Source organism: Triticum aestivum, chromosome 7A (genome assembly GCF_018294505.1).
Source record: "Triticum aestivum cultivar Chinese Spring chromosome 7A, IWGSC CS RefSeq v2.1, whole genome shotgun sequence".
Classification (NCBI taxonomy): domain Eukaryota; kingdom Viridiplantae; phylum Streptophyta; class Magnoliopsida; order Poales; family Poaceae; genus Triticum; species Triticum aestivum.
In genome coordinates this window covers 298,631,078-298,703,166 of record NC_057812.1, presented here as the reverse complement: position 1 = coordinate 298,703,166, position 72,089 = coordinate 298,631,078, and positions in this window count along the sequence as shown.

The window sequence follows — 72,089 nt, the reverse complement described above, 5'->3', positions numbered from 1 at the left end:
TCACTATGTTGATCATATCTACTATATGATTCACGCTCGACCTTTCGGTCTCCGTGTTCCGAGGCCATATCTGTATATGCTTGGCTCGTCAAGTATAACCTGAGTATTCCGCGTGTGCAACTGTTTTGCACCCGCTGTATTTGAACGTAGAGCCTATCACACCCGATCATCACGTGGTGTCTCAGCACGAAGAACTTTCGCAACGGTGCATACTCAGGGAGAACACTTCTTGATAATTTAGTGAGAGATCATCTTATAATGCTACCGTCAATCAAAGCAAGATAAGATGCATAAAAGATAAACATCACATGCAATCAATATAAGTGATATGATATGGCCATCATCATCTTGTGCCTGTGATCTCCATCTCCGAAGCACCGTCATTATTACCATCGTCACCGGCGCGACACCTTGATCTCCATTGTAGCATCGTTGTCGTCTCGCCAATCTTATGCTTCCACGACTATCGCTACCGCTTAGTGATAAAGTAAAGCATTACAGCGCGATTGCATTGCATACAATAAAGCGACAACCATATGGCTCCCTACCAGTTGCCGATAACTCGGTTACAAAACATGATCATCTCATACAATAAAATTTAGCATCATGCCTTGACCATATCACATCACAACATGCCCTACAAAAACAAGTTAGACGTCCTCTACTTTGTTGTTGCAAGTTTTACGTGGCTGCTACGGGCTTAAGTAAGAACCAATCTCACCTACGCATCAAAACCACAACGATAGTTTGTCAATTTGACTCCATTTTAACCTTCGCAAGGACCGGGCGTAGCCACACTCGGTTCAACTAAAGTTGGAGAGACTGTCGCCCGCAAGCCACCTATGTGCAAAGCACGTCGGGAGAACCGGTCTCGCGTAAGCGTACGCGTAATGTTGGTCCGGGTCATCTCGTCCAACAATACCGCCGAACCAAAGTATGACATGCTGGTAGGCAGTATGACTTATATCGCCCACAACTCACTTGTGTTCTACTCGTGCATATAACATCAAACCATAAAAACTAGGCTCGGATGCCACTGTTGGGGAACGCAGTAATTTCAAAAAAATTCCTACGCACATGCAAGATCATGGTGATGCATAGCAACGAGAGGGGAGAGTATGATCTATGTACCCTTGTAGATCGCAACGGAAGCGTTGGCACAACATAGAGGAAGTAGTCGTACGTCTTCTTCCCGATCTGACCGATCCAAGCACCGTTACTCCGGCACCTCCGAGTTCTTGGCACACGTTCAGCTCGATGACGATCCCCGGGCTCCGATCTAGCAAAGCGTCGGGGAGGAGTTCCGTCAGCATGACGGTGTGGTGATGATGATGATGTTCTACCGACGCAGGGCTTCGCCTAAGCACTACAACGATATGACCGAGGTGGAATATGGTGGCAGGGGGCACCACACACGGCTAAGGAACGATCACGAGGATCAACTTGTGTGTCCTAGGGTGCCTCCCTGCCTCCGTATATAAAGGATCCAAGGGGGGTGGTGCGCCGGCCTAGAGGAGGGCGCAGGAGGAGTCCTACTCCTACCGGGAGTAGGACTCCCCTCCCCGTTCCTTGTCCAACTAGGAGAGGTGGAGGGAGAATAGGAAAGGGGGGGGCGCCGCCCCTCCCTCCTTGTCCAATTCGGACTAGGGGGAGAGGGGGCATGCGGCTTGCCCTGGCAGCCCCTTCCTCTTCTCCACATTAGACCCATAAGGCCCATTAACCCCCCGGGGGGTTCCGGTAACCCCCCGGTGCTCCGGTTTTATCCGAAACTTCCCCGGAACCCTTCCGGTGTCCGAATATAGTCGTCCAATATATCAATCTTTATGTCTCGACCATTTCGAGACTCCTCGTCATGTCCATGAGCACATCCGGGACTCTGAACTAACTTTGGTACATCAAAATGCATAAACTCATAATAACTGTCATCGTAACGTTAAGCGTGCGGACCCTACGGTTCGAGAACAATGTAGACATGACTGAGACAAATCTCTGGTCAATAACCAATAGCGGGACCTGGATGCCCATATTGGCTCCTACATATTCTACGAAGATCTTTATCGGTCGGACCGCATAACAACATACGTTGTTCCCTTTATCATCGGTATGTTACTTGCCCGAGATTCGATCGTCGGTATCCAATACCTAGTTCAATCTCGTTACCGGCAAGTCTCTTTACTCGTTCCGTAATACATCATCTCACAACTAACATATTAGTTGTAATGCTTGCAAGGCTTATGTGATGTGCATTACCGAGAGGGCCTAGAGATACCTCTCCGACAATCGGAGTGACAAATCCTAATCTCGAAATACGCCAACCCAACATCTACCTTTGGAGACACCTGTAGAGCTCCTTTATAATCACCCAGTTACGTTCTGACGTTTGGTAGCACCCAAAGTGTTCCTCCGGCAAACGGGAGTTGCATAATCTCATAGTCATAGGAACATGTATAAGTCATGAAGAAAGCAATAGCAACATACTAAACGATCGGGTGCTAAGCTAATGGAATGGGTCATGTCAATCACATCATTCTCCTAGTGATGTGATCCCGTTTAATCAAATAACAACTCTTTTGTTTATGGTTAGGAAACATAACCATCTTCGATTAACGAGCTAGTCAAGTAGAGGCATACTAGTGACACTTTGTTTGTCTATGTATTCACACAAGTATTATGTTTCCGGTTAATACAATTCTAGCATGAATAATAAACATTTATCATGATATAAGGAAATAAATAATAACTTTATTATTGCCTCTAGGGCATATTTCCTTCAGTCTCCCACTTGCACTAGAGTCAATAATCTAGTTCACATCGCCATGTGATTTAACAGCAATAGTTCACACCACCCTATGATTAACACCCATAGTTCACATCGATATGTGATCAACACCCAAAGGGTTTACTAGAGTCCATAATCTAGTTCACATCTCTATGTGATTAACACCCAAAGAGTACTAAGGTGTGATCATGTTTTGCTTGTGAGATAATTTTAGTCAACGGGTCTGTCACATTCAGATCCGTAAGTATTTTGCGAATTTCTATGTCAACAATGCTCTGCACGGAGCTACTCTAGCTTATTGCTCCCACTTTCAATATGTATCTAGATCGAGACTTAGAGTCATCCAGATCTGTGTCAAAACTTGCATCGACGTAACTTTTTACGACGAACCTTTTTGTCACCTCCATAATTGAGAAATATTTCCTTATTCCACTAAGGATAATTTTGACCGCTGTCCAGTGATCTACTCTTAGATCACTATTGTACTCCCTTGCTTAACACAGTGTAGGGTATACAATAGATCTAGTATGCAGCATGGCATACTTTATAGAACCTATGGCTGAGGCATAGGGAATGACTTTCATTCTATTTCTATCTTCTGCCGTTGTCGGGCTTTGAGTCTTACTCAATTTCGCACCTTGCAACACAGGCAAGAACTCTTTCTTTGACTGTTCCATTTTGAACTACTTCAAAATCTTGTCAAGGTATGTACTCATTGAAAAACTTATCAAGCGTCTTGATCTATCTCTATAGATCTTGATGCTCAATATGTAAGCAGCTTTACCGAGGTCTTTCTTTGAAAAACTCCTTTCAAATATTCCTTTATGATTTCTAGAAAATTATACATTATTTTCGATCAACAATATGTTGTTCACATATACTTATCAGAAATGTTGTAGTGCTCCCACTCACTTTCCTGTAAATATAGGCTTCACCGTAAGTCTGTATAAAACTATATGCTTTGATCAACTTATCAAAGCGTATATTCCAACTCCGAGATGCTTGCACCAGTCCATATATGGATCGTTGGAGCTTGCATATTTTGTTAACACCTTTAGGATTGACAAAACCTTCTGGATGCATCATATACAACTCTTCTTTAAGAAATCCATTAAGGAATGCAGTTTTGTTTATCCATTTACCAGATTTCATAAAATGCAGCAATTGCTAACATGATTTGGACAGACTTAAGCATATATACGAGTGAGAAAATCTCATCGTAGTCAACACCTTGAACTTGTCAAAAACCTTTTGCGACAATTCTAGCTTGTAGATAGTAACACTACTATCAGCGTCCGTCTTCCTCTTGAAGATACATTTATTTTCTATGGCTTGCCGATCATCGGGCAATCCATCAAAGTCCATACTTTGTTCTCATACATGGATCATATCTCAGATTTTATGGCCTCAAACCATTTCGCGGAATCTGGGCTCATCATCGCTTCCTCATAGTTCGCAAGTTCGTCATGGTCTAGTAACATGACTTCCAGAACATCATTACTGTACCACTCTGGTGCGGATCTCACTCTAGTTTACCTACGAGATTCGGTAGTAACTTGATCTGAAGTTACACGATCATCATCATTAGCTTCCTCACTAATTGGTGTAGTAGTCACAGGAACAGATTTCTGTGATGAACTACTTTCCAATAAGGGAGCAGGTACAGTTACCTCATCAAGTTCTACTTTCCTCCCACTCACTTCTTTCGAGAGAAACTCCTTCTCTAGAAAAACTCCGAATTTAGCAACAAAAGTCTTGCCTTCGAATTTGTGATAGAAGGTGTACCCAATAGTCTCCTTTGGGTATCCTATGAAGACATATTTCTCCAATTTGGGTTTGAGCTTATCAGGATGAAACTTTTTCATATAAGCATCACAATCCCAAACTTTAAGAAACGACAACTTTGGTTTCTTGCCAAACCACAGTTCAGATTGTGTCGTCTCAACGGACTTAGATGGTGCCCTTTTAAACGTGAATGCAGCTGTCTTTAATGCATAACCCCAAAACGATAGTGGTAGATCAAAAAGAGACATCATAGATCGCACCATATCTAATAAAGTACGGTTATAATGTTCAGACACACCATTATGCTGTGGTGTTCCAGGTGGCGTGAGTAGTAAAACTATTTCACATTGTTTTAACTGAAGGCCAAACTCGTAACTCAAATATTTTACCTCTGCGATCATATCGTAGAAACTTTTATTTTCTTGTTATGATGATTCTCCACTTCACTCTGAAATTCTTTGAACTTTTCAAATATTTCAGACTTGTGTTTCATTAAGTAGATATACCCATATCTGCTCAAATCATCTGTGAAGGTCAGAAAATAATGATACCCGCCGCGAGCCTTAACACTCATCGGATCTCATACATCAGTATGCATTATTTCCAATAAGTCAGTTGCTCGCTCCATAGTTCCGGAGAACGGCGTTTTAGTCATCTTGCCCATGAGGCATGGTTCGTAAGCATCAAGTGATTCATAATCAAGTTATTCCAAAATCCCATCAGCATGGAGTTTCTTCATGCGCTTTACACCAATATGACCTAAACGGCAGTGCTACAAATAAGTTGCACTATCATTATTAACTTTGCATCTTTTGGTTTCAATGTTATGATTATGTGTATCACTATGATCGAGATCCAACGAACTATTTTCATTGGGTGTGTAACCATATAAGGTTTTATTCATGTAAACAGAATAACAATTTATTCTCTTACTTAAATGAATAACCGTATTACAATAAACATGATCAAATCATATTCATGCTCAACGTAAACACCAAATAACACTTATTTAGGTTCAACACTAATCCCGAATTTATAGGGATTGTGCGATGATGATCATATCAATCTTGGAACTACTTCCAACACACATCGTCACTTCACCCTTAACTAGTCTCTGTTTATTCTGCAACTCCCGTTTCGAGTTACTAATGTTAGCAACTGAACTAGTATCAAATACTAAGGGGTTGCTATAAACACTAGTAAAGTACACATCAATAACATGTATATCAAATATACTTATGTTCACTTTGCCATCCTTCTTATCTGCTAATCACTTGGGGTAGTTCCGCTTCCAATGACCAGTCCTTTTGCAGTAGAAGCACTTAGTCTCAGGCTTAGGACCAGACTTGGGCTTCTTCACTTGAGCAGCAACTTGCTTGCTGTTCTTCTTGAAGTTCCCCTTCTTCCCTCTGCCCTTTTCTTGAAACTAGTGGTCTTGTCTACCATCAACACTTGATGTTTTTCTCGATTTCTACCTTCGTCAATTTCCGCATTACGAAGAGCTTGGGAATTGTTTCCGTTATCCCTTGCATAGCATAGTTCATCACGAAGTTCTACTAACTTGGTGATGGTGACTAGAGAATTCTGTCAATCCACCCAGATCCCAAGGTATATCAAAGCCAATTTTAATTAACAATGATTCGTGATTTGGTAGTGAGCACAAAGTAACATATATCATGCAACATCGAAGTCTAACTCTCTTCCTATGCATCAGCATATCATAAAAGGATAATTCATGCACACATAGTAAAGGCTGATACATGGAACACTACTGCAGGTTGCTGCTAACGCGACACTACGATCAAAGACCCTTCGACAAAACTATGTGTGATGCAATAATTGCAAATGGTGGTGTAAAAGAACCGTAAAAAAAGGTGCAAAACATTTGCAATGCCGGATGCATCAAACACAGTTCAGATTTTAATTGTGTGTGCGATGCTGGGCATACGGTTTAGTTCAATGAACTGTTTGCGATGAGGCGGAACAAAATAAACGGGCAACGAGATGAAGGCGTGTGCGATATACAACATACGGCTGATACGTCTCCAACATATCTATAATTTTTTATTGTTCCATGCTATTATATTATCTGTTTTGGATGTTTAATGGGCTTTATTATACCTTTTTATATTATTTTTGGGACTAACATATTAACCGAAAGCCCGGTGCAAATTGCTGATTTTTGCCTATTTCAGTGTTTCGTAGAAAAGGAATATCAAACGGAATCCAAACGGAATGAAACCTTTGTGAGGATCGTTTTTGGAACAAACGCAATCCAGGAGACTTGGAGTGGACGTCCAGAAAGCAGTGAGGAAGCCACGAGGCAGGAGGGCGCGCCCAGGGTGGCCAGGCACGCCCCGACCCTCGTGGGCCCCTTGCAGCTCCACCGACCTACTTCTTTCGCCTATATATACTCTTATACCCTGAAACCTTTGGAGAGAGCCACGAAACACCTTTTCCACTGTTGCAACCTTCTGTACCCGTGAAACCCATCTTGGGGCCTTTTCCGGCGATCTGCCAGAGGGGGATCCGATCACGGAGGGCTTCTACATCAACACCATAGCCTCTCTGATAATGTGTGAGTAGTTTACCACAGAACTTCGGGTCCATAGTTATTAGGTAGATGACTTCTTCTCTCTCTTTGGATCTCAATACAAAGTTCTCCTCCATCTTCTTGGAGATCTATTCGATGTAAATCTTTTTGTGGTGTGTTTGCCAAGATTCGATGAATTGTGGGTTTATGAACTTGATTATCTATGAATATTATTTGATTCTTCTCTCAATTCTTATATGCATGATTTGATATCTTTGCAAGACTCTTTGAATTATCAGTTTAGTTTGTCCCACTAGATTGATCTTTCTTGCAATGGGAGAAGTGCTTAACTTTGGGTTCAATCTTGCGGTGCTCGATCCCAGTGACAGAAAGGAAAACGACACGTATAGTATTGTTGCCGTCGAGGATAAAAAGATGGGGTTTATATCATATTGCTTGGGTTTATCCCTCTACATCATGTCATCTTGCCAATGTGTTACTCCGTTCTTATGAACTTAATACTCTAGATGCATGCTAGATAGCGGGCGATGTGTGGAGTAATAGTAGTAGATGCATTATCGTTTCGGTCTACTTGACACGGACGTGATGCCTATATTCATGATCATTGCCTTAGATATCATCATAACTATGCGCTTTTCTATCAATTGCTCGGTAGTAATTTGTTCACCCACCGTAATACATGCTATCTTCAGAGAAGCCACTAGTGAAACCTATGGCCCCCGGGTCTTCTTTACATCATATAAGTTTCCAATCTACAATTATAGTTTACTATCTATTTTGCAATCTTTATTTTCCAATCTATACCACGAAAATACCAAAAATATTTATCTTATTACATCTATTAGATCTCACTTTCATAAGTGACCATGAAGGAATTGACAACCCCTTTATCGCGTTGGTTGCGAGGTTCTTGTTTGTTTGTGCAGGTACTAGGTGACTTGCGTGTAGTCTCCTACTGGATCGATACCTTGGTTCTCAAAAACCGAGGGAAATACTTACGCTACTTTGCTGCATCACCCTTTCCTCTTCAAGAGAAAACCAACACATGCTCAAGAGGTAGCAAGAAGGATTTCTGGCGCCGTTGCCGGGGAGATCTATGCACAAGTCAAGACATACCAAGTAACTCTTATCCCTCGCATTACATTATTTGCCATTCGCCTCTCGTTTTCCTCTCCCCCACTTCACCTTTACCCTTTTATTCGCCATTTTTCCGTTCATATCTTTTCACTTGCCTCTTGTTTGCTTGTGTGTTGGATTGATTGTTTGTCATGATGGCTCAAGATAATACTAAATTGTGTGACTTTTTCAATACCAACAATAATGATTTTATTAGCACTCCGATTGCTCCTCTTACCGATGCTGAATCTTGTGAAATTAATACTGCTTTGCCGAATCTTGTCATGAAAGATCAATTTTCCGGCCTTCCTAGTGAAGATGCCGCTACCCATCTAAACAACTCTGTTGATATATGTGATATGGAAAAGAAGAAAGATGTGGATAATGATATTGTTAAATTGAAGCTATTTCCGTTTTCTCTTAGAGAACATGCTAAAACTTGGTTCTCTTCTTTGCCTAAAAATAGTATTGATTCATGGAATAAGTGCAAAGATGCTTTGATCTCTAAGTATTTTCCTCCTGCTAAGATCATCTCTCTTAGAAACAATATTATGAATTTTAAGCAACTTGATCATGAGCATGTTGCACAAGCTTGGGAGAGGATGAAATTAATGATATGTAATTGCCCTACACATGGTTTGAATTTATGGATGATTATACAATTTTTTTATGCTGGATTGAATTTTGCTTCTAGAAATCTTTTAGATTCGGCCATGGGAGGCACTTTTATGGAAATCACTTTAGGAGAAGCTACTAAACTCCTAGATAATATTATGGTTAATTATTCTCAATGGCACACCGAAAGATCTACTAGTAAAAAGGTTCATGCGATAGAAGAGATTAATGTCTTGAGTGGAAAGATGGATGACCTTATGAAATTGTTTGCTAATAAGAGTGTTTCTTCTGATCCTAATGATATGCTTTTGTCTACTTTGATTGATAATAATAATGAATCTATGGATGTGAAATTTTTTGGTAGGAACAATTTTGGTAACAATGCGTATAGAGGAAACTTTAATTCTAGGCCGTTCCCTAGTAATTCCTCTAATAATTATGGTAATTCCTACAACAACTCTTATGGAAATTTTAATAATATGCCCTCTGATTTTGAGACTAGTGTTAAAGAATTTATGAATTCGCAAAAGAATTTCAATGCTTTGCTTGAAGAAAAAATGGTTAAGATTGATGAGTTGGCTAGGAACGTGGATAGAATTTCTCTTGATGTTGGTTCTTTGAAACTTAGATCTATTCCACCTAAGCATGATATCAATGAGTCTCTCAAAGCCATGAGAATTTCCATTGATGAGTGCAAAGAAAGAACCGCTAGGATGCGTGCTAAGGAAGATTGCTTTGTGAAAGCGTGTTGTTCTAGTTTTCATGATAATAATGATGAAGATATAAAAGTGATTGGTGTGTCTCCTATTAAATCTTTGTTTGCCAATATGAATCTTGATAAATATGGGACTAGAGATGAGTCAACTTCAGTTAGAAGGTGTCCCAATGATTCGGAGTTTTTAGATCTTGATGCAAAAATTAATAAAAGTGGGATTGAAGAGGTCAAAACTTTACATAGCAATTAACCCACTATTCTGGATTTCAAGGAATTTAATTGTGATAATTGCTCTTTGATAGATTGTATTTCCTTGTTGCAATCCGTGCTAAATTCTCCTCATGCTTATGATCAAAACAAAGCTTTCACTAAACACATCGTTGATGCTTTAATGCAATCTTATGAAGAAAAACTTGAATTAGATGTTTCTATCCCTAGAAAACTTTATGATGAGTGGGAACCTACTATTAACATTAAGATTAAAGATCATGAATGCTATGCTTTATGTGATTTAGGTGCTAGTGTTTCCACGATTCCAAAAACTTTGTGTGATGTGCTAGGTTTCCGTGAATTTGATGATTGTTCTTTAAATTTGCATCTTGCGGATTCCACCATTAAGAAACCAATGGGAAGAATTAATGATTTTCTGATTGTTGCAAATAGGAATTATGTGCCCGTAGATTTTATTGTACTTGATATAGATTGCAATCCTACTTGTCCTATTATTCTTGGTAGACCTTCCTTAGAACGATTGGTGCAATTATTGATATGAAAGAAGGAAATATTAGATTCCAATTTCCATTAAGGAAAGGCATGGAACACTTTCCTAGGAAGAAAATTAAATTACCTTATGAATATATTATGATAGCCACTTATGGATTGCATACCAAAGATGACAATACCTAGATCTATTCTTGTTTTTATGCCTAGCTAGGGGCGTTAAACGATAGCGCTTGTTGGGAGGCAACCCAATTTTATTTTTGTTCCTTGCTTTTTGTTCCTTTTTAGTAACAAACAAATCATCTATCCTCTGTTATGAGTGTGTTTTTTATGCTTTAATTAGTGTTTGTGCCAAGTAAAGCCTTTAGGATCTTCTTGGATGATTATTGTTTGATCCCGCTGAAAAAAACAGAAATTATGCGCTCACGAGAATAATTTTCATTTTTACCAGAGAGCAATAAAATACCAATTCCAACTGCAGTAGATAAATATACAAATTATTTAGGTCGGACTAATTTGGTAGAATTGTTGGAGTTACAGAAGTATTCGAAACATACAGATTACTACAGACTGTTATGTTTTTGACAGATTCTTTTTTTCGTGTGTTGTTTGCTTATATTGATGAATCTATGGCTAGTATCGGGGGGTATGAACCATAGAAAAGTTTGAATACAGTAGGTTTAACAACAATATAAATAAATAATGAGTTCATTACAGTACCTTAAGGTGGTGATTTGTTTTCTTATACTAACGGAGCTCATGAGATTTTCTGTTGAGTTTTGTGTTGTGAAGTTTTCAAGGTTTTTGGGTAAAGATTTGATGGATTTTGGAACAAGGAGTGCCAAGAGCCTAATATTGGGTATGCCCAAGTCACCCCAAGGTAAAATGCAAGGACAACCAAAAGCCTAAGCTTGGGGATGCCCCGAAAGGCATCCTCTCTTTCGTCTTCGTCTATCGGTAACTTTACTTGAGGCTATATTTTTATTTACCACATGATATGTGTTTTGCTTGGAGCGTCTTGTATGATTTGAGTCTTTCTTTTTATTTACCACAATCATCCTTGCTGTACACACCTTTTGGGAGAGACACACATGAATCGGAATTTATTAGAATACTCTATGTGCTTCACTTATATCTTTTGAGCTAGATAATTTTGCTCTAGTGCTTCACTTATATTTTTTAGAGCACGGTGGTGGTTTTATTTTGTAGAAATTATTGATCTCTCATGCTTCACTTACATTATTTTGAGAGTCTTTTTGAACAGCATGGTAATTTGCTTTGGCTATAAAACTGTCCTAATTTGATAGGCATTCAAGATGGGTATGATAAAAACTTTCATATAGAGTGCATCGAATACTATGATTCTTGATAGATGTTTTGAGATATAAAGGTGGTAATGTTAGAGTCATGCTAGTTGGGAAATTGTGAAATTGAGAAATACTTGTGTTAAAGTTGGCAAGTCCCATAGCATGCACGTATGGTAAATGTTGTGCGACAAATTTGAAGCATGGGGTGTTCTTTGAGTGCTTTCCTTATGAGTGGCGGTCGGGGACGACCAATGGTCTTTTCCTACCAATCTATCCCTCTAGGGGCATGCGTAGTAGTACTTTGCTTCGAGGGCTAATAAACTTTTGCAATAAGTATATGAGTTCTTTATGACTAATGTGAGTCCATGGATCATACGCACTCTTACCTTTCCGCAATTTGCTAGCCTCTACGGTACCGTGCATTGCCCTTTCTCACCTCGAGAGTTGGTGCAAACTTTGCCTGTGCATCCAAACCCCGTGATACGATACGCTCTATCACACATAAGCCTCCTTATATCTTCCTCAAAACAGCCACCATACCTACCTATTATGGCATTTCCATAGCCATTCCGAGATATATTGCCATGCAACTTTCCACCGTTCCATTTATTATGAAACGCTCCATCATTGTCATATTGCTTTGCATGATCATGTAATTGATATCGTATTTGTGGCAAATCCACTTACATAATTCTTTCATACATGCCGCTCTTGATTCATTGCATATCCCGGTACACGGCCGGAGGCATTCACATAGAGTCATATTTTTGTTCTAGTATCGAGTTGTAACATTGAGTTATGAGTAAATGAAAGTGTGATGATCATCATTACTAGAGCATTGTCCCATGTGAGGAAAGTGAAATAAAAAAAGAGGCCAAAGAAGCCCCCCCCCCAAAAAAAAGAGAGGCCAAAGAAGCCCAAACAAAAAATGAGAGAAAAAGAGAAGGGACAATGTTACTATCCTTTTTTCCACACTTGTGCTTCAAAATAGCAACATGGTCTTCATGATAGAGAGTTTCTTATTTTGTCACTTGCATATACTAGTGGGAATTTTTCATTATAGAACTTGGCTTGTATATTCCAATGATGGGCTTCCTCAAAATGCCCTAGGTTTTCATGAGCAAGCAAGTTGGATGCACACCCACTTAGTTTCTTTTGATGAGCTTTCATACACTTATAGCTCTAGTGCATTCGTTGCATGGCAATCCCTACTCCTTGCATTGACATAAATTGATGGGCATCTCCATAGCCCATTGATTAGCCACGTCAATGTGAGACTTCCTCCTTTTTTGTCTTCTCACATAACCCCCATCATCATATGCTATTCCACCTATAGTGCTATACCCATGGCTTGCGCTCATGTATTGCGTAAGGGTTGAAAAGGCTGAAGCGCGTTAAAAAGTATGAACCAATTGCTCGGCTTGTCATCGGGGTTATGCATGATGGGAGGATTTTGTGTGACGAAAATGAAGCATGGCCAAATATGATTTTGTAGGGATAAGCTTTCTTTGGCTATGTTATTGTGATAAGACATAATTGCTTGGTTAGCATGCTTGAAGTATTACTTTTTATGTCAATATTAAACTTTTATCTTGAATCTTTTGGATCTGAACATTCATGACACAATAAAGAGAATTACATTGAAAATTATGTTAGGGAGCATTCCACATCAAAATTCTGTCTTTATGATTTACCTACTCGAGGACGAGCAGGAATTAAGCTTGGGGATGCTTGATACATCTCCAGCATATAAATAATTTTGATTGTTTCATGCTATTATATTATCTGTTTTGGATGTTTAATGGGCTTTATTATACCTTTTTATATTATTTTTGGGACTAACCTATTAACCGAAAGCCCAGTGCAAATTGCCGTTTTTTGCCTATTTCAGTGTTTTGCAGAAAAGGAATATCAAACAGAATCCAAACAGAATGAAACCTTCACGAGGATCGTTTTTGGAACAAACACATTCCAGGAGACTTGGAGTGGATGTCAAGAAAGCAACGAGGAAGCCACGAGGCAGGAGGGCGCACCCCCACCCTCGTGGGCCCCTCGCAGCTCCACCGACCTACTTCTTTTGCCTATATATACTCTTATACCCTGAAACCTTCGGGGAGAGCCACGAAACACCTTTTCCACCGCCGCAACCTTTTGTACCCGTGAGATCCCATCTTGGGGCCTTTTCCGGCGATCTGCCGGAGGGCTTCTACATCAACACCATAGCCTCTCCGATGATGTGTGAGTAGTTTACCACAGTCCTCCGAGTCCATAGTTATTAGCTAGATGGCTTCTTCTCTCTCTTTGGATCTCAATACAAAGTTATCCTTGATCTTCTTGGAGATCTATTCGATGTAACTCCTTTTGCGGTGTGTTTGCCGAGATCCGATGAATTGTGGGTTTATGAACTTGATTATCTATGAATATTATTCGATTCTTCTATGAATTTTTATATGCATGATTTGATATCTTTGCAAGTCGCTTTGAATTATCGGTTTAGTTTGGCCTACTAGATTGATCTTTCTTGCAATGGGAGAAGTGCTTAGCTTTGGGTTCAATCTTGCGGTGCTCGATCCCAGTGATAGAAAGGGAAACGGTTGTATTGTTGCCATCAAGGATAAAAAGATGGGATTTATATCATATTGCTTGAGTTTATCCCTCTACATCTTGTCATCTTGCCTAATGCGTTACTCCGTTCTTATGAACTTAATACTCTAGATGCATGCTGGATAGCGGTCGATGTGTGGAGTAATAGTAGTACATGCAGAATCGTTTCGGTCTACTTGACACGGACATGATGACTATATTCATGATCATTGCCTTAGATATCATCATAACTATGCGCTTTTCTATCAATTGCTCGACAGTAATTTGTTCACCCACCGCAATACATGCTATCTTGAGAGAAGCTACTAGTGAAACCTATGGCCCCCGGGTCTACTTTACATCATATAAGTTTCCAATCTACAATTCGAGTTTACTATCTATTTCCCAATCTTTATTTTCCAATCTATACCACAAAAATACCAGAAATATTTATCTTATTATCTCTATCAGATCTCACTTTCGTAAGTGACCGCGAAGGGATTTCAACCCCTTTATCGCGTTGGTTGTGAGGTTCTTGTTTGTTTGTGCAGGTACTAGTAACTTGCGTGTAGTCTCATACTGGATTGATACCTTGGTTCTCAAAAACTGAGGGAAATACTTATGCTACTTTGCTGCATCACCCTTTCCTCTTCAAGGGAAAACCAACGCATGCTCAAAAGGTAGCAACGGTTCACTCGGATGAACTTTTTGTGATCAGGAGGAACAATAGAAACGGGTAGCTAGATAAAGGTGTGTGCGATTGAGGGCATACACTTTAGAAGGATTAACTATTTGCGATTAGGTTACAGAACAGAAACGGGTCAGCCAGATCAAAGTGTCTGCGATTGATGGCATACACTTCACACGGATGAACTGTTTGCGATTAGCCACAACAAACAGAAACAGTTAGGTAGATCAACGTGTATGCGCTAGACGGGCACACACATTCTAATTAAAAGAAGCGTGCGTGATGGTAATAATGAGCGCGCACAGTTGTTGGAACAAGACGTGTGCTGACATTGCCTATTGCGGTGCACCCTATGGTACAAATGCCACGTACGCATACGAGAAGGCGTGCCCATGTTACGCCTTTCGGGAATAGTGCCGCACTTATAACTGTCAATAAATTTTGACCCTGCGTCTCGTCACATTCCAAATTACTGCCACGCTATATTTAATTGCAAGCCTTTTCACACCGATCAAAACCTAAACGGTTTCACACTTAGGAGCGTATTAGTACTCGTTTATAAATACTACTACTCCAAGATGACTGCACATTCCTCCTCAACACCTCATCCACAAAAACAAACAAGTCATTCATCGTCATTCCCTTGCGTCTACCATGGCCAGTGTGAGTTCTAGGTTGAGAGATTGCCACCAGGGAGATGCAAGCATGGAAGCGGAAGCACGAGAGATGTCCCGCCTCACCACGAAAGCAGCTGGCATGTCCCGCCATGCGGCCGTAGCAGCACAGAGGTCCCGCCGCACCGCCGAAGCAGCACGGAGGTCCCACCGTGCCATTGATGCAGCAGACTGGTCCGGCCACGCCGCGGAAGCAGAAGAGATGTCTCGCCGCGCTTCGAATCCAGCAGAGATGTCCTCCCGCGCCGCGGCATCCTGGGAAAATGTCTCGCGGGCAGGCAAGGACCCTTACAGGCGCATGCATGCGATCGTCCATAGCTAGATGAATCAGATATCCGCCTGGGCGAGGTTGTAGGACTACATGAAAGCCTCTTTTGAACAGGCTACCGGCGTCATCCGACAACTAAATAAGAGCAATGCGAAGCTCCTGGCCAAGCGCGACTTGCTGAGGGCGAAGATCTTCGGAAGTGCGGAGCAGCAGGAGGAGACCACTGCCTTGTTGAAGAGGACCGACGTCATCCTCGAGAAACTTATGGACAAGAATGCCATGCTGCACATCGAGCGCAGAAGGCTGGTGAAGGAATCCGTGGATGCTCTCAAGCAGCATCTTGAGGACAAGAAAGAGCTCATCGCCGCTCGCCGCAGAGACTAGTTCCCGCGGCCTGCAGCAATGCATCAAGAAAGTAGAGATCAACGAGCCAGATCTTTGTCTTCCTTCTTCTTTTGCCCTTGTGTATTTCGGGCGTTGCCACATATGGTTTTTTAGTTATGTTCCTAAATATGTAAGACAATTATTATCCACTTTCATCATCCTTATATTCATCATGCTTGCTATAAGTCGCAGTCGATACTATATAGGTCAGTTGGATCTTACATCAAGATCCATGCAAAACTTTCTTTTCAGATTTTCATTTCTCTCTCTTAAATCTCAGTCCAGTGAGACATATAGCCACGCCATAGAACAGGGGTCGGGCGCCATTAATGGAGACGTTGGGAGGGAGGTGCGTGGTGGGTAGAGGTCAAAGGGCTCCCCTCCCAATGAGCACGCGCAGGGGTCTGATCGCACGCCTCCCATACTCAAATAGCTACCCCGCATGACACCTAGCCAATAAAAAAGGGGACGCGTGACGGCACATAATTGGTAAGTAGAACACCCACGGTTTCAATAATACTTGTGTTTTTGATTTGCAACGTGACATCACTTGTTCCAAAATGACTTTATTGATTGTTAATGTGTGCACCTTCGCAAATCGGACAGGAAAATTACCACAACATGTTGGTGCCATGTCATGACACCATGCCAAGTTTCATGATTTTCATGCGTGTTTTGTATTTACAGGAATTAAAAAAACCAAGTTTCTCAATCTTTTCGGCTGAGCCACGATGCCCAGATGTTTGAATTTCATTCCCATTTCTTGCATGGGACCTAGAAATTCACCCAAGGACACACATGTGATTTTTCAACCAACTTTGGTGCACTGGAGCATGTGCTTGTAGTTCAAATTTGAATTATGCACATTAAATGCCAAAAAACTCAAATAATGTATAAAAAAGGCCAAACGAATCCGAAATAATTTCAAAATTTAGCACAATACTTCTATTTGGTCTAATCTGCCTATGTAAAAAAATTAAGGCGGGAGAAGGCAGTGTACGTATGTCGTTTCACACACGAAGGTGACACGTTCTCTCTTGGAACCATGAGCCTTCTTGAGGGAAGCTCCAGTTTGCAAGAAGCTTACACCAAAGCTTGTCCCAATTCGGCCAAAAAATTTACTACAGCATGTTGGTGCCATGTCATGACACCATGCCAAGTTTCATGATTTTCGGGCGTGTTTTGGATTTACATGAATTAAAAAACTAAGTTTCTCAATCTTTCCGGCTGAGCCACGACGCTCAGATGTTTGAATTTCATTCCCATTTCTTGCATGGGACCTAGAAATTCACCCAAGGACACACATGCGATTTTTCAACAAACTTTGGCGCACTGGAGCATGTGCTTGTAGTTCAAATTTGAATTATGCACATTAAATGCCCAAAAACTCAATTAATGCATAAAAATGCCAAACGAACCCGAAATAATTCCAAAATTTAGCTCGATACTTTTATTTGGTCTAATCTACCAGTGTAAAAAAATTAAGGCTGGAGAAGGCAGTGTACGTATGTCGTTTCACACACGGATGTGACACGTTCCCTCTTGGAACCACGAGGCTTCTTCAGAGAAGCTCCGGTCTGCAAGAAGCTTACACCAAAGCTTGTCCCAATTCCACTAAAAAAATTACCGCACCATGTTGGTGCCATGTCATGACACCATGCCAAATTTCATGATTTTCAGGCATGTTTTGGATTTGTAGGAATTAAAAAACCAAGTTTCTCAATCTTTTCGTCCGAGCCACGATGCCCAGATGTTTGAATTTCATTCCCATTTCTTGCATGGGACCTAGAAATTCACCCAAGGACACAAATGTGATTTTTCAACCAACTTTGGTGCACTGGAGCATGTGCTTGCAGTTCAAATTTGAATTATGCACATTAAAAGCCCAGAAACTCAATTAATGTGTAAAAAAGGCCAAACGAACCCGGAATAATTTCAAAATTTAGCACGATACCTCTATTTGGTCTAATCTGCTTGTGTAAAAAAATTAAGGCGAGAGAAGGCAGTGTATGTATGTCGTTTCGCACATGGATGTGACACGTTCCCTCTCGGAACCACAAGCCTTCTTGAGAGAAGCTCCGGTTTGCAAGAAGCTTACACCAAAGCTTGTCCCAATTCGGCCAAAAAAATTACCGCAGCATGTTGATGCAATGTCATGACACCATGCCAAGTTTCATGATTTTCGGGCGTGTTTTGGATTTACAGGAATTAAAAAACCAAGTTTCTCAATCTTTCCGGCCGAGCTACGACACCCAGATATTTGAATTTCATTTTCATTTCTTGCATTGGACCTATAAATTAACCCAAGGACACACATGTGATTTTTCAACAAACTTTGGTGCACTGGAGCATGTGCTTGTAGTTCAAATTTGAATTATGCACATTAAATGCACAGAAACTCAATTAATGTATAAAATGGCCAAATGAACCAGGAATAATTCCAAAATTTAGCACGATACTTTATTTTGGTCTAATTTGCCCATGTAAAAAAATTAAGGCGGGAGAAGACAGTGTACGTATGTCGTTTAGCACACGGAGGTGACACGTTCCCTCTCAGAACCACGAGCCTTCTTGAGGGAAGCTCCGGTTTGCAAGAAGTTTATACCAAGGCTTGTCCCAATTTGGCCCAAAAATTTACCGCAGCATGGGTGCCATGTCATGACCCCATGCCAAGTTTCATGATTTTCGGGCGTGTTTTGGATTTACAGGAATTAACAAACCAAGTTTCTCAATCTTTCCGGCCGAGCCACGACGCCCAGATGTTTGAATTTCATTCCCATTTCTTGCATGGGACCTATAAATTCACCCAAAGACACACATGTGATTTTTCAACAAACTTTGGCGCACTGGAGCATGTGCTTGTAGTTCAAATTTGAATTATGCACATTAAATGCCCAAAAACTCAATTAATGCATAAAAATGCCAAACGAACCCGAAATAATTCCAAATTTAAACATGACACTCATGCACTAGTTGCATGTTCACTGTACGTAAATGTTCTAGCAATTCAAACACCATCCATTTCCTCCGCAACACCATTTTGTCTTTCAAAACATAATGAAAAAATCACGTATACCACAAATAGTTTACTAGAAAGAATCATGTGGGATGCGATATAAAATATCTTGGCACACCGTCTTGTCTGGCTTACGCAGGAAGCTTCGTCATCTACAATCCACCGCCCCCGCTCGAACCACACTTGCGCGCCAGTTTCTCGCGGCACCGAGCGAATTTTTTTTGCCACCGCGGAAATATCTATATCCCCGCACCCTCCCTCCCACCAAAAGCCACATTTCCACTATTCCTCCTTGCTTTCCAAGTTCAAAAGCTTCACTGCTGCTTACTGGCAGCTCAGCCTCCTTGCCGGAGACCCTTCTTCTTGCAGCGTCGCCTCCTCGCCGGCTACCCTTCTTCTTGCACCGTCGCCTCCTCGCCGGCGACCCTTCTTCTTGCAGCGCCGCCTCCTCGTCGGCGACCCTTCTTCTTGCTGCGCGGCCTCCTCGCTGCCGACCCTTTTTCTTGCTGTGCGTCCTCGTAGATATGGTCAGGTAATCCACACCCTACCCACACCATCCTCCTCCTTTCCCGTCCCACATGCCCCGACCGACGATGCTACACCTTCCGCCGAAATCACTACCCCCTCCTCCAATTAAGCATCGCCCACAACCATTTTGCATGCAGTATAACATGGAGCTCAGTAGCATGCGGCCGCACGCGTGCACGAGGTCGCTATGGCTGCCATGCGTGCCGACCGCCAGATCTTGGAGGAGCACCTCATCTTCGAGGCCACCGTCGACACCGCCACACTTGTTTACTTTAAAATACAGTTTTTGCTGTTTTCTCGAGGCCACCGCCAGTGCTTTCTAGTGATTTGTCCTCTATAATGTTAGTATGCAATCTGATGTTCAGTTAACAATTTTGTCCTTTGAAATGTAATGTTCAGTTAACACTTGTGTGCAATAATTGCTACATTTTGTAGTACTATTCTCAAGCATTCTTTGTTTTGTTAACTGTCTTATCTTCTAGTACATGTTTCTATTCTGCAATGTCGTGCTCAGTTAACTATTTTGGTTCATTTGGTTTGCTGTCCATTTAACTGTTTGGTTCAGTTCTGCAATTTGATTTTCATTTGCTGTGGGTACAATTTTGTATTGTTATGCATGTGAAATAAATCAAATTTGGCTGTACTCAATCATATTCTACTGATAGTATGGAAACTCTCAGTTAACCTGATCAAGATCTTCCTTATGTGTGTTGCAGGGAAACAATGGGAGACACTGCGGTTTGCCATCGAGGTTTGTTCAAGCATGGTCCTTTGGCTAACAACACATTATTGTGCAGTTGCAGGAATCATTCTAATATTTAGGTTTCTTACAATTTGGTCTTGCACATGTAGGTCTAGCTGTCAGAGGCTTAGACCCACTGCTCGACCCATTTTGCATATGGGGAAATGAGATGTCCATGAATATCAGTCAAGTCAAGAAACTCAGGAAGATGGTTAGGATGAAGAAACTTGCGATGAATAACAACAAGATCTTTGTTTGCACAATGAAGAAGACATCAGTCAACTATAGGATGGTACTAACTCTTTTACCTTGTTTTTACCCCTTGCGCCATTTCAAAATTTATAACAACGATTTATGCATATCTTTGTTTTCAGTACTTTTCAAAGCAGTTCACCGATGATTACCTCTCAAACAACCTGCATGGTCAAGAGGCGAGGAAGGAATTCATTCAACACCCACAGTACAATATTGAAGTCTTGCTGAAGAGGAGGAGGTTGGGTGGGAAATTATCCATAGCCACTGGCCTAAAGTTGCAAGGACATTCAACATCACCGAAGGCTCAATATTTGCCTTCCGCTTCTGCAGTTTCCCAGATGAGATTCATCTGTCTATTTACCATGTATGATGCTACTTTCCAAAGGTTTTTGATGTTGCATGTGAAACTTGGTGCTGTTGTGTAATGGCATAACTGAGTGCCGAAGCCATCTGATGTAATTCGATTATGAAATCATGGTTGATGTTATACGGATATGAAATATCTGGTGTGTTTTATAAGAAATATCAATTTGATTAGTACATGGATTATCAATAATAGGCTAATTACCCTGCTTATTGGGGTTTTCTATCATAGACAGTTACTCGGACAACACCATGGGCGATGAACTCAAACAACCCGCACGGTTTCTATAAAGTAGGCGTGTTCGATCAACTAACAATCACACACGGCTTCCGACAGAGAATTGTTTGCGTTAGGCCAGCTTGCACAAACCTTTCCACACAAAAAACTATGTGTGATATACATACGAACGGAAAATGATTTTCTGGGATTCACCATGTGGGATGTACATACAAACGGAAACAATTGGGTTTCGATGCCCCGCAAGACCGCACACGAGCTCATTTTGCCCCAGCCAGTGAGCCAGGATGGCCTATCCCCGACGGTTTCTGGGTCATGTGGGAAGGACCCCCTATGGCCCACACTCACTTGGTGATGGTTCCAAACGCCGTCGCGGAAAGGGGTTAAAAACCGTTTGTATAGCACGTCATTGTACCAGTGGCATAAACAACTTCTTGCAATTTTATCGTATTGGAAACATAGATAGGCGGAGATGTAGTTCCTCTCTCATAATAATTGCAAGTAGGAGCAGCAAGCACATGCATATTATGTTTATCAAAATCATCATGTGTAACGGTAAAAGGCAACCCATCAATATAATCCTTAATAAGCGCAAACCTCTCCGATATAGTGTAGTTAGGAGAATTCAAAAAGATAATAGGACTATCAGGCGTGGGTGCAATAGCAACAATTTCATTCTTAACATAAGGAACTATAGCAAGTTCATCTCCATAAGCATAATTCATATTGCCAAACATTTTATTGACATCTTCTTCTAACAATTGAGCACAATTTTGTGAACCATCATTTTCAAGAAAGATATTATAAAGATGATCAATAACAAGATGCAACCCCAATTCCATTTTTTGTAGTTTTATTTTTATAAACCAAACTAGTGATAAAACAAGAAACTAAAAGATTCAATTGCAAGATCTAAAGATATACCTTCAAGCACTCACCTCCCCGGCAATGGCGCCAGAAAAGAGCTTGATGTCTACTACGCAACTTCATTCTTGTAGAGACGTGTTGGACCTCCAAGCGCAGAGTTTTGTAGGACAATAGCAATTTTCCCTCAAGTGGATGACCTAAGGTTTATCTATCTGTGAGAGGTATAGGATGAAGATGGTCTCTCTGAAACGACCCTGCAACCAAATACAAGAAATCTCTTGTGTCCCCAACACACCCAATACAATGGCAAATCATATAGGTGCACTAGTTCGATGAAGAGATGGTGATAAAAGTGTAATATGGATGGTAGAAATATATTTTTATAATCTGAATAAATAAAAACAGCAAGGTAGCAAATAGTAAACGGGCACATAAACGGTATTGCAATGCTTAAAAACTAGGCCTAGGGTCCGTACTTTCACTAGTGCAATATCTCAACAGTGCTAACATAGTTGGATCATATGATTATCCCTCAAAGTGCAACAAAGAATCACTCCCGAGTTCCTATTAGCGGAGAAAAAAGATAGAAATTGTTTGTAGGGTACGATACCACCTCAAAGATATTCTTTCTGCTTGATCTATTCAAGAGTTCGTACTAAAATAACACAAAGCTATTTTTTCCGTTCGATCTATCCTAGAGTTCGTACTAGAATAACTCCAAAGCATATTCATATTCATAATACTCAATCCACACAAAGAACTACAAAGAGACCCCGAAGTTTCTATCGGATAAAATATAATAAAAATGTGTATCAACCCCTATGCATAGATTACCCTAATGTCACCGCGGGAATCCGCGAGTTGAATGCCAAAACACATATCAAGTGAATCAATATGATACCCCATTGTCACCTCAAGTATTCATACCGCAATACATACATCATGTGTTCTCATATATGAATCTTCAATCTGACAAGACAAAACTACAAACGATAAAGATTCAATTCATCACAACAAGGGTATAGAGGGGAGAAACATCATATGATTCGACTATATTAACAAATCCCATGATATAGATCTCGAGAGAAAGAGAGATGAAACACATAGCTACTCATACAAACCCTCAGCCCCGAGGGTGGATATAACACCCTCGATGCGACTATAGCTCCCATGTGTCGAGGCACTACTTAGAGACATAATCGCATTGAAGGCATATGTCGCAAGTTAGGCAATCTTCACAACATCCCATGTAATATAAATAATAAAGGGGAGATAACATAGTTGGCTTACACTCGCCACGTCAATCAAGTACATAAATAACATTACATCATCCAAACACTCATGGCCCGACTACGGCGCCAAAATAAAAGAGAACCCACATGCGACACGGTCCCAATCACCCCCAACTGGGCACCACTACTGTTCATCGGGAAAGGAAACATAGTAACATTGAGAGTGTTCGTCGAACTCCCACTTGAGCTCATACACGTCTCCTGGAGTGGAATCATCAGGCCCTGCATCTGGTGTAATAGTAATCTGTGAGCCACAGGGACTCAGCAATCTCGCACCCTCGCGATCAAGACTATTTAAGCTTATAGGTAAGGCAAGGTAAATATATGAGTGGAGCTGCAGCAAGCGACTAGCAAGTATGGTGGCTAACTTATTCGCAAAAGAGAGCGAGAAGAGGAGGCAAAGCACGAGCGAGAAACTAGAGAGCAACTTGCGCAAACATTACTCCAACACCGTGTCCACTTCCCGGACTCCGCCGAGAAGAGGCCATCACGGTAACACACTCAGTTGATTCATTTTAATTAATTAAGGTTCAAGTTATCTACAACCGGACATTAAAAAATTCCCATCTGCCCATAACCGCGAGCACGACTTTAGAAAGTTCAATCCCTGCAGGGGAGTCCCAACTTAGCCCATGACAAGCTCTCACTGTCAACGAAGGAATAGATCTCCTCCCAAGATGTTCTGATCAGACTCGGTATCTCAGTAATTCAAGACAACTCCGACAATGGTAAAACAAGTCCAGCAATACCGCCCGCTGTGCCGACAAATCCCGATAGGAGCTGCACATATCTCGTTCTCAGGGCACACCGGATAAGCTAAGCATACGGGAGCCAACATAACCCAAGTTGCCAAGGGACGGTCCCGCACGATGCTCTAGGTTGGACCAACACTTAGAGGAGCACTGGCCCGGGGGGGGGTTAAAATAAGATGACCCTTGAGTCCGCGAAACCCAAGGGAAAAGGCTAGGTGGAAAATGGTAAAACCAAGGTTGGGCATTGCTGGAGGAGTTTTATTCAAGGCGGACTGTCAAGGGGTTCCCATTATAACCCAACCGCGTAAGGAACGCAAAATCCGGGAACATAACACCGATATGACGGAAACTAGGGCGGCAAGAGTTGAACAAAACACTAGGCGAGAGGCTGAGCTTTCCACCCTTTACCAAGTATATAGATGCATTAAGAGAACAAGATAATATAATGATATCCCAACAAGTAAATAAATGTTTCAACGAGGAACGGCCTCCAATCTTCACCTGCAACTAGCAACGCTATAAGAGGGGCTGAGCAAAGCGGTAACATAGCCAATCAACGGTTTGCTAGGACAATGGTGGGTTAGAGGTTTGACATGGCAATTTTGGAGGCTTGAAAGCAAGTGGTAGGCATCATAGCATTGGCATAGCAAAAGAGCGAGCAAACTAGCATAGCAAAGATAGTAGTGATTTCGAGGGTATGATCATCTTGCCTGCACAGTTGTCAGAGTTGACTGGATCCTCGAAAGCAAACTCAACGGGCTCCTCGCTAGTGAACTCGTCTCCCAGCTCTACCCAAACAAGACAAACAAGCAACAAGGACACAATCAACCACGTGCAAACTCAAACAACACAATGCAAAGATGATATGCTATGCGGGATGCGATGCGGGATGCAAAATGCAAGATATGACAAGAAATGCATGAACCTGGACTCAGCATGGAAATCCATGTGTGCCATTGGAAAGATGAGATGAAATCGCTTGAAAACGATATAAAGAACGTCGGAATCGGAGTTACGGTTTGGAAATGGCAAGCGATTCAAAAATGACACCGGTCTGCGATTTACAGCAAGTAGGCATCTAAATGCAAAGAAATGAACATGCTACAGCACTCAAACATGACAACAAAATACATGGCAGGGATGCACACAAGATGCTTAACAAAATTCTAGCACTGAGCTACGGCCAATTCATCCATTAACAGGTTCAAACAAGCATGACAAAAATGCATAGGACAAACATATCTCAGACTTAGTGAAATCAACACTTGTCTGGAATTTCAGATCAGGTAGCCCTCTTTGGAGCAACAAAACTACATGCTAAAGGACCTGAACATGGCAAAGTAAAGCATGGCATGGAGCTACTCAAAGAGCTTAACAAAAGTCCCTTAGTGACCTTGAGCCAAAAGGGATCAGAAAATACAATTGCAAGCATGTGAACATAGCAAAAACATAATCAGTTTTCAGACTTGGTGAAAACTGACACATGCTGAAATATAACTCAAGTAGGCATGTTTACGAGCTCGATGCACTCACTACGGTGCAAGTCATGGAAAGACAAGCATACATACATCAATAAGGCACAAAATACAAGCTAGACATGGCAAGAACAATAGCATAGCGTGCACGGATCAACAACAACATCACCGGCAAAATTGCAAACAAGTTGACAATCTGCCCAGATTTACAAGGTAGAAAAAGTAGAGCTCGATTGACTCAAGCTAGGGTGCTCCATAATTGCAAACAAAGACATGGATGGATAGAGCACTACAAGATTAACAAAACTCCCTTACTGATCATCCTCAAAAGAGGCACGGATCACTAGGAAACAGCAAGAACATATGGCATCATGAGGTAAACAGCTCCAGGACTTGGTGAAATCATCAAGTCCCTGAAAACAGAATTAGCAAGTGCACCACTTTGCAAGCTTGCACTAGTCACCACACACATCCTAAAAATACATGGGTTGCACCTCTGGAAAGATGACAAAACCCTTAACAAAACACATTTAGAGCATCAGGGCATAGCATGCACACATTAATCATGGCAAAAATGACAAAAGTGCTAAACGGAGTAGCAGATCTGACAATTATCTCAAGTAGCCCTCTTCTAGCAGCATTTTGGGCATCAATATGAGCTCAAATGAAAATGATGCAATGGAATGTAATGATGTACTCTCCGAGATGAACATTTTGATATACTATATGCATGAATCGGAGCTACGGATGCAAAGTTACGGAGCTGCGAACATGCGCACATGGACTGAAATTTTTGGGACTTGGTGAAAAAAACGGCCTAGGGTTAGGGTTTACTGTTCACGCCAGGTCTAGATCGGGATCGCAAGGAGCCCGAGGTTCGTCGGCCGGAGGAGTCGTCGGAGGGGGACGCGGGGCGGCGGCCGGAGTAGAGAAGGAGGCGGGGCCGGTGACGAGGGCGGCGAGGAGGCGGTGAGGCGGCGCGGAAGCCGAGGGCGGCGCGAGGTGGCGGTCGGGGCGGCCGGCGACGACGAAGAACGGCGGCGGCGGCGAGGTCCCGGTGGCGGCGGCCAGCGACGAGGCGGCGCGCAGGCTGCGGCGGCCGGCCCGGAGGAAGGAGGCGGCGGAGAGAGGCGCTCGGGCGGCGCTAGGCGCGGGCGAAGCTCGGGCCTGATCTGGCCCGGGGCGGGCTCCCCGTGGGCCTCGCGGGCCGCGGTGGGCGGCGCGCCACGTGGCACCACGCCACTGGCTGCGGGCGGCGACGGCGATGCGTCCGGTCGGGGCGGACGTGTCCGGCCGGCGCGGGTAGAATTTTAGGGTTTCAGAGGTAGGAGGAGATCCGAAAATCGGGGGGGGGGGTTAAATAGGCATAGAGGGAGCTAGGAGAGTCCAAAAGAGGTGCGGTTTTCGGCCACGCGATCGTGATCGAACGATCTAGATGATGGATCAGAGTTTGGTGTGTTTTGGGCCAAATTGGAGGGGTGTTGGGCTGCAACACACACGAGGCCTTTTCGGTCCCTCGGTTAACCGTTGGAGTATCAAACGAAGTCCAAATGATACAGAACTTGACAGGCGGTCTACCGGTAGTAAACCAAGGCTGCTTGGCAAGTCTCGGACCAATACGGAAATGTTTAATCCTCACACACGAAAGAAAGCTAGAAGTGACCACCGGAGGAGAACGAAGCGCCGGAATGCAAAACGGACAACGGGGAAAAAGCTCGAATGCATGAGACGAACACGTATGCAAATGCAATGCACATGATGACATGATATGAGATGCATGACAACGACAACAACACATAGAGACAAAAAAACCTGAACCCGAGATAATAAATATAACTTAACGCCGGAGACAACAAGAGTTGGAGTACAAATTGGGAAAGTTACATCCGGGGTGTTACAGTGGACTACTCCCTCCTCATCGTGGTGGCCGCCGGGATGATGAAGATGGCCACCGGAGATGATTCCCCCCTCTGGTAGGGTGCCAGAACGGGTCTAGATTGGTTTTCAGTGGCTACGGAGCCTTGCGGCAGCGGAACTTCTGATCTAGGTTAACCCGGAAGGGTTTCGGAATATTTGGGAATTTATAGTGCAAAGAAGGGGTACGGGAGGCCACCGAGGTGGGCACAACCCACCTGGGCGCGCCAGCGGGGCCTGGCACACCTTGGTGGGTTGTGCCCCTCGGGGCATCCCCCAGGTGCTGCTCTGGCCCATCGGGAATCTTCTGGCCCATAAAAAATCCACAAAAAGTTTCACGGTGTTTGGACTCCGTTTGATATAGATTTTTTGCGATGTAAAAAACAAGCAAAAACAGCAACTGGCACTGGGCACTAGGTCAATAGGTTAGTCCCGAAAAATGATATAAAGTTTCTATAAAATGATTGTAAAACATCCAAGAATGATAATATATTGGCATGAATACTTCATAAATTATAGATACGTTGGAGACGTATCAGCATCCCCAAGCTTAATTCCTACTCGTTCTCGAGTAGGTAAATGATAAAAGAAATAATTTATGAAGTGTGAATGCTATAAAAGTGCACAAGTTTGATCAATGATAATTTCAATCACTTTTCCTAGCATCATAACAACAATTCTTTCTTATGAAACATCTCATGTTATAGTGGCAACCAATTCACATGTTAAGGTTCAAAAAATGAATTCTCTTGAAACCCAACAACCTATGTTCTTAGTCACCAAGCATTTGCAATTCAACTTATTCAACAGAGTTTAAGTAAGAGCTCCACATACTCAACCATCATATAGTTTTCTATGATTGCTAACACTCACCGCATACACATGAGCAAAACGTTTCAACCGGACACATAGAAAGATAGGGGCTTATTGTTTTGCCTCCCAACGTATTCACCTCAAGGGTGATGTCAACAATAATAACTCATGCTACCCATATTCAACTGGACGTATGTGCCTAGATCTTTCCTCACCACATGATGGTTACCAAAAGAGAAAATAAAAAGGAATAGAGAGGAATACTTTGACTCTTTGCATAAAAGTAAATACTGAAAAGTGAAAGATAGGCCCTTCGCAGAGGGAAGCAGAGCTTGCCATGCGCTTATTTGTTTGTATGCTCAACCCCTTAGTGCAAAAGAACGTCACCTTATATTGCCCCTTGTGATAGCAACCTTTATTATGCAGTCTCTCGCTTTTATTGCTTTACCATCACAAGTTCGTACAACACTCAATTTTCTTTTACATAAATGATCTTACACTTTTAGAAGCAATTTTTGTTGCCTTATTGCACCGATAACAACTTACTTGAAGGATCTTCCTCAATCCTTAGGTAGGTATGGTGGACTCTTGAAAATAAGATTTGGGTTTAAGGGTTTTTGGATGCACAAGTAGTATCTCTACTTGGTGCGGAATTTTTGGCTAGCAAAGATGGGGGGCATGTTGGGGAACATAGTAATTTCAAAAAATTTCCTACGCACACGCAAGATCATGGTGATGCATAGCAATGAGAGGGGAGAGTGTTGTCCACGTACCCTCGTAGACCGAAAGCGGAAGCGTTAGCACAATGTGGTTGATGTAGTCGTACGTCTTCACGATCCGACCGATCAAGTACCGAACACACGACACCTCCGAGTTCAGCACACGTTTAGCTCGATGATGTGCCGCGAACTCCAATCCAGTAGAGCTTCACAGGAGAGTTCCGTCAGCATGACGGTGTGGTGACGATGATGATGTTCTACCGTCGCAGGGCTTCGCCTAAGCACTGCTACGATATGATCAAGGTGGATTATGGTGGAAGGGGGCACCACACACGGCTAAGAGATCTAGAGATCAATTGTTGTGTCTATGGGGTGCCCCCTGGCCACGTATATAAAGGAGTGGAGGAGGAGGGGGCCGACTAAGAGGAGGAGGTGCGCCCAAGGGGCGCAATCCTACTCCAAGTAGGTTTTGCCCCCCCCCCCTTTCCTATTCCAACTAGGAGAAGGGGAAAGGAGGAGGTGGAGAGAAGGAAGGAAAAGGGGGCCGCGCCCCCTTCCATTTCCCAATTCGGATTGGGGCAAGGGGGGCTGCGCGCCACCTCCTGCTGCCTCTCCTCTTCCACTACTTTGGGCCCATGAGGCCCAATAACCCCCGGGGGGTTCCGGTAACCCCCCGGTACTCCGGTATATATCCGATAACCCCCGGAACCATTCTGGAATCTGAATATAGTCGTACAGTATATCAATCTTCATGTCTCGACCATTTCGAGACTCCTCGTCATGTCCGTGATCACATCTGGGACTCCTAACAACCTTCGGTACATCAAAACTCATAAACTCATAATATAACCAACATCAAAACGTTAAGCGTGCGGACCCTACGGGTTCGAGAACTATGTAGACATGACCGAGACATGTCTCTGGTCAATAACCACTAGCGGAACCTGGATGCTCATATTGGCTCCCACATATTCTACGAAGATCTTTATCGGTCAGACCGCATAACAACATACGTTGTTCCCTTTGTCATCGGTATGTTACTTGCCTGAGATTCGATCGTCGGTATCTCAATACCTAGTTCAATCTTGTTGCCGGCAAGTCTCTTTACTCGTTCTGTAATACATCATTCCGCAACTAACTCATTTAGTTGCAATTCTTGCAAGGCTTAAGTGATGTGCATTACCGAGAGGGCCCAGAGATACCTCTCCAACAATCGGAGTCACAAATCCTAATCTCGAAATACGCCAACCCAACAAGTACCTTCGAAGACACCTGTAGAGCACCTTTATAATCACCCAGTTACATTGTGACATTTTGTGGCACACAAAGTGTTCCTCCGGTAAACGGGAGTTGCATAATCTCATAGTCATAGGAACATGTATAAGTCATGAAGAAAGCAATAGCAACAAACTAAACGATCAAGTGCTAAGCTAACGGAATGGGTCAAGTCAATCACATCATTCTCCTAATGATGTGATCCCATTAATCAAATGACAACTCATGTTTATGGTTAGGAAACACAACCATCTTTGATCAACGAGCTAGTCAACTAGAGGCATACTAGTGACACTCTGTTTGTCTATGTATCCACACATGTATTATGTTTCCGGTTAATACAATTGTAGCATGAATAATAAACATTTATCATGATATAAGGAAATAAATAATAACTTTATAATTGCCTCTAGGGCATATTTCCTTCAGGGCAAGCACCACAGGTTGAAGGATCTATGCCAATATAACTTCTGTGTGAATACGAACAAACATAAACCATTACATTGTCTTCCTTGTCTAACGTCAACAATTTTGGCATATAATATTTTGATGGAGGCTCACAATCACAAAAGATTTCCATGATAGTGTATCTATATGCGTAGGTTCTCTTCCTTATACTAATTATTCGTGAATTGCTTGTATGACCAATATTGTGATTGTCAAGCCTCAAAAGATTTCACTTTCTAAACCCAATGTGAAGCTACCACTAGGCATGATATGATTTCAACTTCATGACATTCAGTTTATTCAACAATTTACTCATAGGATATAAGTGAAGCACAAGAGTAAATGACACAGAAAAGAGCTTCGTTGACGGGATGTGAAGGTCGCTTACTTAGCCTCCTTGGCAATTATTGGAGGACTCTATTTTATTTAAAAAAAATCAGATCTAAGTATTTTATTAAAACAAGAAGAAAAACAAAACAAAATGACATTCTAAAAATAGCACACATCAGGTGAAGAAGCAGAAACTTAGGCTCAACCAATACCAACCGATAATTGTTGAAGAAGAAAGGTGGGATGCCTACTAGGGCATCCCCAAGCTTAGATGCTTGAGACTTCTTGAAATATTATCTTGGGGTGCCTTGGGCATCCCCAAGCTTGAGCTTTTGTGTCTCCTTAATTCCTCTCATATCACGGTTTTCCTAAGTCCCAAAAGCTTCATCCACACGAAACTCAACAAGAACTCGTGAGATAAGTTAGTATAAACCAATACAAAAACCTTATCATTCTCTACTGTAGCAAATCACTAAAATTATTATTCAACATTGAACACTAAATGTCTCTGCATATTTAATACTCATATCCTCAAATGGAATCATTAAACAAGCAAACATATGCAAACAATGCAAACATAACAGCAATCTGCCAAAACAGTACAGTCTGTAAAGAATGCAAGAGTATCAATACTTCCCTAACTCCAAAGGTTATTAAAATTTACCACATTGTAGAAAATTTATCATAGCTCATTTTGTAAAAAGTTTCAACATTTTATCACATTCTGACTTTTCTAGGGAATTTTGCAACAGCGGTAAACTTTCTGTTTTTAAACAGCAATATGTAGACTTGCAAAATAAGCATGGCAAAGGCTATCATTTCCACTTTTATTGAAATAAAAGATGCAAAACATTATTCTAAATAGAAGAAAGCAAATCATAACAAAATAAATTGACGCTCCAAGCAAAACCCATATCATGTGATGAATGAAAACATAGCCCCAAGTGAGGTTAACAATAATGTTGGAGACGAAAGAGGGGATGCCTTCCGGGGTATCCCCAAGATTAGTTGCTTGGATATTCCTTGAATATTACCTTGGGGTGCCTTGGGAATCCCCAATCTTAGGGTCTTGTCACTCTTTATTCTCCTCATATCAATATCTCACCCAAAACTTGAAAACTTCAATCACACAAAACTTAACGGAACTTTGTGAGATAGGTTAGTATGATAAAGAGCAAACCATTTCACTTTTGGTACTGTCAATGAAAAGATTCATAATTGTTCTCACACAATGACTACTGTAACATATCATCTCCACAATTTATATTGAGCAATATAAGCCATAGAAACTAGAAAACAAGCAAACTATGCATTGAAAACAGAATCTGTGAAAAACAGAACAGTCAGTAGTAATCTATACTCCAACCATACTTCTGCTACTCCAACAATTCTGAAACATTAGTACAACCTGATAAATTTGTATATTAATCTTATGGAAAAAGAATGAACCCAAATGCACACTTCTGTTAAAAACTAGAATTATTTTCATCAGCGCAAAAGTTTCTGTTTTTCAGCAAGATCAAAGTAACTACCACCCAACAAGATCCTTAAGGCTTTACTTGGGACTTTATTGAAACAAAAGCAATAAAACATGATTACTAAAGTATCCTAATCATGTGAACACACAAAAACAGTAGGTAAAAGTGTTGGGTTGTCTCCCAACAAGCGCTTTTCTTTAATTCCTTTTAGCTAGGCATGATGATTTCAATGATGCTCGCATAAAAGATAAGAATTGAAACATGAAGAGAGCATCATGAAGCATATGACTAGCACATTTAGGTCTAACCCACTTCCTATGCATAGGGATTTGTGAGCAAACAACTTATGGGAACAAGAATCAACTAGCATAGGAAGGTAAAACAAGTGTAACTTCGAAACAATCAACACATAGAGAAGAAACTTGATATTATTGAGATATGTAAGGGCATAAGTTCCTTTCTCATAATAATTTTCAGAGGCATCATGAATGGATTCAACAATATAACTATCACATACAACACTTTTTTCATGATGCACAAGCATAGAAGATTTATCACTCTTTATGGCATACATGTCATCATAATAATCATCATAGATAGTAACTTCATTGTCATAATCAATTGAAACCTCCTCCAAAATAGTGGATGTATCACTAAATAAAGTCATGACCTGTCCAAATCCACTTTCATCAATATTGTAATAATATTCAACACCCTCCAAAATAGTGGGAACACTACTACCTAGAGTTGACACTCTTCCAAACCCACTTTCATCAATGTAATCATCATAAATAGGAGGCATGCTATCATCATAATAAATTTTCTTATCGAAAGTAGAAGGAATCAAAATATCATATTCATTAAGCAAAGCATCCCCAAGCTTAGGACAAGCATTATTTCCAGCAAATAAATCTTCAAACATATCATACTCATCAAACAAAGCATCCCAAAGCTTGTGGTTTTGCATATCATCACAATCATTCTTATCAATAGCATGAATGGCACCAATAGTATAGGAAACATTATTATCATATTCTTCCAAGAAAGTGCTAAAAAGATTTTCAAGATCATAATTGATATTATTGTCTTCCCAATCATAATCATTACATAAAGTAGTAGGTATCACAAAATCATGCTCAATATCATCATCCTCCATTCACATATTTGATTCACTTTCATGAGTCACAATGGTAGGAGCAACATTATTTGGGAGAGATACCTTTTTACCTTCATTCTTTCTTCTTTTCTTCTTATTCACCACATCATGTGTGGGTTTAATTAATTAGTTCAAGCTTTTTATGGAAGAGATTAATTGGATAGGAAGCTCCTCCTCGTTACCTGATTCATCATAATAAACACTAGGAGGGTATTGGAAAATATTTTCTCTTTCATTAGTACTCTCTTCATATTTCATTTGTTTTCTTGTCTTTAGATAGTTGGAAATATAAGGATTCTCCATGCAATTTACCGCACAAAACATATAAATTTCCTCTAGATCAAAATCAAGAAATCTCTCGGGATTTGGAAAACCCTTAGTTATACGTTTCATTTCTTCATACCCCAAAAGAAGACTAAGCTCTTTATAATGCTCAAGGGAAATCAAGTTATCACAATTTTTGGACATGATTTGATCATGAAACAATTTGCATTGGAGATTTAAATGACCATGTTCATTGCAAAGTTCACAAGGATGGCGAAAAAAGTTACATCTTTCAACACAATCATCTAGCCACTCTTGCAACCTTTTCATTTCTAAATATTATGCTTCTTACAAAATCTATCTTCCCTTTTTGGTGTGCAAATGCATTCCCAATTCACTCCGCAAAAATAGATATGCTCATAAGAAACATTTTTGTCATGGCTTGTGCAATCGTCATCAGCATTTTGAATATTCAAAGAATTTATACTAACAACATTGAAATCATGCTCATCATTCAAATATTTTGTGCCAAACATTTTATTGACTTCTACTTCTAACAATTGAGCACAATTTTCCGAACCATCATTTTCAAGAAAGATATTATAAAGATGATCAATAACAAGATGCAACCTCAGTTCCATTTTTTGTAGTTTTCTTTTTATAAACCAAACTAGTGATAAAACAAGAAACTAAAAGATTCAATTGCAAGATCTAAAGATATACCTTCAAGCACTCACCTCCCCGGCAACGATGCTGAAAAAGAGCTTGATGTCTACTACGCAACTTTATTCTTGTAGACACGTGTTGGGCCTCCAAGCGCAGAGTTCTGTAGGATAGTAGCAATTTTTCCTCAAGTGGATGACCTAAGGTTTATCAATCCGTGAGAGGTGTAGGATGAAGATGGTCTCTCTCAAACGACCCTGCAACCAAATGCAAGAAATCTCTTGTGTCCCCAACACACCCAATACAATGGCAAATTGTATAGGTGCACTAGTTCGGTGAAGAGATGGTGATAGAAGTGTAATATGGATGGTAGAAATATATTTTTATAATATGAATAAATAAAAACAGCAAGGTAGCAAATAGTAAACGGGCACAAAAATGGTATTACAATGCTTAAAAACAAGGCCTAGGGCCCGTACTTTCACTAGTGCAATCTCTCAACAGTGCTAACATAGTTGGATCATGTGATTATCCCTCAAAGTGCAACAAAGAATCACTCCCAAGTTCCTATTAGCGGAGAACAAAAGATAGAAATTGTTTGTAGGGTATGAGACCACCTCAAAGCTATTCTTTCCGCTCGATCTATTCAAGAGTTCGTACTAAAATAACGGAAAGCTATTTTTTCTGTTTGATCTATCCTAGAGTTCGTACTAGAATAACACCAAAGCATATTCATATTCATAATACTCAATCCACACAAAGAACTACAAAGAGACCCCAAAGTTTCTATCGGAGAAAAAGATAATAAAAACGTGCATCAACCCCTATGCATAGATTACCCCAATGTGTCGGTGTACAAAAGTAGGGGCTCTCCTTTTGCACCCCTTTACTTGTGCACGGGCAGTCAGGGCCGCGCCCATGGCCACACTAAGCAGGGCAGAGGAGGGAAGCCGGAGCACAAGACGACCAAGAGAATGCCAAGGCGAGAGGCGCAAAGAGAGCAAGACGACGAGGTGGACTCCCCCGGCAAGACCCTTGCCGGGGTGGCTTCCGCAGCCTCGGCAAGATCCTTGCCGGGGCAACTTGCCTGACGCCAGCAGAGTGCGCCACCCTTGAGCCCAAGGGGTTCCAACACCATCAACCATATTGGAACCAAGGCTCGGGAGGCACCTTCGTGGTGTCTTGCAGATCTTTTAGAGATCGTAGATACACAAGATCAGATGGGAACCAGAAGACGACGATCCTTGGCGAGATCCTTGCCAAGGAAATCCACGAGACCCCCGGCAAGATCCTTGCCGGGGACGATCGTGATGCCGCAGCGAGACCCTTGCCGGGCCCTCGGCAAGACCCTTGCCAAGGACGCCTGCAGGGCCTCAACCAGGCCCGCGTCTACCAAGACTCCACCGCCGCTCCCATACAGCTGCCAGCTCGACCAGCTAGGCATGCATCTGCGTGGCAGCGCACGGCCTCTACACCAACTCAGCAAGCACCTGCGTGGTGGCATGCAGATCTTCGCGAAGGCTGCACCACCGCGCCAGCCCAGCAGCCAGCCAACGTGGCGCTACAACGCCTCATCAGCTTGGACGCACGTCGGAGCCAGGCAAGGTGACGATAGCTGAGATGAGCTTATTTGCCATCCCCAATAAAGCAAGAGGGGCACGTCAGCAGCGCATTAAATGCGTTTGTCCGACGATGACAGGAGATAGACTCAGCCCCTGTACACCTTTCCACCTCCTATGTGCCACTGTGGCGACCCCTTTTTGCCTATAAAAGGAGGCCCGAGGCGTACTGGAGGGGGATTCAGATCTTTTGGTCTAGAGAGCCACCGCAGCTAGCTCAAGAACACAAGAACACCCAAATATACATCAAAGCAGGATTAGGGTTTTACGCGTCTCCACGGCCCGAACCTGGGTAAACAATTTGTGTGCTGACTGCCAGACCCACTCTTTGCACAACCCCGCACCCGCCAACCATAGAAGGGATCCCAGTGACCCCATAGGTGTCATTTCCCACCGACATCTCTCGCGCGCCAGGTAGGAGGTGCGCAGTTGTAAGAATCCGGTCTAGTAGTTAGTTTAGCAGTTCTTCATCGTCATGGCTCCCAAGAAGAAGACGATCACAGCGATCGGTTCGTCGGGGGCCGAACGGCCCGTATCAGTATGGGCGAGTGGTGGGGCGGTCGCGGGCGGAAGCCGATGCGCGGCTCGTGAACACCCGCATCGCTTTGGCAGCCAAAGCCTGGCGAGCAGTGTCATTCGTGCGTGAGACGATGGGCCACACGCCACCAAATCCAAAGACGGAGTCAGGCCCCCCACAGGCGGCGCGGGGTTCTCCAGGGCGGTGTCGTGCCACCCATGGGTGGCGTGGTGATTTCCGAGGCGCCTATGCTAGCGCCCCTGAAGCGCTCTTCCCAAGTTGTGCGTGGCGAGCAGCGTCACCACGCTGGTGACCCTTGGCACCGTCGTGGGAAGAGTCCCATGCATCATTCGCGGGACATAGAAGGCCAACACGCGCGCCGAGGCACTGGCGAAAATGGTGTACAACCGCCAGGCCGTGATAGAGCTCCTTCTAACGTGGTTAGAAGTCGGAGCGCATCACGGTTCACGCAGCTTTCGCCACCACCCACGCCAGCAGAAGCCTTGGCACGCGCGCAGTTGCTCCTCGACTTTCCTCCTGCTACGGAAAAACTCGATGAGTGGAGAGCCACGATCTGAAGCCTTGTCGGCATTGCCAACAAAGATGAGCCACGACCGGCGGGGCCCTCTGGCCGGCGCTCCGTCGAGCCGCCGCATGCCAGCGGTGGAAGGATCGGGGGCGCTGCGGCCATGGTGCACTCTCCTCCTCCACACCAGCCACCACGGGTGTCGATCCATCATGACAACTCTTGTGATAACATTTCCATAGTGTCGTCCGACCCATGGACCCACCGCGATTAGCGCCAAGTTCTTTGGGAGCGAGCCCGTGAAGACGCTCGAACCACCATCGAGCGATGGCGCGATGCACGCCACCAGTCAGATAGGTGGGCGGGGCCCACTATGGACCACCCGGCACCGGGGGGCTATGGTGACCTACCCTATGAGGTGGGTTGCCCGGCCTTTACCCGCGAGCTGCGGTAGTTCTAGTGGCCCTCCCACCGCATGTTCAAGCCAAACGTTGGCGAGAAGTACAACGGCAAGACCCACCCGTCAGAGTTCCTCAGCATCTACACCATCGCGATGCAAGCTGCTGGAGCCCACGACGACAAGGTGCTTGCCAATTACTTCCCGCTTTCACTCAAACCCAATGTCATGTCATGGCTGATGCATTTGCCAGCGGATTCCATTTCTTCTTGGTCGGACTTGTGCCATGAGTTCGTTGGTGCCTTTACCGGAGGCCACCAAGCTCATGGCTAGGTGAGCGATTTGCATATCATCCCCCAGAAGGAAGGTGAAACCCTGCGCAAGTACACACAGAGGTTCATACGGGTGCAATACAAAATCCCAGATGTTCATCCCGCCGCCGTGATCTGCGCATTCCATCAGAATGCTGATACGTCTCCAACGTATCTATAATTTTTGATTGTTCCATGCTATATTATATCCTGTTTTGGACATTATTGGGCTTTATTATACACTTTTATATTATCTTTGGGACTAACCTATTAACCGGAGGCCCAACCCAGAATTGTTGTTTTTTGCCTATTTCAGAGTTTCACAGAAAAAGAATATCAAACGGAGTCCAAACGGAATGAAACCTTCGGGAATGTGATTTTCGGAACGAACATGATCCAGAGGACTTGGACCCTACGTCAAGAAAGCAACCAGGAGGGAACGAGGTAGGGGGCACACCTACCCCCCAGGCGCGCCCTCCACCCTTGTGGGGCCCATGTTGCTCCACCGACGTACTTCTTCCTCCTATATATACCCACGTACCCCCAAACTACCAAATACGGAGCCAAAACCCTAATTCCTCCACCGTAACTTTCAGTACCCATGAGATCCCATCTTGGGGCCTTTTCCGGAGCTCCGCCGGAGGGGGCATCGATCACGGAGGGCTTCTACATCTACACCATAGCCTCTCTGATGATGTGTGAGTAGTTTACTTCAGACCTTCGGGTCCATAGTTATTAGCTGGATGGCTTCTTCTCTCTTTTTGGATCTTAATACAAAGTTCTCCCCCTCGCTTGTGGAGATCTATTCGATGTAATCTTCTTTTGCGGTGTGTTTGTTGAGACCGCTGAATTGTGGGTTTATGATCAAGTCTATCTATGAACAATATTTGAATCTTCTCTGAATTATTTTATGTATGATTGGTTATCTTTGCAAGTCTCTTCAAATTATGAGTTTGGTTTGGCCTACTAGATTGATCTTTCTTGCAATGGGAGAAGTGCTTAGCTTTGGGTTCAATCTTTCGATGTCCTTTCCTAGTGACAGTAGGGGCAGCAAGGCACGTATTGTATTGTTGCCAACGAGGATAACAAGATGGGGTTTTCATTCATATTGCATGAGTTTATCCCTCTACATCATGTCATCTTGCTTAAAGCGTTACTCTGTTCTCTTGAACTTAATACTCTAGATGCATGCTGGATAGCGGTCGATGTGTGGAGTAATAGTAGTAGATGCAGGCGGGAGTCAGTCTAATTGTCTCGACGTGATGCCTATATACATGATCATACCTAGATATTCTCATAACTATGCTCAATTCTGTCAATTGCTCAATAGTAATTCGTTTACCCACCGTAAAATACTTTGAGAGAAGCCACTAGTGAACCTATGGCCCCCGGGTCTATCTTCATCATATTAATCTTCCAATACTAGTTACTTTCATTACCTTTTATTTTTACTTTGCATCTTTATCATAAAAATACCAAAAATATTATCTTATCATATCTATCAGATCTCAGTCTCGTAAGTGACCGTGTAGGGATTGACAACCACTTATCGCGTTGGTTACGAGGATTTATTTGTTTGTGTAGGTGCGAGGGACTGGCGCGTATCCTCCTACTGGATTGATACCTTGGTTCTCAAAACTGAGGGAAATACTTACGCTACTTTGCTGCATCACCCTTTCCTCTTCAAGGGAAAACCAACACAAGTACTCAAGAGGTAGCACTAAGCCTGAGACTAAGTGCTTCTACTGCAAAGGGACTGGTCACTGGAAGCGGAACTGCCCCATGTATTTGGCGGATAAGAAGGATGGCAAAGTGAACAATGCTATATTTGATATACATGTTATTCATGTGTACTTTACTAGTGTTTATAGCAACCCCTCGGTATTTGATACTGGTTCAGTTGCTAAGAGTAGTAACTCGAAACAGGAGTTGCAGAATGAACAGAGACTAGTTAAGGGTGAAGTGACGGTGTGTGTTGGAAGTGGTTCGAAGATTGATATGATCATCATCGCACACTCCCTATACTTTCGGGATTAGTGTTAAACCTAAATAATAAATTGAACTGAGGAAATTGAGAAAGTCTTCAGTCAAAGTCTTCAAACACAGATATGAACAAACACACAACACAGTTATGAGGAAATGAAAGAGTTGAGGAAATAGAACCAGTAAGCTCGGTGAAGACAATGATTTGGTAGACCAGTTCCAACTGCTGTCTCAGTTGTACGTCTGGTTGGAGCGGCTGAGTATTTAAACTCGAGGACACACAGTCCCGGACACCCAGTCAAGGACACTTAGTCCAAGACACCCAGTCCTCACCGTATTCTCCTTGAACTAAGGTCACACAGACCTCGTCCAATCACTCGTGGTAAGTCTTCAGGCGACTTCCAAACCTTCACAAACTTGGTCACTCGGCGATCCACAATTCCTCTTGGATGCTCTAGACCATGACGCCTAACCGTCTGGAAGAAGCACAGTCTTCAAAGGTAACAAGCGTCGGATCCACTCAGGATCAATCTCTTCAGTGATGCTCAATCACTTGGGGTTTGTAGGTGTTTGGGTTTTGGGTTTTTGGTTTTTCCTCACTTGATGATTTTCGCTCAAAGTCCTCGGAGGATGGGTTGCTCTCAAATGACAAGTGTCAGTTTCTCTCGGAGCAGCCAACCAGCTAGTGGTTGTAGGGGGCGGCTATTTATAGCCTAGGGAGCAGCCCGACATGATAAGACATAAATGCCCTTCAATGATATGACCGTTAGGTGGATAGATATTTTGGGACAGCTGGCGCATAGCACAGCAACGGTCGGAATTTTGAGTAGCAAAATCCTCAGGGCTATCATGTTCCTCACTGTGTAGGCAATCCGCACTGGCGAATTCCTAACTCCTCAGTCAGGACAAATTCCTCAGAGACCAGAAGAACTTCGTCTCTGTCACTGAAGAAATTGACTGAACTGTATGAGATTTCCAATGGCTTCACTCGAAGGGATTGGTAGGTGTAGGATTTTGAGTTGAGCATCACATGGAAATTTTCCTTAGTATTTCCTCGACCCCCTTTAACAGTACGGTGTTTCCTATGACTCAAGAAAGAGAAAAACAAAACTATGAAAACGAAAGTCTTCAAGCTTCATATTCCTCGCATGAATATCAAGTCTTCACGGACACACCAATTTCTTCACTTTCAAAGTCTTCATGAAAGTCTTCAGAAATACCAAAATCTTCAGTCGAAGATATTCATTTTTAGGGGTCGACTTTTCCTGTAAATATCAAACTCCTCATAGACTTATAGACCTGTGTACACTCACACACGCATTAGTCCCTTAACCTATAAGTCTTCAATACACCAAAATCACTAAGGGGCACTAGATGCACTTACAATCTCCCCCTTTTTGGTGATTGATGACAATATAGGTTAAGTTTTCAACGGGGATAAACATATGAAGTGTAAATACTGATATTGAGGAATTTGATTGCAAGATATAGAAGAACTCCCCCTGAAGATGTGCATAGTGAGGAATTTGCTTTTGAAGCAATGCACACTTGAAGAGTTGAATCATGGAGATCTCCCCCTATATCTTGTAATTCATACACGCATTTAACATATAATATGAAGAATTTGAAATGCATGATGAAATATGGTGCCTGATGAAATTCAGCATGCGTGCAATAATATTAACGAGGAATAAGCATGTAGAATAGTGCATCAAGAGTATCAGAGCATAGTGCATCAAAAGTATCAGAGCACCATCGGGTTTAAGATTACAACTCGATCCAATAAAGTTTCAGAAGAACGAGAGTTGTAACTTAGCAAAAAAACGCCCATATAGTAGACCCGCTTGAAGACTAACTCATATTTCTCCCCCTTTGTCATCGAATGACCAAAAGGATCGAAAATGAGGACTAACGCCCCTGAAGATAATCATGTTGATGAAGGAGCGCCAGCGTTGTTGGGGTCGTTTGTTGATGTAGGGCCTGCCGCAGTGTCGTCCAAATTTTCATGTTCATCAGTGTCGCGCGATGAAGAATATGAGCTGGCCACCAGAGAAGGAACCTTGACCTTCTTGAATTTCTTCGGTGGAGGTGCAGACCAGTCAAAATCTTCATTAAGACCCATGTTCTTCAGATCTTCTTCACCATACAGATGTGACAGGATTGCCCAGGTGCGACCGAAGACTTGATGGAGGTAGTAGTGGTTTTTCTTCACTGCATTGTGTGTGGCAGTCATGTTGTGAAGAAGTGAACCAAACTGACGCTTAACCCATTTGTGATTTCGATCCACCTTCTGGTGAAGACTAAGCAGAAGTTCACGGTCAGTCATCACGCGCGGAGCAGTGGCTTGAGGAGTGGACTTAGGTGCATTGGCAGAGTCATGTGTGGCAGAGTCATCATTGGTGGAATAAGATGCAGCTTTGCGAAACTGACCATCCAATGGACGAATGCCTTCATCTATTACAGCTGGTGCCTTGCCCTTTCCATCAACTGAGGAATATGTCTGCTTGAGGACTTCAATTGGGGGCAAGTAGCTGAGATGATTCTGGAAATCAGCTTTGTAGTTGAGTGAAGACCTTGTCCTGAGGAATCTCATGATCCAAGGTGCATAAGGCTTCAGCTCAAACGGAGACAGTGCAACATTGGCCATAGTCCTCATGAAGAAATCGTGATAATTGACAGGAATGCCATGAACGATGTTGAATACCAGATTCTTCATGATGCCAACAATTTCCTCATCAGATGAGTCGTGGCCTTTGATAGGACTGATTGTCCTCGTAAGAATACGATAGACAGTTCTGGGCACGTACAGCAATTCCTTCATGAGGAATTTGGTTCTTGATGCTTGACCTGGCTTCGAAGGTTTCATCAGCACTTGCATGTAATTATGTGTGAGCTCAGGTTCACTATAGATGCAACGAGCTTCTTCAAGGGGAGGACTGAGTGGTAGAGCACGAAGCAATTCAGAGGCTGGTGCAGTGTAGTGAGTGTTTTCAGACATCCAGTCCAGCACCCATGAATTCACATCTTCAGCATCTCCGGTGATGTGCAATGTTGCATAGAATTGAAGAATCAGTTCTTCATTCCAATCGCAGATGTCAGAGCAAAAGTTGAGCAGTCCAGCATCGTGAAGAACACTGAGGACTGGTGCGAAGCACGACAGAGATTCCATATCCACGTGAGGAATATGCTCATGGTAGAAAATCTTCTCCTTGTTGAACAGCACCGAGGAATAGAAATTGGCTTGACTAGCAGTCTAGAAATGCCTCTTCCTAATGCGAGCAGAGTCATATGGGTTGTAATCTTCAAAGAATACGTGCTCGCCGAAGAAATCATCAGCCTTAAACTTTTGCTTGCGTGAGAATGGATCCTTTGGCTTCGGCAGAGGAGTGTCTGTGAGTTGCATCACGACCTCAGGAATCTCAATCGCAGGTTCTTCAGGCTGAGGAATTTCTGGTTCCTCCTCAGTGGCAGTCTGCGTAGTTGGTTGTTCAGCAGCAGCAGTTTCATCAGCGCTAGTGGCTGGAATTTCCTCATGGACAGATGCAGTGGGATGAGTTTATTCAGAGCCCAGGTGAACAGTTTGTGTGGGGGACTGAGGAATTTGCTGTAGAGGGGTGAACATTGGAGAGTTTGGATGCTGACTTTCCCAGAATTCATCACTGATTACGGGTGTGGAGCAGCCAATGTCCACATCTTCATCTTCCATTTCTTCAACGCCAGCCTCTTCAGCTGTGAACTGAGGCATAGGCGTGGAGATGATAGGTGTTGAAGGGATAGCATCCACTTCAATTTCTTCATCCAATGGTTCAGACGAAGCAGCAGAAGGAGTTTCTTCATCAGATCCGCTGGGGATCACATATTCTTCATCAAAAGGAACAAGGTCCTTTGATGGCCTGGTTGAGATGGGAACAACATCAATCGGATTTGCAAATGAGCTTGTCATAGGCTTCATTTTCTTCGGAGCTGAAGAATCTGAAGCAGCTGATGCTTTCCTTTTCTTCACTGCAGCACGCTCTGCAGCCTTGGTCTTCTTCACATCTGATGCAGATGGAAGGATTGGAGTTGAAGTTGGTGCAGGAGTAGCTGAGGAATCTGGTTGATTTTCTTCAGGCACAACTGATGCAGTTGCCCTGAGTTCTTCAGTTTCTTCAGGCACACCACTAGTGGGTGCCCTGGCAATTTCTTCAGTGGCTGGAATGCAGTCATCAGCCCTGGAACTCACATTATCTTCAGCAGCCTGATTGTCATCAGCGGTGCTGGCATTTTCTTCAGTAGGCTGAGCAGATGCTTCAGCCTGAGGAATTTCCTGTTGCGTTGGGGCTGCAACATTGGAAGTGAAGTTATCCGCAAGTTTCACAAAACGAACCTTGGCTCCAAGCCAATCAACGCGATATGCTTCAAAGTCATCACTGAGTTTCTTAATCTCAGTCTGAGTAGTGACAAGTTCTTCAGTTGTCATAGAGATAACATTTTTCTTCAGATAGCGCTCTTTCTTGTACCGCGCTTTCTTGATCTGCCTGGCCTTCTCAAATTTCCACTTTTCTTCTTGAATGAAGTGGGTCAGCATGTGACTTTGGCCAGGAGTCAGCTTGAAGTCAGGCAAGGGAGTGTTGGGGTCCTTGTGCCAATCATCAATGTAGTCAAGGATCAGCTTGGGATCCAAAAGCAGTGGCACCTCTGATCCTTTGGCTCTAGCGGCCCTGACTTGCCTGTCTCTGATGATTTCTGCAAGTTCATCATCATCAGCTTCGTCTTCATCAGACGGCACTTGGAAAGCGACTTGCTTCTTTTGAGGACTTGGGCGTGGACCTCGTCCAACAGTGGCCTTTGTCTTCAGTAGTGAGGGGCCAGCTGAGGAACTTGGTGCAGCCGAGGAACTAGCTGAGACACCTGGGGCAATGGAGATGCCGGCAGTCCTTTGGCACGAAGCGAGATGCACAGGTGCTGAGGATTTGGTCGGAACAGCCGAAGGCTTTGGTGGAGGAGCTGAGGACTTTGGAGGAATAGGAGCAGCATGAGGAATTGGCCATGAGGGCTTTGATGATTCTGGCTGTGAGGGCATTGCTGAGGAAGCACTTGGCTTGCGGGCAGGCTTCTTTGACATAGCCTTCTTTGGCTTGACAGCAAGGACCTCAGCAGAGGCAGCAGCAGCAGCAGAGTCTTCATTAAATTTCCTCACTGCTTCTTTGGCTTTCTTAGCCAGCTTGGCTTGGCGCTTGGCCCATTCATCAGGATAGTCCTCACCGCGCTTGAGGTTGGTGGGATCTGCTATTTGGCCAGGTGCCAATGGAGCTCTTGGGCATGGAGGATTGAGTGCGAATTTATTCATGTACTTAGGAGTGACATATCTGTACTCCCTCCATTCTCTTGCCCATCTCCTCTCTATCTTCTGAATGCGCACTTTGCAGTCATTCTTGGTTTCCTCAGTAGGTGTGTAGTACCCAACATATATGTCATTAGGGATCTCAAATGCTGTATTTACCTCAGGCCTCTTTCCTCCCTTCTGTGGCCTTTTACCATCAACCATTTTCTTCAGCTGAGGAATTTGAACAATCGAATTCTCTGAAGAAGTATGCAACTTTTCTTCGAGGAACGCTGCAAATGAGTTAAGTTGATGAGAACCTAGTGATTCAGCAGCTGACATGTGTACCTGTGAACAGAGTATAGATGCGAGGAATTTGGAGAGGTCATATGTGTTCTCAGAAGATTTTTCAAAATGAACAGGTTTGAGGAATTTGACTAGATGAGTCTTGAAGATTTTCAGTAAACATTCTTTGTCTTAGGTTCCAGAGTTGTATAGATCGAAGATCCACACAATTGAGGAATCTTGAAGAAAAATGATGCTTAGAGAAACGAATCAAGAACAGATGACTTTGTGAGGTGTTCAGTGTGTGAAGATATGAAGAAAAACACTTTTGAAGATTTTGTAGATAATCATTCGAATCAACGAGGGCAGTAAAAGTAACTTTTATTTACCCTGGACGAAGAACACGACGAACTGGAGTGAGGAGATGTGAAGTTCGTCTGTGCAGATCTTCCACGCCCTAACTTGGCGGAGGAAGACGGCTACGACGGTGGCGGAGTGAAGATGTCCGCGGTCGGCGCGAGTACGACGGCGACGAGGTCGAGGCAGTGAAGCTCTTCCTCACCGGCGGCGATGAAGTAGCGGCGGCGCTAGGGTTTGAGAAGCTCGAGCTGGAGAGAGAGTTCGAGCGGAGTAAAAGAAGTGAGGAAGGGGAGGAGGGGTATTTATAGCCACGGTGAAAAACTGCTCGCCCGAAGAAATTGGACGAACGTGCCCCTGACCCTTCTCATTCGCATGACATGTGTCACCCACGTAGTGAGAGGTGGAGATCGTGTTAGATCGTGGGTGAGTGGATAAGTGTATCGAGGGATGCGGAACGGTTTGAGCGGCAAGACCGAAAATTTCGATAAGATAGGTTTTAAAGTTTCGTTCGCAATTTCTTTAGCTGACAAGGACACAGTGAAGATTTTGAACGAGTTTCAAATAGAACGCACATGAAGAATTTGTGAACAGATTGGGTTGAGTATAGCATAGAGGGGAAGGGTCCGATCACATTCACTTAGCAGAAAACCAACTTGAAGAAATAGCAATAAGTGAATGATGTAGAGGACATAAACTCATATATTATATATATATATATATATATATATATATATATATATATAGGGTCACGCTATTCATCGCCCTGGGTGAGGAAGAGTTATTCTTCACCCCCCTCTATTTTACCATCAATGCCCCGTATTTTTACGTTCCGTAAGTTTTATCTTATTTCCGACGTAAAAAGAGATCGTAAGAAAATATAAATATATAATCGTTGTAAAAAATATTTTATGTTATGTAAAATTACAAATGTAAAAACATAGTGTAAAATACACATAAAGTGCAAATTTTCTTGTCTTATGACCTATATTTTTATTTTCTTATGCCAAAATTTACATAATGAATCCATAGGGATGTAACTATTTAAATTGCAAACGTAATTTAATTATGAAATAATTGTAAGATTACCTCGGGTGAAGAATAACTTATTCTGCATCCTGGGTGATGAATAGTAACACTATATATATATATAGCCAATGAAAAAAAACCGATGGAACCAGTGAAGACTATGCAAAGTTGAAGAATATGAATAATTTGAGGAATTTCAACTTTTGGTGGTGGCGTGACCCACCATATAAGAATGATGATTTCAGATACCGTGTACAATTATCGTAGGGTTCTGAGAATCAAAATCTTCATTAATTTCTTCACACTAAGAGTGTTATTCTCCATTGATTGAAGAAAAACGTTTCTTCATGTGTTGCACATCTAAGTCATCAATTTTGCATAAGTGTTAGGATGAGTGTCCTTTTCAAAGAACATTCGAAGACTCTAAGATATTTAGCTCACACTGCAACTTGCTAAATCTCTTCTCATCCAAGGGCTTTGTGAAGATACCGGCTAGCTGTTCTTCAGTCTTCACATGCTCAATAGAAATGTCGCCCTTCAACACATGATCACGAAGAAAATGATGACGAATCTGAATGTGCTTTGTCTTCGAGTGCTGAACTGGGTTGTGAGCAATCCTGATGGCACTCTCATTGTCACAGAAGAGAGGTACATTCTTCATGTTGACGCCGTAGTCCTTGAGAGTTTGCTTCATCCATAGCAATTGGGCACAGCAAGAACCAGCGGCAATGTACTCAACTTTAGTAGTAGATAGTGATACACAGTTCTGTTTCTTCGAGGACCAACAGACCAAAGATCGTCCGAGGAAATGACATGTACCAGATGTTGACTTGTGATCCACACGATCACCAGCATAGTCAGAGTCAGAATATCCAACAAGATCAAAAGCTGAGCCCTTGGGGTACCACAATCCAAGTGTTGGTGTGTGAGCTAGATATCGAAGAATATGCTTCACAGCCTTATGGTGTGATTCCTTCGGTGCAGCTTGAAATCAGGCACACATGCAAACACGAAGCATTATATCTGGCCTAGATGCACATAAGTATAATAAGGAACCTATCATGGAGCGGTATACCTTATGATCGAAGTCAATACCATTTTCATCAGTGCACAGATGACCATTTGTGGGCATAGGAATTTTGACGCCTTTCCAATCTTGCATGCCGAATTTCCTCAGTACATCCTTGAGGTATTTCTCCCGAGATATGAATATGCCATTGTGTTGTTGACGAATTTGAAGACCTAAGAAGAATTTCAACTCTCCCATCTTGGCACACAAACAATTCACCATCATAAGATTTAGTGAAAAGAGTAGGGTCGAGTGAACCGGGTTTGAAGCCTTTCTTCATGAAGAGTTCCTTCAAGGTATCATACCAAGCCCGTGGGGCCTGCTTGAGGCCATAGAGGGCCTTGTTGAGTCTGAAGACTTTGTCAGGATTCTTTGGATCTTCAAAACCTGGGGGTTGAGCAACATATACTTCTTCCTCAAGCTTACCATTGAGGAATGCACTTTTCACATCCATTTGATATAGAGTGATACCATGATGGTTAGCATAAGCAAATAATATGCGAATAGCCTCAAGTCTAGCAACAGGTGCAAAATTTTCATCGAAATCAATTCCTTCAACCTGTGTGTAGCCTTGAGCTACAAGCCGTGCCTTATTCCTCACCACAAGGCCATTTTCATCTTGCTTGTTGCGGTAGATCCACTTTGTGCCGATGATATTGTGCTTGCGAGGATCAGGACGTTTGACCAGTTCCCAGACATTGTTGAGCTCGAACTGATGTAATTCTTCTTGCATGGCCTGAATCCACTCAGGCTCCAGAAATGCTTCATCTACCTTAGTGGGCTCTGTAATAGAGACAAAAGCATACTGCCCACAAAAATTAGACAAATGTGAAGCTTTTGAGCGTGTGAGAGGACCTGGCGCTTTGATGTCATTGATGATCTTTTCAACTTGCACTTCTTTTGCAATGCGAGGATGAGCTGGTTGTCGTTGAAGAGTTTGATCAGCGTTTTCTTCAACACCATTTTCTTCAGGTGCATTAGCTCGATGTTCTTCATGTTCTGGAATGAATTCTTCAGCAGATTCTTCAGTAGGAATGACATCCTCAGTAGCCTTGAACTTGATAGTTTCCTCAGGTGCTGGTTCATCTATCATAGTAGGTAGGTGCTCTCTTTGCGAGCCATTAGTTTCATCGAACTGCACATCTACAGTTTCAACAACTTTGTGAAGAACATTGTTGAAGACTCTGTAGGTGTGCGAGTCCTTTCCGTAACCAAGCATAAAACCTTCATGTGCTTTCGGTGCAAATTTTGAGTTGTGATGAGGATCTCTAATCCAACATTTAGCACCGAAGACTTTGAAATAACTTACATTGGGTTTCTTATCAGTGAGGAGTTCATAGGCAGTCTTTTTGAAGAATTTGTGAAGATATACTCTGTTGATGATGTGGCATGCAGTATCAATTGCCTCAGTCCAGAAACGACGAGGCGTTTTGTATTCATCAAGCATAGTGCGAGCCATCTCAGCAAGAGTCATGTTCTTGCACTCCACGACGCTGTTCTGCTGAGGAGTGTAAGGAGCAGATAACTCATGAGTGATACCAAGTTCATCAAGATAGTCATCGAGACCAGAATTCTTGAACTCAGTGCCATTGTCACTTTTGATGTGCTTGATCTTCACACCAAAGTTGGTTGAAGCCCTCGAGGAAAATCGTTTGAAGACTTCCTGCACTTCATGTTTGTAAGTAACAAGGTGTACCCATGTGTAACGAGAATAATCATCAACAATAACGAAGCCATATTGAGATTCTTCATTTGAGATAGCAGAATAATGATTAGGACCAAAGAGATCCATGTGAAGCAATTCAAATGGGCGAGTGGTGGTCATGATAGTCTTCGCTGGATGCTTGGCCTTGGTCATCTTCCCAGCTTCACAGGCTCTGCATAGGTGATCCTTGAGGAATTTGAAATTCTCGATGCCAATGACATGGTTCTTCTTCACAAGCGTGTGCAAATTCCTCATGCCTGCATGACCAAGTCGTTGATGCCAGAGCCAGCCTTCTGAAGCTTTTGCAAGTAAGCACACGGCTGGTTGTGGTCCTGTAGAGAAATCAACAATATACAGGTCTCCTCTCCTAAAGCCTTCGAAGACTTTGGAATTGTCAGCTTCCATAACCACAACACAACGGTACTTGCCAAAGACAACAACCATATCAAGATCACAAAGCATTGAGACAGACATAAGGTTGTATCCTAAGGACTCAACAAGCATGACTTTGTCCATGTGTCGATCCTTTGTAATCGCAACCTTACCTAGACCCAATACTTGACTTTTGCCTTTGTCAGCAAAGATGATATGCTTCAGATGCGACGGAGATAATGGAGCATCCATCAATAGATTCTTGTCACCAGTCATGTGGTTTGTACATCCACTATCAAGGACCCACTCAGTGGCTTTGGGTTGATCATCCTGCAGATGAATTAGTGCAGCTTACAAACTCATATACTTCATCAGTGAAGAATATGACATCAATTCATCAGATCAATTTCATCAAGTAAAAGAACTGATAAAGCAATATGATGACGTGAGAAATGAAAGTTCATTTCTTCATGATTAGCCTGCGTCCTATCAGGCATGCTCAGGTCTCCAGCAAATTCTTCAGACGATTACGTGCGACTGGAGACCTGACCCTGCAGAAGAGATTAGTTCTTTTTCTTCACCACCCACATCTGAAGGGGTGGCAAAGAGTTCATCATTCTGTGAGCTCCATACGAAAAGGATGGCATGGAAGCCAGTCCATTTCATCTCACACAAGAGGGGTTAGAGTAGGCATAAGAGTATGCAGAGAAATTCTTCGAGGACTTATGGACATAATGATTAGAAGAATAATGCACATATCCATAATCCTTAGATCTTCCCTGTGAAACAGACGGGTTAGCACGATGATGTTCATATGAGGACTCTGCTCCATATGAGGAATTTGGTTCATATGAAGAATTTGATCTGGGGTTCCTATTCTTCACAGGTGGCGTCATGATGACATTCACCTGAAGATTATCTAGACATCTTTTGGGAACCCCGTTTTTCTTCATAAGGGAGCCGTTCCTGCAGTTAGTTCTAACATATCTAGCAAATACTTCACCATTCTGATTTTTGAATAGCTTATAGTTGGAGTCAATTGACTCATCATCAGAATGAGGAGATTCACATGCAAATCCAGATAAGTTAGATGGATCAACTGGAGGTCCCTTTGCAGCAACCCATGTAGTCTTGGGGTACTACTCAGGCTTCCAATATGTACCATCAGCATTGAGTTTCCTCTCAAAGGCGATACCCTCTTTCCTAGGGTTCCTGTTGAGGATCTGCTTTTTAAGCACATCACAAAGAGCCTGATGCCCTTTGAGGCTTTTGTACATGCCTGTCGTGTACAATTCCTTCAGCCCTGCATTGTCAGTGATACTAGCAATGTCCTCAGATGAGGAATTAGTGATAGCAGAGGCATGTGAAGAATTTGAAACATTAGCAGCATTTGAACATTCAGGTGAAGAATTAGCAGATTCACGTTCAATGCACTTCAAGCATGGAGGAACAAATTCTTCCTGAGATGCGCTGATTTGTTGAGCAAGTAATGAATCGCGGTCCTTCTGAAGATCTTCATAACTCACTCTTAGCTTCTCAAGGTCTTGATTTCTTTGAAGAAATTCATAAGAAAGCTTCTCATGATCCGATAAGAGGGTGTTATGTTGATCTTGAAGGGTGTCATACTTAGTATGAAGTCTCTGAAGACTTTCAGCCAAAGCTTTTGACTGATCCATTTCCTCACCCAACATATCATCGCTCTTGTTTAGCATATAGTGAGCTTTTTCCAAAGCTCTTTGTTGTTTAGTAACAAGGGAAGCAAGTTTGACATAGTTGGGTCCAAATTCATCACCAGATTCATCATCACTGGACTCGGATAGGTAGCATTCAGTTACCTCAGCATCTTTTGCCATAAGGCATGATGCAGAAGATGATGATTCTGGTTCGAATGTCATCGTTTTGAGAGATTCCTTGATGTCCTCAAACCAAGGATCATGACAAGTTCGATGACCTTCATAGACCTCAGAGAGATGGTCCCAGATGAGCTTCGCATGATCGAGATGCATGATATTTCTGAACTGATTTTGTGACAGGCTGGAGCAGATGACATCCTTCGCCATGAGGTTGAGAAGAGTATACTTGTGAATGTCATCAGCATCCGCCATCTTGCACATATCAGTCAGGCCAATCTCAATGACGGTCCACAATTCGCTGTTCATCGCCATGGGGCGTTTCGTCATCATGGCCTTCCACTTGGGATACTCGTGACCGTCAAAGATGGGGCATGTCACCTTTGTCATACCTGCGGTCGACATAACTAAAACTCCAGGCGGTTAAACCAAAATCACACAGAACAAGGGAGTACCTTGCTCTGATACCAATTGAAAGTGCGTTATATCTACTAGAGGGGGGGTGAATAGGCGATTTTTATGAAATTCTTCACTAAGGAATTTGCTGGTGAGGAAATTCCTTAGCGAAGAACTACTAGCAGCGGAATAAGTACTCAAAAGTAAACACAACAGAATACAAGCATAGTCATCATGATGAAATGAAGACAGGCACAGATTACAGGAAGCGTAATCACAGGATAACACATGATGAAGATAAACAGACTGAAGAAATTGAACTGAGGAAATTGAGAAAGTCTTCAGTCAAAGTCTTCAAACACAGATATGAACAAACATACAGCACATTTATGAGGAAATGAAAGAGTTGAGGAAATAGAACCAGTAAGCTCGGTGAAGACAATGATTTGGTAGACCAGTTCCAACTGCTGTCTCAGTTGTACGTCTGGTTGGAGCGGCTGAGTATTTGAACTCGAGGACACACAGTCCCGGACACCCAGTCAAGGACACTTAGTCCAAGACACCCAGTCCTCACTGTATTCTCCTTGAACTAAGGTCACACAGACCTCGTCCAATCACTCATGGTAAGTCTTCAGGCGACTTCCAAACCTTCACAAACTTGGTCACTCGACGATCCACAATTCCTCTTGGATGCTCTAGACCATGACACCTAACCATTTGGAAGAAGCACAGTCTTCAAAGGTAACAAGCGTCGGATCCACTCAGGATCAATCTCTTCAGTGATGCTCAATCACTTGGGGTTTGTAGGTGTTTGGGTTTTGGGTTTTTGGTTTTTCCTCACTTGATGATTTTCGCTCAAAGTCCTCGGAGGATGGGTTGCTCTCAAATGACAAGTGTCAGTTTCTCTCGGAGCAGCCAACCAGCTAGTGGTTGTAGGGGGCGGCTATTTATAGCCTAGGGAGCAGCCCGACATGATAAGACATAAATGCCCTTCAATGATATGACCGTTAGGTGGATAGATATTTTGGGACAGCTGGCGCATAGCACAACAACGGTCGGAATTTTGAGTAGGAAAATCCTCAGGGCTATCATGTTCCTCACTCTGTAGGCAATCCGCACTGGCGAATTCCTAACTCCTCAGTCAGGACAAATTCCTCAGAGACCAGAAGAACTTCGTCTCTGTCACTGAAGAAATTGACTGAACTGTATGAGATTTCCAATGGCTTCACTCGAAGGGATTGGTAGGTGTAGGATTTTGAGTTGAGCATCACATGGAAAATTTTCCTTAGTATTTCCTCGACCCCCTTTAACAGTATGGTGTTTCCTATGACTCGAGAAAGAGAAAAACAAAACTATGAACACGAAAGTCTTCAAGCTTCATATCTCTCGCATGAATATCAAGTCTTCACGGACACACCAATTTATTCACTTTCAAAGTCTTCATGAAAGTCTTCAGAAATACCAAAATCTTTAGTCGAAGATATTCATTTTTAGGGGTCGACTTTTCCTGTAAATATCAAACTCCTCATAGACTTATAGACCTGTGTACACTCACACACGCATTAGTCCCTTAACCTATAAGTCTTCAATACACCAAAATCACTAAGGGGCACTAGATGCACTTACAACATACCAAGTACCCATCACAAACCCTTATCTCCCGCATTACATTATTTGCCATTTGCCTCTCATTTTCCTCTCCCCCACTTCACCCTTTCTGTTTTATTCGCCCTCTCTCTCTCCGTCCTCCTTCTCTTTCTCTATTTGCCTCTTTTTGCCCGTCTCTTGTTTTCTTGTGTGTTGGATTGCTTTCTTGTCACGATGCCTCTACCTAGATTTTGTGATCATCACCTTAAAAGGTTAGAAGAGACCGAAAGCAATGTCAGGAGTTTTATGGTCTTACAATTTGAGCATAATAATTATATTTAGAAATGAGCTTAAGGAACAAAAAAGCTTTATGGGTTTTATGAATAAAGAGCTCGATGATATGACTAAAGAATTTTATCGTTTGAAATCTCAGATTGCTCACCTTGAGAAGTTAATAGCTGAAGTCTCGGATAAGCAGGCCACCTTAGTTAGTAAGATGGCCGCTAAGCCAGAAAATTTTGAGGATAATAAAGATGAAGATCTAAAAGTTATTGATGTGTCCCCTATTAAATCTTTGTTTTGCAATATGAATCTTGATAATGATGGGACTGAATATGATCCACCTTTACCGAAAAGACGTTCCAAAAATTCGGAGTCTTTAGATCTTGATGCTAAAATTGTTAAAAGTGGATTGAAGAAGTCAAAACTTTAAATATCAATGAACCCACTATTTTGGATCTCAAGGAATTTAATTATGATAATTGCTCTTTGATAGACTGTATTTCCTTGTTGCAATCCGTGCTAAATTCTCCTCATGCTTATAGTCAAAATAAAGCCTTTACCAAACATATCGTTGATGCTTTGATGCAATCTTATGAAGAAAAACTTGAGTTGGAAGTTTCTATCCCTAGGAAACTTTATGATGAGTGGGAACCTACTATTAAAATTAAAATTAAAGATCATGAATGCTATGCTTTGTGTGATTTGGGTGCTAGTGTTTCCACGATTCCAAAGACTTTGTGTGATTTGCTAGGTTTCCGTGATTTTGATGATTGCTCTTTAAACTTGCACCTTGCGGATTCAAATATTAAGAAACATATGGGAAGAATTAATGATGTTATTATTGTTTCAAATAGGAATTATGTGCCCGTAGATTTTATTGTTCTTGACATAGATTGCAATCATTCATGTCCTATTATTCTTGGTAGACCTTTCCTTAGAACGATTGGTGCAATTATTGATATGAAGGAATGGAATATTAGATTCCAATTTCCGTTAAGGAAAGGAATGGAACACTTCCCTAGAAATAAAATTAAATTACCATATGAATCTATTATGAGAGGTACTTATGGATTGCCTACCAAAGATGGCAATACCTAGATCTATCCTTGCTTTTATGCCTAGCTAGGGCGTTAAACGATAGCGCTTGTTGGGAGGCAACCCAATTTTATTTTTATTCCTTGATTTTTGCTCCTGTTTAGTAATAAATAATTTATATAGCCTCTTTTTTGGTTGTGTCTTTTGTGTTTAATTAGTGTTAGTGCCAAATAGAACCGTTGGGAAGACTTGGGGAAAGTCTTTTTAAGCTTGCTGTAAAAAACAGAAACTTTAGCGCTCACGAGAATTGCTGCCATTTTTATTTGGAAGATTAAATTTAGCTAATTATTTTTGCAGATGATTAATATATAAATTCCTCACGTCCAGCAATTTATTTTAGAATTTTTTGGGTTCCAGAACTTGCGTTAGCTACAGATTACTACAGACTGTTCTGTTTTTGACAGATTCTGTTTTTCGTGTGTTGTTTGCTTATTTTGATGAATCTATGGCTAGTAAAATAGTTTATAAACCATAGAGCAGTTGGAATACAGTAGGTTTAACACCAATATAAATAAAGAATGAGTTCATTACAGTACCTAGAAGTGGTGTTTTGTTTTCTTTCGCTAACGGAGCTCACGAGATTTTCTACTTTAAGTTTTGTGTTGTGAAGTTTTCAAGTTTTGGGTGAAAGATTTGATGGATTATGGAACAAGGAGTGACAAGAGCCTAATCTTGGGGATGGCCATGGCACCCCTAGATAATCTAAGGACACCTAAAAGCCCAAGCTTGGGGATGTCCCGGAAGGCATCCCCTCTTTCGTCTACTTACATCGGTAACTTTACTTGGATCTATATTTTTATTTACCACATGATATGTGTTTTGCTTGGAGCGTCTTGTATTATTTGAATCTTTATTTGTTAGTTTTTCACAATCATACTTTCTGTACACACCTTTTGATAGAGACACACATGATTCGGAAATTGTTAGAATACTCTATGTGCTTCACTTATATCTTTTGAGTTATATAGTTTTTGCTCTAGTGCTTCACTTATATCTTTTAGGGTACGGTGGTGGATTTGTTTTATAGAAACTATTGTTCTCTCATGCTTCACTTAGATTATTTTGAGAGTCCTACAAAACAGCGTGGTAATTTGCTTTAATTATGTTAGGCATTCAAGATTAAATAAAAAAATTCTTATGAGTGTGTTGAATACTATGAGAAGTTTGATACTTGATAATTGTTTTGAGATATAGAGATGGTGATATTAGAGTCGTGCTAGTTGAGTAGTTGTGAATTTGAGAAATTCTTGTGTTGAAGTTTGTGATTCCCGTAGCATGCACGTATGGTGAACCGTTATGTGAAGAAGTTGGAGCATGATTTATTTATTGATTGTCTTCCTTGTGAGTGGCGGTCGGGGACGAGCAATGGTCTTTTCCTACAAATCTATCCCCCTAGGAGCATTCACGTAGTACTTTTCTTCGATAACTAATAGATTTTTGCAATAAGTATGTGAGTTCTTTATGACTAATGTCGAGTCCATGGATTATACGCACTCTCACCCTTCCACCATTGCTAGCCTCTCTAATACAGCGCACCTTTCGCCGGTATCATACACCCACCATATACCTTCCTCAAAACAGCCACCATACCTACCTATCATGGCATTTCCATAGCCATTCTGAGATATATTGCCATGCAACTTTCACCGTTCCATTTACTATGACACGCTCCATCATTGTCATATTGCTTTGCATGATCATGTAGTTGACATTTTAGTTGTGGAAAAGCCACCATTCATAATTCTTTCATACAAGTCACTCATGCATCATTGCTATCCCGGTATACCACCGGAGGCATTCATATAGAGTCATACTTTATTCTAGTATCGAGTTGTAATTTGAGTTGTAAATAAATAGAAGTGTGATTATCATCATTCATAGAGTATTGTCCCAAAAAAAAGAGAAAGGCCAAGAAAAGGGAAGGTCCAAAAAATATATATAAAAAGGGACAATAATACTATCCTTTTTCCACACTTGTGCTTCAAAGTAGCACCATGATCTTTATGATAGAGAGTCTCCTATTTATCACTTTCATATACTAGTGGGAATTTATCATTATAGAACTTGGCTTGTATATTCCAATAAGGGGCTTCCTCAAAATGCCCTAGGTCTTTGTGAGCAAGCGAGTTGGATGCACACCCACTTAGTTCTTTTTGTTGAGCTTTCATATACTTATAGCTCTAGTGCATTCGTTGCATGGCAATCCCTACTCACTCACATTTATATCTATTAATGGGCTTCCTCAAAATGCCCTAGGTCTTCGTGAGCAAGCGAGTTGGATGCACACCCACTTAGTTCTTTTTGTTGAGCTTTCATATACTTATAGCTCTAGTGCATTCGTTGCATGGCAATCCCTACTCACTCACATTTATATCTATTAATGGGCTTCCTCAAAATGCCCTAGGTCTTCGTGAGCAAGCGAGTTGGATGCACACCCACTTAGTTCTTTTTGTTGAGCTTTCATATACTTATAGCTCTAGTGCATCCGTTGCATGCCAATCCCTACTCACTCACATTTATATCTATTAATGGGCATCTCCATAGCCCGTTGATATGCCTAATTGATGTGAGACTATCTTCTCCCTTTTTGTCTTCTCCACAACCACCATTCTATTCCACATATAGTGCTATGTCCATGGCTCATGCTCATGTATTGCGTGAAAGTTGAAAAAGTTTGAGAACACCAAAAGTATGAAAGAATTGCTTGGCTTGTCATTGGGGTTGTGCATGATTTAAATACTTTGTGTGGTGAAGATGGAGCATAGCCAGACTATATGATTTTGTAGGGATAACTTCCTTTGGCCATGTTATTTTGAAGAGACATAATTGCTTAGTTAGTATGCTTGAAGTATTATTATTTCTATGTCAATATTGAACTTTTGTCTTGAATCTTTCGGATCTGAATATTCATACCACAATTAAGAGAATTACATTGAAATTATGCCAAGTAGCATTCCACATCAAAAATTCTGTTTTTATCATTTACCTACTCGAGGACGAGCATGAATTAAGCTTGGGGATGCTTGATACGTCTCCAACGTATCTATAATTTTTTATTGTTCCATGCTATATTATATCCTGTTTTGTACATTACTGGGCTTTATTATACACTTTTATATTATTTTTGGGACTAACCTATTAACCGGAGGCCCAACCAAGAATTGCTGTTTTTTGCCTATTTCAGAGTTTCGCAGAAAAAGAATATCAAACGGAGTCCAAACGGAATGAAACCTTTGGGAATGTGATTTCGGAACGAACATGATTCAGAGGACCTGGACCCTATGTCAAGAAAGCAACCAGGAGGGCACGAGGTAGGGGGGCGCGCCTACCCCCCAGGCGCGCCCTCCATTCTCGTGGGGCCCATGTTGCTCCACCGACGTACTTCTTCCTCCTATATATACCTATGTACCCCCAAACTACTAGATACGGATCCAAAACCCTAATTCCACCGTCGTAACTTTCTGTACCCGTGAGATCCCATCTTGGGGCCTTTTTCGGAGCTCCGCCAGAGGGGGCATCAATCGCGGAGGGCTTCTACATCAACACCATAGCCTCTCCGATGAAGTGTGAGTAGTTTACTTTAGACCTTCGGGTCCATAGTTATTAGCTAGATGGCTTCTTCTCTCTTTTTGGATCTCAATACAAAGTTCTCCCCCTCTCTTGTGGAGATCTATTCGATGTAATCTTATTTTGCGGTGTGTTTGTTGAGACCGATGAATTGTGGGTTTATGATCAAGTTTATCTATGAACAATATTTGAATCTTCTCTGAATTCTTTTATGTATGATTAGTTATCTTTGCAAGTCTCTTCGAATTATCAGTTTGGTTTGGCCTACTAGATTGATCTTTCTTGCAATGGGAGAAGGGCTTAGCTGTGGGTTCAATCTTGCAGATTTCCCAGTGAAAGTAGGGGCAGCAAGGCACGTATTGTATTGTTGCCATCGAGGATAACAAGATGGGGTTTATTTCATATTGCATGAGTTTATCCTCTACATCATGTCATCTTGCTTAAAGCGTTACTCTGTTCTTTTGAACTTAATACTCTAGATGCATGCTGGATAGCGGTCGATGAGTGGAGTAATAGTAGTAGATGCAAGTAGGAGTCGGTCTACTTGTCTCGGACGTGATGCCTATATACATGATCATACCTAGATATTCTCATAACTATGCTCAATTCTGTCAATTGCTCAACAGTAATTTGTTCACCCACCGTAGAATACTTATGCTCTCGAGAGAAGCCACTAGTGAAACCTATGGCCCCCGGGTCTATCTTTATCATATTAATCTCCTAGTACTTAGTTATTTCCTTTGCTATTTCCTTTTCCTTTATTTTACTTTGCATCTTTATCACAAAATACCAAAATTATTATCTTATCATATCTATCAGATCTCACTCTCGCAACTGGCCTTATAGGGATTGACAACCCCTATTTGTGTTGGTTGCGAGGATTTATTTGTTTTGTGCAGGTACGAGGGACTCACGCCTAGCCTCCTACTGGATTGATACCTTGGTTCTCAAAAACTGAGGGGAATACTTACGCTACTTTGCTGCATCATCCCTTCCTCTTCGGGGAAAACCAACGCAGTGCTCAAGAGGTAGCAAGAAGGATTTTTGGCGCCGTTGCCGGGGAGGTGTATGCGAAAGTCAACATACCAAGTACCCATCACATACCCTTATCTCCCGCATTACATTATTTGCTATTCGCGTCTTGTTTTCCTCTCTCCCACTTCACCCTTTCCGTTTTATTCGCCCTCTCTCTCTATCCTCCCTCTCTTTCTCTATTTGCCTCTTTTCGCCCGCTTGCTTTTTGTTTGCTTGTGTGTTAGTTTGTTTTCTTGTCATTACGGCTAGTCCCTTATCTTCTCCGTGGTCCCCCGAGAATGAAATTCTAAATTTTAAGCAAAGGGAGGGAGAAAATCTAAAATATGCTTGATATAGAATTTGCAATGCTCAAAATAGATCTACTAGGAAGCAATCTACTTCCGTTCTCCTTCGCAATTTTTATATAGGAATTACTCCTTGGCACAGATATGTTCTTGATACTATTACCGGAGGGACCTTCTTGGGTAGCCATACTTTTGATTCTTATAATGCTATGATAGATTTATTTGGCTGACCTCCTCTCTTGGTTAATGGAACTGTATTAACTTTGGAGCATGTAATGCAAAGGCTTGAAATTATTGAAAATAAGGTTGCTACCGTAGAGTTAATTGAAAATTTGGATAAAAAGATCCACAGCCGAATCTCTCAATATGGATCTAAAGTAGGAGTTACTTTGAAAAATATTAAAGAAAAGGAACCCATAGTTAATGAGAAAATAAATCACGATTCTACTAGGATCGATAAACTTGAGGATATTATTACCAACTTGGGAACCGCTTTTTCTTCCATAAAGAATACTCCAAGCCCTTCCACTAAAGTTGCCAAGCTTATGTAAGTTCCTAAAAATAAGGGTGAATCCTCTAGTAAGGAAAATGCGGATCTCAAATCTATAAGTATTCATCCCAATCCTTTTGCTATCATTAAGGAACCATTTGCTACAAATGAATTTTTCGATCTTGTTCCTAAAAGTTTGATAATTAATAAAAAGAAAGAAATTCCTAAATATGGTAGATGCCTAATTGAAGAATTGCCTACCAAAGATGGCAATACCTAGATCTATTCTTGCTTGTTATGCCTAGCTAGGAGCGTTAAACGACAACGCTTGTTGGGAGGCAACCCAATTTTATTTTTATTCCTTGATTTTTGCTCCTGTTTAGTAATAAATAATTTATCTAGACTCTGTTTTGGTTGTGTTTTTTGTGTTTAATTAGTGTTCACGAGAACTGCTGTCTAGCCAAGTAGAACCGTTGGGAAGACTTGGGGAAAGTCTTGTTGAACTTGCTGTAAAAAACAGAAACTTTAGTGCTCACGAGAACTGCTGTAATTTTTATTTGGAAAGTGATATTTAGTTAATTATTTTTGAAGATGATTAATAGATAAATTCCTCACGTCCAGCAATTTATTTTAGAATTTTTGGGGTTCCAGATATTGCGCTAGCTACATATTACTACAGACTGTTCTGTTTTTGACTGATTCTGTTTTTCGTGTGTTGTTTGCTTATTTTGATGAATCTATGGCTAGTAAAATAGTTTACAAACCATATATAAGTTGGAGTACAGTAGGTATAACACCAATATAAATAAATAATGAGTTCATCATAGTACCTTGAAGTGGTCTTTTATTTTCTTTCGCTAACGGAGCTCACGAGATTTTCTACTTTGAGTTTTGTGTTGTGAAGTTTTCAAGTTTTGGGTAAAGATTTGATGGATTATGGAACAAGGAGTGGCAAGAGCCTAAGCTTGGGGATGACCATGGAACCCCCAAGATAATCTAAGGACACCTAAAAGCCAAAGCTTGGGGATGCCCCGGAAGGCATCCCCTCTTTCGTCTACTTCTATCGGTAACTTTACTTGGAGCTATATTTTTATTCGCCGCATGATATGTGTCGTATGATTTGAGTCTTTGCTTGTTAGTTTAACACAATCATCCTTGCTGTACACACTTTTTGAGAGAGCCATACATGATTTGGAATTTTTTAGAATACTCTATGTGCTTCGCTTATATCTTTTGAGTTATATAATTTTTGCTCTAGTACTTCACTTATATCTTTTAGAGCAGAGTGGTGTATTTGTTTTATAGAAACTATTGATCTCTCATGCTTCACTTAGATTATTTTGAGAGTCTTAATAGCATGGTAATTTGCTTAAAATCCTAATATGCTAGGTATTCAAAGTTAGTAAAATTTTCTTAAGAGTGTTTTGAATACTAAGAGAAGTTTGATGCTTGATGATTGTTTTGAGATATGGAGGTAATAATATCAAAGTCGTGCTAGTTGAGTAGTTGTGAAATTGAGGAATACTTGTGTTAAAGTTTGCAAGTCTCGTAGCATGCACGTATGGTAAATGTTATGCAACAAATTTGAAACATGAGGTGTTATTTGATTGTCTTCCTTATGAGTGGCGGCCGGGGACGAGCGATGGTCTTTTCCTACCAATCTATCCCCCTAGGAGCATGCGCGTAGTACCAAGGTTTTTGATGACTTGTAGATTTTTGCAATAAGTATGTGAGTTCTTTATGACTAATGTTGAGTCCATGGATTATACGCACTCTCACCCTTCCATCCTTGCTAGCCTCTTCGGTACCGTGCATTGCCCTTTCTCACATTGAGAGTTGGCGCAAACTTCGCCGATGCATCCAAACCCCATGATATGATACGCTCTTTCACACACAAACCTCCTTATATCTTCCTGAAAACAGTCACCATACCTACCTATTATGGCATTTCCATAGCCATTGCGAGATATATTGCCATGCAACTTTCCATCATTCCATTCATCATGACACATTCATTATTGTCATATTGCTTAGCATGATCATGTAGTTGACATAGTATTTGTGGCAAAGCCACCGTTCAAAATTCTTTCAGACATGTCACGCTTGGTCCATTTCATATCCCGGTACACCGCCGGAGGCATTCATATAGAGTCATCTTTTGTTCTAGTATCGAGTTGTAAATAAATAGAAGTGTGATGATCATCATCTTCTAGAGCATTGTCCCAAGTGAGGAAAAAAAGGCCATAAAAAAGAGAAGGCCCAAAAAAAGAAAAAAAGAGAAAGGCCATAAAAATAAGAGAAGGCCCAAAAAAATGAGAGAAAAAGAGAGAAGGGACAATGTTACTATCCTTTACCACACTTGTGCTTCAAAGTAGCACCTTAATCTTCATGTTAGAGAGTCTCTTGTCTTGTCACTTTCATATACTAGTGGGAATTTTTCTTTATAGAACTTGGCTTGTATATTCCAACAATGGGCCTCCTTAAGTGCCCTAGGTCTTCGTCAGCAAGCAAGTTGGATGCACACCCACTAGTTTCTTTTGTTGAGCTTTCATACATTTATAGCTCTAGTGCATCCGTTGCATGGCAATCCCTACTCCTTGCATTAACATCAATCGATGGGCATCTCCATAGCCCATTGATTAGCCTCGTTGATGTGAGACTTTCTCGTTTTTTGTCTTCTCCACATAACCCCCTCATTGTATTCTATTCCACCCATAATGCTATGTCCATGGCTCGCGCTCATATATTGCGTGAAAGTTTATAGGTTTGAGATTACTAATGTATGAAACAATTGCTTGGCTTGTGTCGGTGTACTAGAGTAGGGGTACCCTAGTATCCCGAACTTGTGCACGGGCAGTCGCAGCATCCCGCGGCAAGGCTTGTCGGGTGACCGCCAAGGTCCTCCGTGGTTCCTTTGGAGCCATTCAAGAACAAAGTATCCAAACCAAGACACCACAAGACCCCGGCAAGAGGAGCTTGCCGGGAAGGCCAACCAAGGCAAGGCGCTTAAGGAGACAAGACCCCGGCAAGAGGAGCTTGCCGGGAAGGCCACCCAAGGCATCTCAAGGAACTTGCCGCGGCGCGCCTCGCGTCCCGGCAAGGCCCGGTGAGCGACAAGCTCCCGAACGCGACAAGACAACGACCGCGGCAAGGCGCTTGCCGCGGCAAGCCACCACTCTGTGCCCGCGCTCCAGCACATCCACCAACGTGTTGCTCTGGGACCCTTCCAGGCGTGCGTGGCGGGAGGCTGTGCAGCCAGCGGTGCGCAGTGGCGAGCGGCGCTGACAAGATTGCCATCGTGGCGAGCGGTGGCGTCCCTGACGGTCCCTTTTGCACTGTTTAGGCGACACAGACGGGCATTTAATGCCCTTGTCCCCTGCCGTCAGGGTTAGGTATGATACACTGTAGCAGGTAGCTGTACCTACCGCAGCACCTTTCCATTTTTACCCTTTGTCTCCGTTGCCACCTGTCGGTGACCCCTTGAGCATATAAAAGGAGGCCCATGTGCAACGTAGAGGGGGTTCGGAAAAAAGAGAACACTCAGGCTCGGTCTCGTTAGCCGCTGGTGTGTACTGTAGCACTCCGCGCTCCCGAGCAAGAACTCAATACAAACCACAAAGCAGGAGTAGGGTTTTACGCATCCGTGCGGCCCGAACCTGGGTAAACTGCTCGTGTGCTTCGCCTCGATCCGCTCTTCGTGCGACCTCCGCCCCCGCCGAACCGAAAGGGACTCGGTCCGCCGGTCCCATAGGTGTTCGTGGATTAGTCCCCCGACATCTTTGGCGCGCCAGGTAGGGGGCGTCGAGGTTGTGTGAACCAGATCCGGCGTTCACACGAGCTAGATCTTCATCATCTTCATCGACATGCCGCCGAAGAAGAAGGCTTCGGAGGCGGCTGCTCCGTCCGCGCTGAACCCACCACCGCCGGAGCAAACGGCTGATGGGGCAGACGCCGGCGGAAGAACGGGCGTCGACGAGGGAGCTCACGGTGCTGCCAGGTCCAAGGACAAGGCTGCGCTACCCATCGGCGGCGTAGCCGGCTCCCACAACGACCGGGCGCACTCCAAGACCTCGGCGTCCGTACATGCACCGCGCCCATCTCAGGAGGCGCGGGACCGGCAGCGTCATGGTACTCACAGTACCATGCGTTTGCTGGACCAAGATCGAGCTGGTGGATCCCGGAGTGCTCAAGACCAGCATGCACGCCAACATGCTGGCACGAGCGAGGCACGGTCGCCTGGACGGGATACTACTCCTTCTAACATAGTTAGAAGTCCGAGCATATCCCGCTCCTCGCACCGTTCGCCACCGCCACCCGCCACTGCAGCAGAAGCTTTAGCGCGAGCTCAACTGCTCCTGGACTACCCTCCAACGGCAGACAAGATCGACGACTGGAGGGCCACCATTCAGAGTCTCATCGGCTTCGCCAACGGCGACACTCAACAGCAGCCGAGCACGTCGCAGCCGCGGCAAGCCAGCCAGGCACGAGCCGGTGGCGACAAGACCGGTGGGGGTGCAACCACTGTGCACTCTCCGCCCCGAAGGCCAAGATCGCCGACTCGCCGGATCCACCTCGACAGCGACTCCACCGCGTCATCAGATCCACGAGCTCGTCGCGATCAGCGCCAAGTTCTTCATGAACGACAGCAAGAAGACGCTCGTACACGCATCGAGCGCCGAAGAGAAGCGCGACGTCAATCGGACCAGCGCGCTGGGCCCTCTGTTGACATGCATGCGCCAGGGGAACCAGGCGGCTTGCCGTACGCGGTAGGTTGCCCTGCGTTTACTCGTGAGCTGCGGCAAGTCCAGTGGCCCAGCATGAAGAATTTCAAGCCTGATGTACCAGAGAAGTACGACGGCAAGTCGCATCCGTCAGAGTTCCTCAGCATCTACACCATCGCGGTGCATGCTGCCGGGGGACGGGACGACAAGATCCTTGCCAACTACTTCCCGCTGGTGCTCAAGCCCAACGTCAGGTCCTGGCTCATGCACTTGCCGGACAACTCCATATCCTCCTGGGCAGGCCTTTGCCATCAGTTTGTCGGCGCCTTTACAGGCGGCCACAAACCTCATGGCCAAGAGAGTGACCTTCATCTGCTCGCCCAGAAGGAAGGAGAGCCCCTGTGCAAGTACATTCAGAGGTTCAGCCGTGTACAGCACAACATCCCAGATGTTCACCCTGCTGCGGTCATCAGCGCGTTCCATCAGAACGTGCGTAACCGCAGGATGCGGGAGGAGATGGCGATGTGCAAGATCAGAGACGTTAGTGAGCTGTATGCCCTGGCCGACAAGTGTGCACGTGCTGAGGAAGGGAGGAAACTCCCCGGAGAGAATATAGGAGCAGGAGGATCTGACAGCGAGGATGCTGCCCCGACAAAGAAAAACCGGCGGTGGAACAACAGGAAGAAGAAAGGCAAAGATATGCTAGTCGTTGAGCAGTCCGGCAACGAAGGCGGCGCCAAGAAAGCCAAAGCAGGTAGCTCCAGCAAGGAGATTGCCGCATGCACCAACTGCCAGGCTGTGGCGGTCACCGACAAGCAGGACGGCACCGACAAGCAGTACTGCAAGATCCACCGCACCAAGGGCCATGACCTCCAGAGCTGCAAGAAGGTCGAACAGCTTGTCCAGCAGCAAAAAGTCGAATACGAGCGACGCGACAAGGAGAGGGCCCAAGGTGGCGATGGAGAATCCAGCAAGAAGTGCACCGGCCGGGGAGGACGCCGCGGCAAGGCCAAGCAGCAGCAAGGAGACAGACCTCCCCGCGGCCGCGACAAGGATGAAGATGACGATGACGACGAAGACATGGAGGATGTCGAGACCAGTGAGCAGGAGTTCTAGAAAGCCACAAAGGTCTTGTGCGTTGACGGCGGTGCATCTCTGCATACTTCGCACCGCCAACTCAAGCAGTGGGTGCGGGAAGTCAATGCGGCGGAACCACCTGTCGAGTCACGCAAGCTTCTGAAATGGTCCAGCACGCCTATCATCTTTGATATTGAGGACCACCCTGATCGCACAACTGCGGTCGGGTGCTTGCCGATGTTGGTTTCACCAACTATCCGCAACCTTAAGGTCACTAAGATGTTAGTTGACGGCGGGGCCGGCTTGAACCTGATCTCCTCCGCTGTACTCCAGAAACTCCAGATCCCTGACAGCGAGCTCGAAGAGACCGGCACATTCCAAGGAATCAACCCGGGAAGGAGCAAGCCGAAGGGGAAGGTCACGTTGCCAGTAACATTTGGCAGCGAGCTGAACTTCAGGACTGAGAGGGTCACTTTTGACGTTGCCGATATTCCATTGCCTTACAATGGGATACTTGGCCGTCCAGCACTCGCCAAGTTCATGGCAGCCTCTCACTACGCATACAACATGCTGAAGATGCCAGGCCCGATAAGCGTCATCTCTGTCCCTGGCGACAAGAAGGATGCTCTTATCTGCGCCGACAAGATCTACCGGGAAGCGGCAGCCGCAACAGATCGCAAGTCACTTGCCGTTGAAGCTCCCGGGGGGAAGAAGAAGACCAAGTCCGGCAAGAGTTCTGATGCCCACTCCGGCAAGCGCACCTCTTCGGAGTGCTGCGCTGCCGTCGAGGACGCACCATCGAGCTCCACCGGCAAGTGTAAGAAGACAATGGCAGCTCCGCCAGAGACGAAGAAGGTGTCCGCCAAGGAGGACGGCACTGGTGGTACCTTCACCATCAGTGCCACTCTCGACCCTAAATAGGAAAGCGCGCTCATTGCTTTCCTGCGGGCGAATGTCGACGTGTTTGCGTGGCAACCGTCTGACATCCCCGGTGTTCCCAGGAAAGTAATTGAGCACCACCTTGCCGTTTGTCCTCATGCGCGGCCCGTCAAGCAGAAGGTCAGGAAGCAAGCAGTGGAGCGCCAAGAATTCATTGCAGAGGAGATCAAGAAGTTGGAAGCAGCAGGCCTTGTCAGAGGAGTGCTCCATCCTACGTGGTTGGCCAATCCTGTAGTCGTGCGCAAGGCGAACGGAAAATGGAGACTTTGTATCGATTTTACCGATGTTAACAAAGCTTGTCCCAAAGACCCATTTCCTTTGCCGCGCATTGACCAGATTGTTGACTCCACAGCCGGATGTGATTTGCTTTCATTTCTTGACGCATACTCAGGATACCATCAGATCTTCATGGCAGAAGAGGATGAGGAGAAGACCGCATTCATTACTCCATGTGGCACGTACTGTTTCATACGGATGCCTTTCGGATTAAAAAATGCTGGTTCAACGTTTGCAAGAGTAGTCCATGTCGCTCTTGAGCCACAAATACACAGAAATGTGGAAGTCTACATGGATGACATAGTGGTCAAGAGCAAGGACAAGGCAACTCTGATCCAAGATTTAGACGAGACCTTTGCAAATCTGCACAAGATCAGCCTCAAGCTCAACCCCGAGAAGTGTGTGTTTGGAGTCCCCTCCGGCAAGCTTCTCGGGTTCTTCGTGTCTCAGCGGGGAATCGAAGCCAATCCCGACAAGATCAAGGCCATTGAGCAGATTGAAGCACCAAAGCGCGTCAAGGATGTACAAAGACTTGCCGGTTGCATGGCTGCTCTCAGCAGGTTTATCTCTAGGTCTGCTGAGCGCGCCCTGCCGTTTTTCAAATTATTGAAAAAGGCAGGTCCAATGAAATGGACTCCGGAAGCGGAGGCTGCGCTGCAAGACTTGAAGAGATACCTGTCCTCCGCTCCAACACTTGTCGCACCTAAGCCACAAGAGAAGTTGCTGCTGTATATAGCGGCAACCAATCAAGTGGTTAGTGCTGCGTTAGTGGCAGAGAGGGAGGCAGATGACGAGCCAGCAACCACGGCAGGCGCATCCAGCGACAAGCAGGAGGCTTCCCCGGCAAGCTCTGGTCCCGACAAAGATGGATCTGCGCAGATGCGCGAGGAGATACAAAAGAAAATGGTGCAGCGCCCAGTTTACTTTGTCAGTTCCCTTCTGCAGGGGGCTAGGTCAAGGTACTCTGGCGTGCAGAAATTGCTTTTCGGCCTTCTCATGGCCTCGAGAAAGCTGCGCCATTACTTCCAAGCACATGAGATCACAGTTGTCACTCGCTTTCCGCTGAAGAGGATACTACAGAATCCAGAAGCGACAGGCAGGATTGTTGAGTGGGCACTGGAACTGTCAAGCTTTGGCCTCAAGTTTGAGAGTACTTCAACTATCCAAAGCAGAGCATTGGCAGAATTCATAGCAGAATGGACGCCAACACCAGATGAAGAAATTCCAGAAACGAGCATCCCCGTCGACGAAGCAAGCAAAGAGTGGCTGATGTACTTTGATGGTGCTTTTTCGCTGCAAGGCGCCGGCGCTGGCGTGCTGCTTATCGCACCCACCGGAGAGCACCTCAAGTACATAGTCCAGATGCACTTTCCCAAGGAGCAAGCAACAAACAATACTGCAGAGTATGAAGGCTTGCTTGCCGGTCTCAGGATCGCGGCAGACCTTGGGATCAAGAAGCTCATTGTCCGGGGTGACTCACAGCTTGTCGTCCGCCAAGTGAACAAGAGTTATCAGAGTCCGTTGATGGAAGCTTACGTCGACGAAGTGAGAAAGCTAGAAGAGCACTTTGACGGCCTACAGATGGAGCATGTTCCAAGAGCTCAGAACGCCATTGCCGATGGCCTGTCAAAGTGCGCTGCACTTAAGTTACCTGTGGAACCAGGGATCTTTGTGCTCAAGCTGACTCAACCGTCCGTAACGCCATCAACTGGACAGAGCAAGAAGAGGAAGTTGATTTCTGGTGACTATTTTCCGGCAGAGCTTCCCGAAGCCGCCGCCAAGAAGGTCCCCAAGATCAACGCCAAGAGCGCTGAGGAGCAATCTGCTCCGGCAAGCCCTAGGGTTTGTTCCGTTGAAGCAGAAGCTCCCAGCAAGTTTTGCTCCGGCAAGCTTGCCGGGGAACGTCAAGCTCCGGCAGAGCCGCAGGTTCTCGCCGTAGAAGCGGACGTTCCCGCAGCAGCAGATTTGCCTTTGGCAAAGAAGGTCCCCGAGATCAACGCCAAGAGCGCTGAGGAGCAATCTGCTCCGGCAAGCCCTAGGGTTTGTTCCGTTGAAGCAGAAGCTCCCGACAAGTTTTGCTCCGGCAAGCTTGCCGGGGAACGTCAAGCTCCAGCAGAGCTGCAGATTCTCGCCGTAGAAGCAGATGTTCCCGCAGCCGCAGATTTGCCTTTAGTCCTTGTTGTCGAGCCACAAGCTCCAGCATGGGCACAGCAGATTGTCTGTTTCCTTCAGACAGGAGAACTTCCCGAAGAGCAAGAAGAAGCGGAAAGAGTAGCCCGGCAGTCAAGTATGTACCAGTTTGTCGACAAGACACTGTACAGAAGAAGACTCAACGGTGTGAAATTGAAGTGTATTCACCAGGAAGACGGACAAAAGCTGTTGGCAGAGATACATGGAGGCATATGTGGTCACCACATTGGCGCAAGAGCACTTGCCGGCAAAGCATTACGGCAAGGTTTCTTTTGGCCGACAGCCCTCCAGGATGCAACTGCACAAGTAACCAAGTGTGAAGCGTGCCAGTTCCATTCCAAGCAGATACACCAACCAGCTCAAGCTCTCCAGACGATCCCTTTATCCTGGCCATTTTCGGTCTGGGGGCTCGACATCCTCGGCCCCTTTCCCCGAGCAGTCGGGGGCTTTGAGTACTTGTACGTCGCAATCGACAAGTTCACAAAGTGGCCGGAAGTGGAACCAGTGAGGAAGGTGACAGCACAGTCAGCAGTCAAGTTCTTCAGGTCGATTGTTTGCCGCTTCGGGATCCCTAACAGGATAATCACCGACAACGGTACGCAATTCACGAGCCGCACCTTCATGCAGTACGTCCAAGATCTTGGCGCCAAGGTCTGCTTCGCTTCTGTTGCTCACCCGAGAAGCAACGGTCAAGCGGAGAGGGCAAATGCTGAAGTGCTGCGCGGGCTCAAGACCAGGACTTTCGACAGGCTGCACAAGTGCGGAAGAAACTGGATCGAGGAGCTGCCGGTGGTTCTTTGGTCGATCAGAACGACGCCAAATCGAGCCACTGGCCAGACACCTTTCGCTCTAGTCTATGGAGCAGAGGCAGTTCTCCCCACGGAACTCGTATACGGGTCACCTCGAGTGCTCGCTTATGATGAGCTCGAGCAAGAGCAGCTGCGACAAGATGACGCGCTGCTCCTTGAGGAAGACCGTCTTCAGGCTGCTGTGCGAGCTGCTCGCTACCAGCAAGCTTTGCGCCGCTACCATAGCCGCAAAGTTAACGCCAGAAGTTTCGAGGAAGGCGACCTTGTTCTTCGGCGTGTTCAGTCCGCCAAGAATTCCAACAAGTTGACGCCGAAGTGGGAAGGCCCTTACCGGGTGAAACGAGTCACTAGGCCTGGCGCTGTCCGCCTTGAGACCGAAGATGGCATTCCGGTGAGCAACTCCTGGAACATTGAGCATCTTCGTAAGTTTTACCCGTAAGGCGCGGTTGCCGGAACCTGTTCCGGCAACCACCTTTTGTACAAGTCTTGCCGCTGTTGCATGTAATCCTTTGTACAAAGCCGGGCGCAGACCCCGTGCATAAGTAAAGCTCATGTGCTCCGCACATTTTGTCAATTTCATGCTCTCTATTTTTTGGCATATATGATCTGACACTTTGTGCAGCACCTACTCCACGGTAAGCAATAACGAGCCGTAAGGCTCCGTATCTTTATTTTCTCTTCTTTCTTTTTTCTCAAGGAAAGGAAGGTTCCCTCGCCCACAAGTTTGCCGGGGAGGAAAGGAGAAGATAATGGTATGGACCAGGCGTCGTTCAAGAAAATTTCGCCTTACCGGGAAGCAAACAACAGAAAAGCTAAGTTGCCAAAGTTTGAGCAATCAGATTTTTTAAATTTTAAGTTATCTCCCTTGAACGACCGCACTTTGTATGGAAAACCTGTGCGCGGAGGAACCAACTCGTAGCTAGTTGCGCCCTTACTTTGTTTCGAGTCCGCTCAACAACTTAAGTGAGCTGCAACTAGTTGCGACAAGGTTTCTTGTCGGTAGCGGCACCGCCAGCAGGCTGCTGACGTCCCGCACTCAGCGCTCGCGGCTCAGGTACCTGCACCGGCAAGTTCCCTAAAAGCGTAGGGCAAAAACATACAAAGGGAGGAATCAAGTAAAGGGAATAACATTGCAATCATTACCCAGAATAGAGTTATATTACAAAGATAGCTTGTCGCGGCTCTAACAGATTGTTTTCATAGCATGACAAACAGCGACAAGAAAAGAAGAAATGGGCGGCCTA